The sequence below is a fragment of the Gobio gobio genome (assembly GCF_949357685.1).
Source record: "Gobio gobio genome assembly, chromosome: 3".
Taxonomy (NCBI): Eukaryota; Metazoa; Chordata; class Actinopteri; order Cypriniformes; family Gobionidae; genus Gobio; species Gobio gobio.
In genome coordinates, this window is record NC_137099.1 from 14,311,140 (window position 1) to 14,383,228 (window position 72,089).

At 38.3% G+C, this 72,089-nt stretch overlaps 1 protein-coding gene across 1 annotated transcript; it reads left to right on the forward strand.

Annotated features, from left to right (window-relative positions):
- Positions 1–29,497: 29,497 nt before the first annotated feature.
- On the forward strand, positions 29,498–42,425 carry npy2rl (neuropeptide Y receptor Y2, like). The gene is made up of 5 exons (XM_079813512.1): positions 29,498–29,763; positions 30,691–31,382; positions 31,926–32,082; positions 36,732–37,062; positions 39,621–42,425. Exons 2-4 carry the CDS (start codon positions 30,748–30,750, stop codon positions 37,059–37,061), a joined length of 1,122 nt encoding a protein of 373 aa, XP_079669638.1. The 5' UTR covers positions 29,498–29,763; positions 30,691–30,747; the 3' UTR covers position 37,062; positions 39,621–42,425.
- The last annotated feature ends 29,664 nt before the right edge of the window (positions 42,426–72,089 follow it).

Genomic DNA, 72,089 nt, shown 5'->3' on the forward strand with positions numbered 1-72,089 from the left:
TAAGGAGAGGATGACCGGGGCCATGTATTGCAAGAACTTCCCTCAGTTAGAGCATTGAAGATGGGTCGAGGCTGGGTCTTCCAACATGACAATGACCCGAAGCACACAGCCAGGATAACCAAGGAGTGGCTCTGTAAGAAGCATATCAAGGTTCTGGCGTGGCCTAGCCAGTCTCCAGACCTAAACCCAATAGAGAATCTTTGGAGGGAGCTCAAACTCCGTGTTTCTCAGATTGAAGTAATGACTGCTGAAAATTCTGCTTTTCCATCACATTTTAAAATACATTAAAATTGAAAACAGTTATTTTTTATTGTAATATTTTACAATTTTACTGTTTTACTGTATTTTATAAATACCATAGCATGATCATAGAAACTTCTTTTGTTTTTATTTTAAAAAATCTTTATTAATTTTGAGTCATGTAATTTTTACCATTTGACAATCTAAAATCGAAACCTTACTTTTTTCATAATGATTGGTGATTTCCTTTGTGATGTTTTTCTTTGCACATTTCATCTTCAGGAATTGAGTGGCACATCAATTATCTTTGCATTGCCTGCTTTCAGTCAAGTATTTTATATCAATTTCTTTTTGCAGAAACCTGTCCTGAAGCTTTGCTGATCAAACAGTGTGAATAATGAACATGGCCCTCATTATGAAAAAGTAGTACATTCAATAATAAGCCATATTAGTGAAAATGGGTAATGCTGTCCCTCTCTTTATCATCTTGTATCATCCTCTCATTATCTAAATGTTTCCCAAAATCACAAACCCATGCATTCTGTGAGGCTCTGAAGTCTGATGTAAGATGAAACGACACTCATAGAGACTTTATCTTTTTGAGCATTATAACATCAGCATGATTTTTTATTTTTTTTTGCTAAGGTGTGAAGAACCCATAGATTCATAGCAGAGGAGAATATTATCTCTTCTCAATAGCTGTTACATTTAATATATATATATATATATATATATATATATATATATATATATATATATATATATATATATATATATATATATATATATATATATCCTTTTCCACATCCCTGAGGGTTTTTGAGATTGTGTCTTTGGCGAGGCAGGTAACAGGTCTCTAGCCATTCTAAACTTGAAAATGTATTAAATAGTCCATGCCATCTGCTGCAAAGAAGACTGATATCTATTGCCTTTTGGGCATTTTTTATGATTATTTTAATATGTTCCCAGAGGTTTACTTATAATGTTAATAAAGTTTTATTAAAATATTTATTAAAAAGTTAAAATATATATTTGCAAAAAAAAATTCAACTCTCATTCTGTCTGAAATGATCAGTTTTAGACATCATCTCCCTTGTTTTTTCCATTCCATTTCCATTGTTTTTCTATGTAAACACTCTAGACAGACATGTTTGACCATTGCGCACATGTCTAGTGTCTTTTTCAGCATCGGTGTTCTAAAAACGTGGCGCTCAAGTTAAAAGAAATTGGATTAAAACGTCTCAAAGGTTTTTAACTGCAAAAACCAGCCCGATTTCACGGCAATTTGTACGTGTTTTACGAGGTGGCTAATTTGTACAAATTGGTACGATTTTTGATAAAACGTATGTATTTGATGAGTTGGTCTATTCGTATGATTTCGTACAAATTACCTAAACTCAAACCCCACCCCTAAACCTACCCATCACTGCAGTATAGACAAATCGTATTGAATTCATTCGAGTGAGGTTGTACGAATTCATACGAATTAGCCACCTCGTACATATACATATGAATCGGTCGTGAGATAGCGTTGGCAAAAACACATTCTGTGTGAATGGCCCCTAAGGCTGGTCAGTAAACGGACACTATTGTGATGGACTAAAGCAGTTGCATTGCAACAAATATCAATGTGTATTGAAAACATTATCCATATAAAACCGTCATTTACAGACAAAGCATTATGAAATTGTTTACTTACACTTTATGATGTATCTGCTGCTGCCAGTTGGCTGCTTTATCTTTCACCATAAGTTTCTTTGCAAACTCTCCATTACACTGTGCCTCATTAAAAAAACTATTTGCAGTCAAATGCTCCAAAAAAACAAAACATCATCGCCTGTCATTGTCCGGGACAGCATTAAATATAAACCATCCACTTGTTCCTGATGCAGCTGAGGTCCTTCTAAAGCAGGGGTGTCCAATCCTGCTCCTGGAGGGCCACTGTCCTGCAGAGTTTAGCTCCAACTTGCCTCAACACCTGTCTGGAAGTTTCTAGTATGCCTAATAAGACCTTGATTAGCTGGTTCAGGTATGTTTAATTGGGGTTGGAGCTGAACTCTGCAGGACAGTGGCCCTCCAGGAGCAGGATTGGACACCCCTGTTCTAAAGGCTAAACAGAGGCGAGCATGCTATTTAAACCGGACGTGTTGGAGTGAACGTTCCTTTACCCTTCCATTTGTCCTGTTGTCAGCACTCAGCAGTAGCTCAATCATGTGGATTATGTCAGAAATTGATATGAATCTGTATACTGTATCTGCTGTGGAGAGCAAGTGATTATTATGGGTTCTATTTGTTTTTGATGTCCCAATATCCTATGTCCTTTTTGAAAATCCTAATTCTATCCTTTTAGAATTGGCACTAAGTACAAAAAGTGATAGCTGCTATTGAGATTAAGTGCAAGTAGCAATAGATTCTATTTACGCTAAGTAAAATCAGCAGCTTTTTCTTAATGATTCTATTCACACTAAGTGAAAATAGCAGTACATTATATTTACACTCAAAAAATAGAAGTATTTTCTTCGCAATAAATGTAAATAGTAGTTAGATGCTATTTTTATTTATAAATAGTGGTAGATACTATTTTCACCTCAGTGTTTTTGTAAATTAAATGGTATGCAATTATAACATGGAGTGTAAATGATTATATTTATTAAAATTATTAAATGGATGACACCTTATTTGGATAATAAAGCCCTCCCTACACCCTAACCATAACCGATAAACACTTTATTATTAAAGGTGCTGTAGGTGATTCTCTACAGAACATTTGTGTTATGCTGGTTGAAAGTCTCCTTATGTCCTGATAGCAATCACTTTGTTAAGCAGTCTAAATGTATTTTTTTTATAAATATATAGGCTATCGTCTGTGGAAGGCGTAGGACCAGTCCTTGTGCCATCCTTGCGTTCGGTATGAACGATCCTATAGCATGTTGTTCCCTATCGGCCAATGTGTGTGTTTGCATACCACTGCGCATCCAGTTCACGCAGACATTTACGTTATCAGCACGGTCACCTACTCTGTGCGAGAATGGCAGACAAGCAGCAACAACAACAACAACAACCTGACCTTCCTTCTGGGGCCCGTTCTTCGTACCTCGCTAACTCAGTAAGCTGGATTTGATTGTTGACGATTTGGCATGATCTTGGATTGTTTGGTTCTTCGAAGCTCATCCTGGACTTGCTGTCATAGTAACAGGTCCGTAAGCTTAAACCTGCCCGCGAGCGGCTTATTTCATGTAAACAGGATTAGATTGCATATTGAGGTGATACTTAAAATCTGTCCCAGCCACTGCTACTTTATTACAATAGTTCATTACTGAACCAGGGACAATAATAATGATTTTAAATAATAATATAAAAATGTTATATTGTATATGTATATGAGCAGAGGTGGGTAGAGTAGCCAAAATCTGTACTCAAGTAAAAGTACAAGTACTTACTGAAATATTTACTCAAGTAAAAGTAAAAGTAACAATCGTAATATTTACTTGAGTAAGAGTAAAAAAGTATTCGATGAGAAAACTACTCAAGTAGTTAGTTACTAGTTACTTTCGATCTGATTGATAAGCGAAAACCCTGAATTTCAGGCTACTTGGAGAGCTTTCACACACCTCTCTGTAACACTTTACAATAAGGTTGTATTAGTTAACATTAGTTAATGTATTAGTTAACATGAACTAACCATGAACAACACCTCTGTTCAGCATTAGTTAATCTTTGTCAACGTTAGTTCATAAAAATCCAGCTGTTCATGGTTTATTCATGTTAGTTCACAGTGCATTGACTAATGTTAACAATATTTTAATAATGCATTAGTAAATGTTTAAATTAACATAAAGATAAATAAGTGCAGTTCATTATTAGTTCATGTTAACTAATGTAAGCTAATGAACCATATATATATATATATATAGATATATATATATATATATATATATATATATATATATATATATATATATATATATATATATATATAAAACACACACACATACATAATACATACATATATATACATATATATACACACATATATATACATATACATTTATATACACACATACATATATATATATATATATATATATATATATATATATATATATATATATATATATATATATATATATATATATATATATATATACACATATATATATATATACATATACACACATATATATATATATATATGTGTGTGTGTGTGTGTGTGTGTGTGTGTGTGTGTGTGTGTGTGTGTGTGTGTGTGTGTGTGTGATTAATGGATAAACAGTGTAAATTAATGGTGTGCTGGGCTAACTAGAGCTCTTCTTAAAACATACTTTGTTCTTATATTTTTATAAGTATATAGGCTATTCTTTAGGTAGGAATAAAATACAATACCGTTTTTATCTGTGTGTATTTTCTACACTTCAGACAAATGTCTGTCCGGATTTGTGTATAAATGCAAGACGTCACATTAGGCTATTCAATTTGTTTCGTTTTGTGAAGAAAAGGATATGTAAATGTGAAGATGTGAACGTTTGTTCGTGGACGTGTGTTGTTTGGAGGATTCAAACGATTCATTGCTTGCACAAGAGCGCATATGAGGAAAACACTCGGACAGTGTGTGAAATAGTATTATAATAAGGGGAAATTTCCCATAGTTACCAAAATGACCGTTAATAGTGTTCAAATATAGGCATCATTGTGACACTTACCGCTCTTTTCAGGGTGGAATTATTGTATGCTGAGAGATGTCAGTTCGTTTTGGTGCACACAACATGCATCGCATTATGAAACTATTCTTTTTGACATCTTGGAGTGAAAACATAGACTGAACTTGAGGCCACGGGCAATCTGCCTCCCGTAGCTCACACACATCTTCCGACTAAACGCGCGCTAATTATAAGCGGGTGATGCGTAGCAACCTCTCGCGAAGCAGCCTCTCCAAAGTTTCGCGAGACTTGCGAAAGTCATATTCACTTATTTTAATATAATATAATTATTACCATTTGACAGTAACGGAGGAACGCCACCGAATGTAACTAAGTAAAAGTACAGTTTTTTCACAAGAAATTTACTTGAGTAAGAGTAAAAGTACCCATCTTTAAATCTACTCTAAAAGTACAAGTTACCCAAAAAATGTACTCAAGTAAATGTAACGAAGTAAATGTAATTCGTTACTACCCACCTCTGTATATGAGAATGTATAATGTTGTGTATAATAGGCTACTATAGACACAGCCACTTGATTGAGCGATTTATTTGTGATGGAATAATTACTTTATATAATTTTATTTTTATTGGTTTACACACGTTGTACAGTTAATCTGAGCCGTGCATTAAGTGATCACGGATATTATGGGAGTGGCTTGATGCAGTGCAAGAGAGGATAATTTGATCGTGACCCATAAGAAACTTGAATACTGTCACGTTACAAATCTGTTTCAAATTGAATTAAAAATTAAATTACAACATTGAAATAAAAATGTAAAGGGTGTACAAATACTGTATAAAATCGTGAATATAAATAATTGGTAATCATGTAAAAAAAAAAAAAACATTTATCTATTAGGCCTATAACTTTTATGTTGGTTTGGTCGTTTGGCTGTTTCCTTATAAAGGTTCAGAAATTCGTGGGGGTTTTTTTTGTGTAATTTGTCAAGTTTTTTGCCAGGTGGCTTTTTAATTATATGATGTCATTACGTTGCTGTCTTGACGCCAGCCAATCGCTGCATTGCTGATCGTGGTTTCGAGTATCGATGCATCTGCCCTCTTCAGGGAAAAAAAGAACGCTCAGTAATCTTAGATCATTTAATCGAGATATTTTAATCCAATCCGCAAATTTGTTTGAAGAACCAAATTAACCAGAGATCAGTTATGATTAACAGATCTGGGATCTGTCTAATCATCTTAGATGTATTAAGCTAGGTACGAAGAACGGGCCCCAGAACTGACAAGTGGCCTTCTAACAAACATTAAAAAAAAACGGCTCATCTGCAATTCGTATTGTGTGCAGATTCTGAACACACAACGTGCATCCTCCAGTGTGAGTCCTAACGCTCCTTCTACGGTACTCTGACCGGTACGGTACTCCGTGGCCGTCCTGTCCTGTCCTCAGCAGCCCCTACGTGTGACCCGCCAGCCTGTGTCCGCCTGTAGTACGCTCAAATCGGACAAGGTGTTTGTTTCCTTGGAAACATCATCGGAGCAAAGCAGTCTCTCACCGTGGAACCCCTGGCATGCAAGTAATATTATTACACACTGACAAGTTTTGCTAGCTAAACATTCGAACTCCACTCTGCCACTCACCTTACCTCTACTACACTATTGCCAGAGCCGGCCCTAGACCTTTGGGGGCCCTAAGCAAAATTTGGTTGGAGGCCCCTTTGACCGTTTTAAGTAAGGCCTAAAGAAAAGCAATGACTACCTTATAACTATACTGTACACATTATATCTACTATGTTTTTATTTTATTTTTTAGTCTATTAAATTATGTTTTAATTATTCTATGTATACTGTATGCTAATTTTCTTTTTGACGCTGCTGGTCCTGAGTACGTATTTCGTTCTTATGTGGCAACATGTACAGAATGACAATAAAAGACCTTGAGTTCTTGAGTTGAGTTCCATGTTTGATGTCTAACCAGGGCCGGCGTTTGCTATAGGCGAGCTAGGCGGTTGCCTAGGGCGACAAATGTGTTGGGGGCGCAGCCAGGCGCCCTCTAGTGGCGCCCTTAAACTTACTTCCCATTAAGCATAGAATTAAAACAAGCGAAATAAAACATATTGTTTATTAATAAACATGATCATCCTTGGGCGCCCCCTCAGCCGCACGTTTAATTACTTAACCTGATTATTAGATTGAATTGATGGTGAGTATTGTCGAGCACAGGCGTTCAGACGTTAGGTCAGGCAAGTGTTCACACTGGCGCGTTCTTTAAAAATGAAGCGGTCTAAACCCTCGAGTGCACAGGGACGGAAAAAGAGAAAGGCAGACGATCAAAAGAAAGCCCAGTATAGAGGTAAGTCTTCTCATCTCAGCCATAAAGGTGTCAAACGAAATAAATGTACTTCGTATTATCGATATTATCAACTAATATTGGACGGCATTGGACGTTTTATTGCTGTCACCCAGCTATCACTAGCTAGCTAGTTATCTACATATTACTACGCATTTCACTGACAATAAGGAAATCCAGACGAGCCAAATTTTAATGCTGCGTCAATTTTGAAGGTGAATAGAAATGCCAGAAACAACTGTTCATCTTTTATTATTTAAGATAGGGATAGAGCTACAAGAACTTATATATTTTAATTTTGTAGTGGTAAGTACAGTGTATCCATAATAGCACTTTTGTAGAGGGTATAGTTAATCCAGTTTATGGGTCATAATTTGCTTAAGTGTCTTTACAGGTGCTTAATAGAGTTTTTGCACAGTTTATGGAGTTAATATTTGGTAAATATCCTTGAACATTCTTTCTAGCATTTGTGTATGACCAATTTATTGCAGTTGATCCTTTAAGTCTTAATTTTCTTGATTAAGTGTTGGAGTGACTATAAAAGCCTTTTTGTTTGTTCATCCATAGTTTGAGTCATAATTTGTTAAATATCCTCCAACGTTCTTTGTAGCATTTTTGTATGTGCAATTTATTAGAGTGTATCATTTAAGTCATAATTAGCTTTTTAAGTCTTGGAGTAAATATAGGAGCATTTTTGTTTGTATAGTTTTTATAATACTTAACCCATTTGTGCCCAATATTTTCTGAAAAGCATGTTCTGCATTTATTTTCCCCAGGTTTTTGTATTTTTTCTTGAAAATCGTATTTGAATCTGTGGCAACTATAGTTGGATGATTCTAGAGACCTTCATGATTATGTTGATAAATATATGTCAACAAAAAATACTTATTAGTAACATGAAAATATCCTTTCTTTGGGAGGGTTTGCCTTCGTTGTGCTCCCTGGAAGTTAATACCTTTTTTCTTTTCTTGAAATCCTTTATTTGGTTGTCTGCTTGTGTGTCATTAAGATATAAAACATGGATAATATCTAGAAAAATACTTACAGAAGGAAAATGACAAAATGACAACTATACACTGGCAACTATAGTTGCCGGTGGGCTTAACAATTAGGGGGGGGGGGGGGGGGGGGCAAAACTTAATCTCGCCTAGGGCAACCAAAGAGCTAGAGCCGGCCCTGTGTCTAACAGTATAATTATGATACCACTGAGCTGAATGGCAGTGCAGTGCAATGAACACACTGATGAACTTGCTGAATAAAAAGACTGATAAAGTGATTTTCACTGACAATCAAAGAAACATTTTTAATTGACACAAGAGTTTAAGAGGCACAAACAACAGCCTATATATAATTGAAATGAAATAGAGCAAATAGAATAATATTTAATACATTTAAATAAACTATTATATAAAATAATAAATAGAACATTTAAATGGTTTAACTTTTCAAATAAACAAAATTAACAATATCTAAAACACCACAAACAAGATTAAAAGTAACAATAATAATAATTAGGTAACATTTCAATAGAACTATTAAAATCCAAACTTGTGTATTTGTGTCTTCTTGGGTGACATGACTGTGTTGTGAACCAGGAAAAGAAGTGGTTGATGGAGCTGCAATAAAGAAAATAATTATATATAAAGTTAGACTTAATTTTTTTAAATCCAGACGGTTATCATTTGACAGTACCTTTATATTCACCAACAGCTGGAGCTTTGCTAACTGGCAGCATATACTTTAATAGTGCCCCTGGAAAGGGGACATAAGGAGTAAATTAATGTTAGCCCTTTAGTGAAGAAGCCAAACTGGGGTTGTATTGTTCTGTTAAATGCTTTAACATCACAGCAAATGGTATAATACTAAACCAATTTTATGCAGCATGTTATTAGCATTTATTACATGGCTTGGTTGAATTCCAATGTAGAATGCGGGTCTGTTACGTCTTGATAACAGACCGCTGTGAAGTAGCTATAACACACCGTTGAGCAGAGCGTTGCTATGGACGCGGAACGGACTATTTTCTTTAGCGGAAGCAACAATCGTTTTTAAATCAATAAACTCCTTTTTAAATCAATATTTTGTGTCAAATTATTAATTGATTTGGTAGGTATCCATGTAATAAGAGGGATAATCTATAGCGAGCTGCGAGGCGGTTTTTATTCGCTATAACAACCGCCTCGCTATACTGCGAGCGAGAGAGACTAATTTATATTTAGACTGCAGATTATCCATACATACATAGGTATCGGAAAATTAAGCCTACAGGTTTACGTACCTTTATCTTCTTGCTTCTTTTCTTCTTCCAGCCTCTTCTTTTGTCGTTTTTCATGGCCAGAAAGATATTTTCGTTTCTTGTTGTCAGACATCGTCGACGTCGGAGTCACTGACTGACAGGTGACGAGTGACATGATGTGACTGACATCACAGGGTCAGTCAGGGGTCAAGATTAGCGGGGAACTCGCCATAATAAAGAACTAAATAAATAACAACTGTGCTTATCATGATGCCTGATAAAGAGCGCTGTAGGCCAATTTCTTTCTTTCTTTTTATTTATTTATTTTATGTTACTTTTGATGTATGATTTTTTTTCAGCAATGACTCTAGGGGGCCCTCTGCTGGCCACGGGGCCCTTTGCAATTGCAAGGTTCGCTTAGTGGCTGGGCCGGCTCTGACTATTGCTAACAATTGTTGACAATCCAGCGTCTTCCGTAATTTCATCTGGCCCAACCAGACGTCAGTGGGCATGGGTTAGTGTAGATAGCCTCTGCCAACAAGGCGGGATATTTGCACTTAGTGTAATTAGACAGTCCCTCCAGTTTTTCGCGATTCCGCGATCGTTGAATACAACGCAAAATCAACAAAATGTCGCATTTTTTTGCGATCCTGCATAATTTGTAATTTCACCGCAAAATAAATCGCAAAATTTTATTTTAATGACAAATATAAATTATATTATCTAATTGACCTCTCTCTAATTTATTTAAAGCTTTAATGCATTGTTTTCATGAGCTTACAGACATCATGCAAGATGAATGAATGACTAAACAAAAGTGTGATATGCCGGATAGCACTAAAAAAAAAGAGTTAATAAAAGTGCTGTATACCAAGAACTCAATTCGCTACTGACACACGGACCGATGTCAGACTGGCTGCGGATTCTGTGCATGCGTTTGCCGTCTGTCAGCGCTCATGTAGGCCTAAGTATACCGAAATTAGTTCTATTTCTAGGCTCATTGCCCTTTGTACGATCAAATACATAATTATGCCTAAATGTCCATCTTGGCGGTTATGTCTTGAGTGAACAAGTTTGGAATGTGTCTGTCAGTTTTGAATCTGTGCATTACTGTAGGTCTTAAAGTGAAAGCAACCTAATATAGCCCATACTCGCTCCTGTCTGTGTCGTTAATGTTAATGTAAACAACAACAACAACGGGGGAAACACACAGTCGCCTATTTAAACTTAAAGCACTGTTTGTATCTGTATCTTTATGTTGTACTATTTACTTGTCCCATTGTCATTTGTTTATTAGTCCTTATTTTATTTCTGACTGTTTACTTTTATAGATTTTGGTCATATTCCCCACCCTAAGTTATCATGTTATTAAAGCTAGACTGTACAGCACTGGGGTCCGTTCTTCGTACCTCGCTTAATACATCTGAGATGATTTGACAGATCCCAGATCTGTTAATCGTGATAACTGATCTCTGGCTAATTTGGTTCTTCAAACGAATTTGCGGATTGGATTTAAATATCTGGATTAAATTATCTGAGATCACTGCGCGTTCTTGTTTTCCCTGAAGAGGGCAGATGCATCGATAATCGAAACCAAGATCAGCAATGCAGCGATTGGCTGGTGTCAAGACAGCAACGTAATGACTCTAAATAATAATAACTAAATAATCATATAATTAAAAAAGCCACCTGGCAAAAAACTTGACAAATTACACACAAAAAAACCCATGAACATCTGGACCTTTATAAGGAAACAGCTAAACGACCAAACCAACATAAAAGTTATTTTTTTTAACATGATTACCAATTATTTATGTTCACAATTTTATACAGTATTTGTACACCCTTTAAATTTTTATTTCAATGTTGTAATACAATTTTTTATTCAATTTGAAGCAGATTTGTAACGTGACAGTATTAAAGTTTCTTAAGGGTCAAGATCAAATTCTCTGCATCTCCAAGTGGCTGTGTCTATAGTAGCCTATTATACACAACATTATAATATTATATACATTCTCATATACATATACAATTTAAAATTTGTATATTATTATTATTTAAAATCATTATTATTGCCCCTGGTTCAGTAATGAACTATTGTAATAAAGTATCAGTGGCTGGGACAGATTTTAAGTATCACCTCAAGATGCAATCTAATCCTGTTTACATGAAATAAGCCGCTCGCAAGCAGGTATAAGCTTACGGAACTGTTGCTATGACAGCAAGTCCAGGATGAGCGTCGAAGAACCAATTAATCCAAGATCATGCCAAATCGTCAACAATCAAATCCAGCTTACTGAGTTAGCGAGATACGAAGAACGGGCCCCTGGACTAGCCTTTTTTAGTAAGATACCAAAATAAACAAGATTTGTGCATTTTGTTTTTTTCTATTGTCATGTATGACTATTTTGCATCTAACATAATACTCAATTTGGTGAATGTATTATCCTAATTATTTAAAAAAAGTATTACCTATTTTTTCGCAAATTTCTGGAAATTACCACCATAAAATCAGTCATTTTGATCGCAAAAAATCACAAAAAAAATATCACGAAATCCTGGAGGGACTGATTAGACACTCAGTTAAGGGCAAGTTCCAAATTACATAAATTCAACTACTTAAAACTACTTAAATGGAACTGCATGAATAAAAGGGAGGTGTTAAAATGTGTGGTTGTACAGAAGAGGTCAATATCTGCTGCAAAACAAATGTATTTACTGAATCAGAGTAACTGAATAGATCCAAAGCAGGGTAAACTAGCAATAAAATGCAGCAGTTTTTACGTCTAAAAAGAAATTAAGCTGGTACAAGGACTATGATGGTTCAAATAGATAAGAATTAGATGAATGTTCTTTTCATTTGTTTCTCCGATTGCTCATTCTTCCCTTTTACAAACACTGAGACAAATTGTATTTCAGCAGTTTTCTCTAATTAAGCTTTGAGAGATGTTCCCTCACTCACAGTCGGTTCACCCTCAGCAGTCTGCCTTAATTGTGGATTTGCAACAATCGATACTGCCACACCTACTGCAGAGCATTTTTTTTTTAAAAAGGCTACTTATCCATTTATTGCTTTGCAATTCAACTGTCTTGTGTTTTGTGAGAGGTCGGATTGATTTAACTTGTTTTATAGGGCTTATTTATTTGTTAAAAGGAGGTTAAACGGAGGTTATCGAGTGGGATGTGGCTGCTACTCTTAACAGCGAGCTTTACTTCCAAGCCCATTACATGGCAAACATTGGTGTAATGGGCTGGGAAGTACCTTCACTGCAGGAAATTCATCTAAAACACATTTTCTGGGGTTCACTACCCTAAACGTGTGTGTCTGAGGGTAAATAGCATACTAAAGAGTGGAAGACAGAGTGGCAGCGAAAAACAGACGCTTTGCACTCTGACATTTGTATGCATCGCTGGTGTTTTTTTGCCACTGTACACCCATGCAAACGCACTCATTCTCACAAATACAAGCAACAGAAGCAGCTGCAATCCATCCCCTGCTGTTAGCCTTTGCACCATTCATGTAGGACAGCATTCAGTCATAATCCCATCAGAGCACTCAGCGCTTGTGTGAGTGTGTGTATGTTTGCGTGAAGTCCATGGCAGGGAGTGTTTTGAATGTGATATGCCTGCTAAAAGAAACAATGCATGAAAGTGAGAAAATATTGATCCTTTTTTTTTTTGGCATTAGATGTTGCTCTCAGTGGTGGTTTACAGCTGTGTCAATGTCTTTTGCATTATTCATGATATCACAAAAGTGTGTTTTGTGTGTGTTTGTGCGCTTACTGACCCTGAACTGGCCTGTGTTCGTTTTCCAGATGTTTGTCCACAGCAAGTATAAACAGAGGAGTTCAATTTGCTTGTCATTGGCATATTGATCAATAAAAATAATTAAGAAATGAATGGAGAGAAAGAATGAGATAGCAGCAGCTTGCAGGCTTAATAGTTTTCAATGTAAGATAAAAGCTTGACATTTGTAAATGTGTTTTGCATTTTAAGCTGCTGCTCTGGACGCATACCTTGCCAGCTGCACTGCACACAAACAGTGGATTATGTCTAACGGGAACATTTAGCCTGGAGCATTGTATTATTTTGAGGATTTTAAGAGGGAGGTTGCTGATGAGAGGGCCAAGATAAAACTCTCTAAAGGTAATAATGCGATGAACAGAAATTAAGATGTCACAGTGGAAATATGGCCATAAACATTGTGGTACAGCAGGCATCAGTATAATCTCTGCCTCAGACTAGAGCTTTCTCATAACCATAAGTTTATGGAATGAAGTTAGGGAGGCATTGATAAACTTTGGTTGATACCAAAAGGCTGGTGTCTAAATAAATTTAAAATAAAACACCTAAAATCAATCATTTTAAAGTAATAAAGCATTGTATCGTTCAAAAGTTTGAGGTTGGTAAGGTTTTTAAAAGTCTTTTTTTATGCTAACAAAGGATTTTACTGTATTTTTATTTAAATACAGTAATATTATGAAATATTATTACAATTTAAAATTACTTTTTATATTTGAATACATTTAAAATGCACTTTATTCCTGTGATGGCAAAGCTGAATTTTCAGCATCATTCCTCCAGTCTTCAGTGTCACATGATTCTTTGATGAACAGGAAGCTCAAAAGCATTTATTAGATTTTTTTGTAACAATGAAAAAAAAGATATGTCACCTTTGATCAATTAAATGCATCCTTGTTGAAGGTGGGGTAAGTGCTTTCTGGTAACCGATGTTGATTTCAAATCACCAAATCAAACACGCCCCTATTTTGATAGCTCCGCCCCACACATACGTAACCCAGGCAACGACTATGGCTGAATCTGCTGTGCCAGCAGGCCGAGGGTTTGATGCCATCAATAAGTGAAAACAATGTGTGTTAAGGTCCTTTCACACTGGATGAGATTTTGACGCGCGAATTTTGACGCGTTTTATTTTTTGATCAGCTGTTTGTGTAATGAGTGCTTCCACACCGAACGCGAATGTGCTGTGGCGGAAAAACAATGTTATTTTTTTACGCTTCAACGCCGATTTTCTCGCAGCGACAGAAAAGGCTTCAACCAATCACATACAAGGAAACAAAGGTGACGAAATGTCCAGTTGATGTCATTAGCTATTCAATCTACATTAACCTTTGCCAGGTATTGCATTTCTCACGAGATTACAGCTGTAGTTGTAGTTACAGCTGTACAGATGCAGCTGTGTTTGCCCACTGTAGGCTACAGACAACGTTAACATAAACTTTTGAGTTAAAACTCGTAGATTTTTTTCTAAACCTTATTGTCTCCGCGACTATGGAAAGTGAATGTGTTTCTGTCAGTACTTCTGTGGAACTTAAATGTTTACATTGTGACTCAACTGGAAACATAGCTGGAATCATAGCTGCTCCGGATCGATTGGTTCCTGAAGTGTGTGTTTGTCTCGTCATGGTGGTCTCTGGAGGAGCTCCTCAAATTGTCCCACGGACATTCGAAAGTAAGTGTGGAACCAGCCATGATAAAGTTTTAGCTCCTGTACAAGAGCTCTGAAACATCACAGACATCGCAAATTCGTGTCGTGTTGACGCAAACTATTTCGCTTTTTTGTTTCGCTTTTTCATTACGCGTCCGGTGTGAAAGGGCCTTTACTATGGTAATCCAGTTAGAATGTTCAGTGAAAAAGTCATCCCTTACATCCCAAAAACACAAACACAGCTCTCATGAACAACTCGATAGCACAAGCATGACAGTCCAACTTACGAACATATTACAATTATGACAAGATCAGAGGGTTATATCGATCACTAAAAGAGGAACCAAAGGAAACAAACATATATTAGGAGTATATTATCTTACTTTTCGGACACACTTTGGGAGCTGACGCTTGAAACAGACAGAGAGGAGGTTTAGACACTCCAGGCTTATACGGTGTGGAAATGAATGGGAAATTATCATCGCTGAAGTGAACGGCAATACGATCGCAAATGGACAAACTAGCGAACATGACACATGAGCATATTCAAGCAAAAGCCAGCATATATTATCAATGTAACTCGCCTATCGAGAAGACATAAAGTAACCTCAGCCTTTGCTCCTTGAGTTCTCTCCAGCGCTGGAAAGCTGATACCTGATTGTAAGCCTTCTTTTGTTCCACAGACATCTTCCACATTTGTTTTTTATCTGCCATCTCTCGCTTTCTGTCGTCGCTCGGCTAATGTCCGTCCTGTGTCGTGTCTTTTGAATAATGATGTGCACTGAGCGCTCTCTTCTCTCCGTCATTAGTAGACACGCCCCCTTACTGCTGATTGGCTATAAGTTTGTTTTGGTACTCGGCCCGAGACACTTTTATAAAGCAGTTTTGAAATACCACTTACACCACCTTTAAATAAAAGCTTTAAAGTGCTAAAAAAAACTTACTGACCCCAAACTTTTGAATCGTATACGATATGAGAAATGTTGAGATTTGCTAAAGATAACATTTAACATGTATTTTTTACAAATTTTCTTTGGCATCATTACAGTAAAGTAACGTTAATCTGATCATCTGGTTAGTACCAATACATGAAAAGTTTCTAGTTTTGTTTTCAGATTTAACTCTGTTGTTAGAGCCATAACTACATTAATAATTTTGTAATACTTTGCCTTTTATTAAGAGTGATTATGTTATTTGATAAATGTATATTTTATGTTATTTGTATTGTATCACATGATTTTGACTAGTTTTATAGTCATCTAGCCTTCTTCTTAAAAGGAAAAAAGGAAGGGTTGGTTCTGGACAGTTTTTGACCGTAGAAACGGACAGAATTCATGTGAATAAGATAAGTGTAAATAGATTTGAAGTTTGATTTCTTGTAAAAAAAAAATTTTTTTTAAAACGTTGCAAGACAAGTTATGGATTCATGCGTCAAATCCTTTGTGCTACACACTTGTGGAAATGGCTCAGATCGCCATTACATCTTTGTAAAATAATTTTCTGCTTAAATGGAACGTATAACCACAGACATTTTCCAGTGATTTCTTCTGTGTTATCTGTGCAAGTGTCCGTGCTGCACCATTATTATTTTTGAACCATACCACTTTGTTGTAGGCTTTTCTATTATACTGTGGTATCATCTATTTCAGTTTCCTTAAATAGCAGAAAAAAGAACATTGGATAACATTCAGAAAAGGCTGAAGACAACACAGCCAAAAGCAGCACTTCAACAACACATTAGTCATAACTCAACTGTGCCTATACACTAGCTTTTTAATTTAGAAGTTTTCACTTAGATTGAACTTTTTAAATATTGTGTCAGCAGTGTGCTATAGTGTCAGTCGTTTGGTGTGTGTGTAGTGTCAGTTTGTTATTCTACTTCAGACTTTTCTGCACTTTCATTTTGACTTTTGTTAGTTACAATCATGTTAATTGGACGAAAAAGCCAAAATGTGTTAATGCACATCTAGTTTTCTACATGATTTCGTCTTTGACTGACCTCTAGGGTTGTTACTGCAGCTGTGTTCCATGTTGTGAAGGATAAGTGATCCATCAAAGCAAACATCCATATTTATCTCTGTTAATGAGTGCCGATGACTCATGCAGGACATAGAAGAGGAAACCATAAAGCCAAATTAAGGGCAGCAGTATGAGAAGAGATTAGTTGTTATTTCTTTTAATCATTACATTAATCTTTTCATGATTGTTATTAGTTGGGCTTGTGCATGCGAGCACAGAAGATTCTCTTCACAGGCAGCCTTCGCTCCCCACGTGCATCAATGAGCCTTGGCCGCCCATGACCCTGTGGCCGGTTCACCGCTGTTCCTTCCTTGGACCACTTTTGATAGATACTGACCTCTGCAGACTGGGAACGCCCCACGAGAGCTGCAGTTTTGGAGATGCTCTGACCCAGTCATCTAGCCATCACAATTTGGCCCTTGTCAAACTCGCTCAAATCCTTACGCTTGCCCATGTTTCCTGCTTCTAACACAGCAACTTTGAGGACAAAATGTTCACTTCCTGCCTAATGTATCCCACCCACTAGGTGCCGTGATTAGGAATTAGGAATAATACACCATAAGCTATAACACAAGCAGTCTCTACAAAGCTGAATGCATGTGACACTTCACAATTCTAGAATCAAACCGTCAGACTAAGTATGTTTCATAATGCTGAATTGCTTGAAAACCGTGTATTTTTTCTTCAAGATTACCAGAAATGCTCCGTCATCCATTTTACGATATAGTCTGGTGCATTTCTATATGCACCACATTTATTGTCATTTCACTGAATTCATCCAGTCATCAGTTCAATGTAGACAATGAAAAAGGAGTGATGGTTGTGAAGCGGTTGCTAATTTAGATTTTAAATATTAATGTACCAAATGGAATTCAAATGAATTAGCTGAACAGAACAGCAATGACAAAAAGTGTGCATGCAGCATTTATATGCATGTAAATTTTAAGTTAGAAGCTCTATGACTTTCTTTCTTCCACAGAAATCAAAAGGAGATGTTTAGCAGAATGTCCAAGCTGCCTTTCTTCCATATAATGAAAATGAACGGGAATGAGGATTGTAAAGCTCTAAAGAAAAACAAGTATAATAAAAGACAATTAAAGTAGTCCATTCAACTTGTGCATTATATTTAATCTCTAATGATAGCTTTGTGAGAGGAACAGATGGAAATTATTAATTGAAAATCATGCCTTGACAGCTGTGGTCACCATTCACTTTCACTGTATACAAAAGAGCTGGAACATTCTGCTATAAATAATTCCTTTTGTGGAAAAAGTCATTCAGGGTTCAAAAGTAAGTTAGGTAATACAATTTTCCTTTTTGGGTAAGTTATTTTTTTTTAATATGCATATTTCGTGTGGCATAGACTACATCATGAATGAATGTTACCCATGATTGACATTCAGTAACTAATTATGTTTTTGTGAAGTCGACTAAGCCCTTGGGCAGTGGCCAGTCTCATTACCTTCACCAACCAAGCACACTAATCTCAATCATTTTGATCGTAGCATTGCCTTTAGCTCTCCTGTTTGGTGAAGGCAATTCGGTATTGAGCTTTGATTATTTTTTCCAGCTGTCTGGATCCTTGCGCACTCTCAGCGCCAACACTTTCCCTTCATCTGCTTCATTACCAGCTTTGGTTTCGCAGAAAAACTACTGCCACTCCGTAGGGGACTAAACATGGAAAATTCCCTGATATTGATCTCAAAACTATTCATTTGTAAGCTCATGTACACATGCAGTCCACAGGGATTTTAGAACTTTATTCTTGAGAGATATTGGCTGACTAAATTGTCAACAACAATGGTTCTGTATTTTCATTAACGTGTGTCATTTTTTCAATCTTAGAATACATTCGCAGTTTAATGCAGAGACGATTATAAGCCCCATTCACACAATACCAGTGACTTTTCATGTTACCATTTTTTTTGGTTGGTCACCATAGCCTTTTCTTGTTCTGGTTGGTCTATATGGTTATTGACGTCAATGACTGCTGAGAATTAATTCCATTTGACAATGAAAGGGATTTGGAAAAACACTAAAAAGGGACATTCTTGTTGTATACAAACTGCCTAAAATTTAACATTGCTGACACATTATATATATGACATAACATATAATCAGGAATCACATGACTTTGTTATATCACAAGTTTAGAAAACCTGTCCATATCGCTTTGGAATAATCATTAATTTGTAATTTCATTCGTGATAGTGCAGAAATTACACCCTTTACTTTTAAGTATACACTCTAAAAAGGTTCTATAGGGCACTAAAATTGGTTCTTGGCTCGTAATCATAGGGGAACCTTTTTAAGTGCTGTATAGCTCCAATTTTGGTGCTTCAGTGGTTCTTCAGCGGTTAATTTGCTAAGGTGCTATATAGCACCAATGACTAAGGTCCTATATAGCACCGCTACCATATACAGAACATGTTAAGATATGGTGCTATAGCACCAAAAGTGGTCGATTACGAAGAAAAAGAATAAATTACATTTGAAAATTGAATTGTAATAAAACTTTTTCACAATATTACAGTTTTCACTGTATTTTTGATCAATAAAATGCAGCCTTGGTGAGTTTTAAGAAACTTCTTTCAAAAGCATAAATAAATAAATCACACGGACTCCAAACTTTTGAAGGGTAGTGTAATTATTTAAAAAATTTTGTAACTGCTCTTTTTTGCACTTCATGCAACTATCTTTTAAAAATGTACATTTCATTAAAAATTAGACACTTGTAGTTTTTATTTGTGCGTGCACTCTCATTCCACACCACTGTCATGCCTGTAAGTCTGCCTGTCATTTAGATGGCACAAGCATAACTGCAATTGCTTTGATATGAATCCACAAGAGGTCTAGAGTAATCACACACAATGGCATAAACAGAGAGTGTCTCCCGACAGACAGATAATGGGAATGTCTTTGCGTGTAGCTCATTTCGATTAAGCCATAACATCATTTTCTTCTGCTTTTCTTGATTCAGCCCAGCACACTGCGTTCTGTTGGTTAGATTGACTTGAAAAAATATCTGTCAGACGCAACTGCTGAATGCCCTCTGATACTTTTTTAAATTATTTTTTGAATACGTTGTCAAAAAACAATGATAAGTGTGAATGTATTAATAGTGGTGCTTGCTAAGCCAAGAATCACTATTATTGCTCATATTGTGGTTAGGGATTTGCCAAAACCTTAATACTAACGCTGTCTCAGTGTCTCCAAACCAAGCACAACATAAAAGCGACAAGAGTTATTGGGTAAATCTGCCCAAACCAGCCACCATGTGTAGTGTACACATAAATAATGCCTTAAATAGTGCAGCATATTGAGCTGAGATGCTTTTACTTTTCTAAGTGATCAAACTTTCAGTTTTTGCCTGACAGATGTTAAAATGGATAAATAAATCCTTACATTGAAGGAGGGATCTGAGCCATTAGATATTAGAGCATTATAGAAACCAGTGAGCAACCACTCTGAACACCCTAGGATTGCAATATTCTAAAAAACAATTAGAACATCTTAGCAACCACATATCAACCCCATGGCATCCACACCATGACACTCTAACATCATAGCATCTGTAAAATATTAAAAAGTCTAGTTGTTCTGCAAAATTTTTGAGAGTCTGCTCAGTGCAGAGCCAATGGGTGGAGCTTGACATCCAGCTCCCCCTCTCTGGATGTAATGGGTGGAGCTTGAAGGTCCAGCCACACCCCAACCCTACCCATATCGCGGCAGTTTGGAAATGAAATGTCAAGTGAGTGGCACTAAAAGGTTAATGAAAATAATACCTAGACTAAACCCGATCCTAAACCTAACCGATAGGCTAGTGTTAACGAAAGCTAACATGAGATAAAAGCACATTTGCTTAAGCAGCCACACCATTTTATCTTGAACAATTCTTTGAGAGCTCTTTTATCTTGATTAATGTTCACTGGACTCGTTCATGAGTGTGCAGTGCTGTACCAGGTGAGCTACTGAGCAAGTTTACTACATCAGAAAAGCCATACATATGTGTAACCGGTCCTAACTCGACCCGCTCCAAGTGGGATTCCAAACTGGGGTCTCTGGCGTGCAAGGCGAGCATGCTAATAAGGACGCTAAAAACCGCAGCCTCTAGCGCGCCTCTTGAGGTCAGGGGATTGAGGTTTACATGCACGACAAGAGGCGGGATTTATCGCACGAACCAATTAGGGATCGACCGATATGGATTTTTTAGTGCCGATGCGATACCGATTTTTTTTCATCAGCCTTAGCCGATGACCGATACGGGCTGCCGATTTTCTTGAGCCGATATTTGGAGCCGATACTGCTTTTGCTCCCTCAATTTACATCATAAAAATGACACAATGATCATGATGATAACAATTTAAAATTTAAAATTTAAAAAAGGAACATTTATTGAACTAAAAAAAACTATATTTAACAAATAGTAAAAACAGGTGATGTAGAACAAGAAAAAAAAGAGTTCAGTGGTGAAAATAAATTCTGAAAATAAATATTTAAGCATAAATAAAATAATTACACTATTGCACACAGTATCAACAAGCAAACAGCATAATAAAGTGTACGCTGACTGTACTATACTTAATTTTAAAACTATTTACAACCTAGTCATTTAATGGTTACACTCTAAAAAATGCTGGGTTAAAAATAACCCAAGTTGGGTTGAATATGGACTAACCCAGCAATTGGGTTGTTTTGACCCAGCGGTTGGGTTAAATGTTTGCTTAAAACAACCCAATCGCTGGGTTAATACAACCCAATTGCTGGATTAGTCCATTTTCAACCCAACTTGGGTTATTTTTAACCCAGCATTTTTTAGAGTCTAGGTGCACTTAACTTAATCTCTTGTAGAGCAACACCAGCGGTAATTCAGGAAAAAAATCTCCCAATGCTCCACGTGAAACTTCATTCTTTCGACCTTTTACCATTATGTCAATTCTCAATTGATTTTGATTAATATGCACGAGGGAGGGAGAGCAAGACAGTTTGAAGACAGTGAGAGCTGCCTGTGGACGCCTGTCTGTAAATAATGCAGGGAAAAAAATATCGGCCAACGCAGCAGCCTTGTATCGGCCGATGCCGATACACGTAAAAATCGCAAATATCGGCCCGATATATCGGCCGGACGATATACTGGTCTATCACTAGAACCAATCATATCCAATTATAACCCATCATATCCAATCATAGTGCGATGGAGCCATTGTCTCCTCTCACGTGACTTTTCCCCATTCATTTAAATTACCCCCCCCCCCCCCCAAAAAAAAAACTCACCACACGCTTTAGATGCCTCCCTCTGTGACTTCACCTGGGGGTGTTACTGTTGGACAGTGTTACTTTATAAGACTACACGTTTTAAAGTTTTTTTGAAGCTTTGATTGTGTTTACAGTGTGCAATATAACATGTGTTCATGTTTAGCGTGTAAAAAAACACAGTATTTTTCACACAATTTACTTATCTGTATACCGCTGTTTTCACTGTCCTCAAAACGGCTTGAAAGATTTCCTTTTTCTATGAAGTCCCTCCTTCAGAAATACGTAACGAGTTCTGATTGTGCCAGCGGTTCCTGTGTTGTGATTTGACAGCAGCTTAGCGCACGTTGCCCGGAAAGGTCACGCCTCTTACCATAACGGGGAGATGAACGCACTCAAACTACAGCCCCTGAAGGCCAAACAAAGGTGATTTGACTCCGGGATGAAAATAACAGCGTCTCGACGACATGGCGACAAACACACTCTACAAACGCAACCGAACGCAACACTTCCTCTTCTCCACTTGGGAGAGCAACAAGACCACGCCCCCTTTTTTGCGTATTCTTGTGGGCGGAGGTTAGTCAACAAACTGTTCTACTGACGTCATTAAAGCAGGATGTACAGGGATGTAGTCCAAACCGGCCGTTCGCTGTAGGCTTTGAAAGGGAACTTCTGTTAAATAAAATATCTCGCTTGGCATTGAACTTTGAGCTTTATAATTTTACAGCTATTATTTATGCTCTAACAGCAACATTAGACACTAACTAAAGTTTGAAAAATGGGATCACGAAGAACAGGACCTTTAATGTCACATTTTGTAATATTTGCGTTGTTTTATTTTTGCAATATCGATTATTTTCTCATCTTGCTTTTTTTGAGGAGACACTGCCTCCCTTGCCTCCTCGGCGGAAATGCCCCTGAAGCCATATACTGTATGTGTAACCAGTCCTAATCGACCTGCTCCGAACGGGATTTGAACTGGGGTCTCTGGCGTGGGAGGCACATGGGCTAACAAGGGGGCTAAAACCCGCAGCCACAGCTGGTTATGTGATCCATACATCCAAATGTATTCGTTTATAAATCATGCATATGGTAAAACCATTTTGAGGTCATAACATAACAGTATTACAGTATTCGCAATCCCCTGTAATTATAAATTGTGTGAACAGGAATAAAAGTGGTTGGTGTTTTACTGTCACTATTGTTCATTTCAGCTGGAAACTGCAGTGAATTGTATGTATTGATATGTTTTGGAGTACAAAAATGTAGGTAGTGGTGTGTTTTTTTTCCCCAGGGAGCCTAGGTTGGATAAAATATGAATTTCAAATTACATTTATCAGTATTATTTTTAAAGGTAAAAAACAACAGCAGGAACTGACCAGAAATGCTGGTGATTCATTCACATACAAACATACGCCATCCTTCCGATATTCCGACACACACACACGCACACATGCACGCACGCATGCACACTCACAAACACGCACACACACACACAAACACACACATATATGCATGTGCATCTGGCTGTGTTGCCAGTATGGGTCACATCAAATGTGTCAGTGCTAACACATGCTTGAACTCTTCTAACCTACACACACACACACACACACACACACACACACACACAGCCACAGTCATGTCAGAAGTGATTCAAATCAGTTTTCCAGTCAGCAGGGTTTGAATGAACAGAGTTAAAGGTGCAGTGAATGAAAGTGTGCTTGATAATGCTTTTGATCAATTGACGTAAACCGGGTCAAAGACCTTTTCCATTTTACTTTGAACCATTATAACTACAGCTGGTATGTTCAAAAACTCAAGGATACTCAATCAGAAGTCCCAACCCCGGTTTGTTTATGTTTTGAGTCATATTTGCCCCGTCCAGTGATACAAAGAGAAAAACACGAGGACACATTTTTTTCACACGCATATATCCAAATTAATTTTTCTCTGTCATCATTCCCTCCAAGTAAAATCTGTCACATAATTTTGCCAAACTGCCTTCCTGGAAATTTAGCTTGTACACTATTTTATCCATTGGTCCAAAATCCTTCCTTTGCAGGAATGTTTATATCTCCATCAGGATTTCATTACTCTCTGAAACTGAGGTATACATCATGATAGTGGAATTGCTGTGCAAGCACATCTAAGTGTCAAATGACGGATAGCATCGCTGTATGTGAGTATAGAGAATATACAGTACATCCCTCCCAAATAGAGTTGTATATTTGTCTTGCGCATCCGTACTTGCAAGGCAGAGAGGGAGAGAGAGGTGGGTTGGAAGTAACTGGGCTCCAGGCTTTTCTTCTGAACTCGTACAAAGAGCAGATGAAGAGATGCAGAGAGAGTGGGGGCTAACACAGAGAGATCAGATAAGAGGTCAAAACTATAAAAGCACCATAAAGGTGATCCATATGACTTGTGTATTACAAGACTTCTGAAATCAGCTGACAGCTTTATGTGAGATATCATTATTCACTGATCTTCAACTCAAATATGACTTCAGAATACTTGGAATATAATGCACAAGTCATGTGGACCGCTTTTATGGTGATTTTTTTAGGGGTCTTGACAGAAAAGTAGTGACAATGAACTAAAAAAATATTTGTTTAAAAGATTATTTTTGTGTGTTCCACAGAAAAAGTAACATATTTTTTTGGAACGAAATGATGAGAGTGAGTAAAGTTGTATTAATTTGTATTGTTAGGTGAACTATTAATTTAATGAATCTGAATTTACATCATTTTAATATAATGTGTGTTTATATATTGTATATGTAATATACACAATATTCTATGTATGAGTTTTGATTAAACAAATAATAACACTTTAACAAGTGTTACCTAAAAAATCAAAGCCTTGTGGAATTGCTATATTATGCAAAGCAAAAAGGGGATTTTAAATTAGGTGGACCTGAACAGTTGACATCAACTTAACATGATAATTGTAACAGACAATTTGCATACATTAACATGTAATACAGTAGTATTTACATGCAGTATCCACAGAGGAGGGGGATGGTGGAGTTTGTATTATATTTAAAATGCATTATATTTATATTTATTATATTTACTTATGTATATATACACTCCGATCAGGCATAACATTATAATGGTGCACTGACAGGTGAAGTGAATAACATTATTTATTCATCACGGCACCTGTTATTGAGTGACAGCAAGTGAACATTTTGTCCTCAGAGTTGATGCGTTAGAACCAGAAAAAATGGCCAGGCATAAGGATTTTGAGCTGTGATTTGAGTTGTGATTGCTAGACGACTGGGTCAGAGCATCTCTAAAGCTGCAGCTCTTTTGGGTGTTCCCGGTCTGCAGTGGTCAGTATCTATCAAAAGTAGTCCAAAAAAGGGACAGTGGTGAACAAAGGCTCATTTAAGCGCGTGGGGAGCAAAGGCTGGCCTGTGTGGTCCGATCAAACAGATGAGCTAGCTCAAAATGCTCAAAATTTTTAATGTTGGTTCTGTTAGAAAGGGAACACATGGCACCAGGATGCACTTTGGGAAGAAGGCAAGCCGGCGGAGGCAGTGTGATGCTTTGGGCAATGTTCCGCTGGGAAACCTTGGGTCTTGCCATCAATGTGGATGTTACTTTGACACATACCACCGAACTAAGCATTGTTGCAGACCATGTACACCCTTTCATGGAAACGGTATTCCCTGGGGGCTGTGGCCTCTTTCAGCAGATAATGAGCCCTGCTAGCCTGACAAGCCAGACCCACATCAAGATGTTGGGTCTGGGAACTCACCATTGACAGGGCTCAATCCGAGGGGCGGGACAAACGGTTGTCTTTCAAATTCCCTCTGCACGCAATTGGATAGCGCTACAACCAACCGGAGGGCAAAGTGAAGTGGAGCTAGTTGATAGATTTAACTTTCACCGTATCCGGTCGGCAAAACTCCGAACACATCTTCCTTTCTTAAGAATGACTTCAGTGAAGTTCTTTGTTCTTTTCTCAAAGAAAAGCTTAACTCCAAGTCTTCCAGAGTCGTGGCCAAAGCCGATTCAAAAGACAGCCGTTTGCCAGCTTCTTTGTTACGAGTAGCACGCGGAACCACCGTAACTCTGCCGTGCCATCATTATGTTAAGCCCGCCCACCGACTCTACACACGCTGTGATTGGCCAGACCAGAGTTTGTTTTTTCCAGCTCGCAGGTCTACTGAGAGTTGCTAGACTACACTCGCGACAAATTAGATTTGCTGCCGCTAGGGTGCGTCTAGATTTTTAGGCTAGCACCCTGCCACAAAGCAAACATGTTTCAGGAATGTTTGAGGAGCACAACAACGAGTTTGAGGTGTTGACTTGGCCTCCAAATCCCCCAGATCTCAATCCAATCGAGCATCTGTGGGATGTGATGAACAAACAAGTCCGATCAGTGGAGGCCCCACCTCGTAACTTACAGGACGTAAAGTATCTGCTGCTAACATCTTGGTGCCAGATACCACAGCACACCTTCAGGGGTCTAGTGGAGTCCATGTCAGGGCTGTTTTGACAGCAAAAGAGGGACCAACACAATATATAGTATATTGTATATAGTATTTTCTAAGACTATATATATAGTCTATATAGATATGGCAGCCAGCAGCCATATCACCCTGACGCCCAAGACTGGTTTCCCACTGAAGCTAAGCAGGGCTGAGCCTGGTTAGTACCTGGATGGGAGACCAACTGGGAAAACCAGGTAGCTGCTGGGAGAGGTGTTAGTGAGGCCAGCAGGGGGTGCTCGCCCTGTGGTCTGTGTGGGTCCTAACACCCCAGTATAGTGATTGGGACACTATACTGTAACAAGCACCGTCCTTCGGATGAGACGTTAAACCGAGGTCTTGACTCTCTGTGGTCATTAAAAATCCCAGGATGTCCTTCGATAAAGAGTAGGGGTGTAACCCCGGCATCCTGGCCAAATTTGCCCATTGGCCCCTCTCCATCATGGCCTCCTAATCATCCCCATATACAGATTGGCTTCATCACTCTGTCTCCTCTCCACCAATCAGCTGGTGTGTGGTGGGCGTTCTGGCGCAATATGGCTGCCGTCGCATCATCCAGGTGGATGCTGCACATTGGTGGTGGTTGAGGAGATTCCCCCTTCTATATGTAAATCGCTTTGAGTGCCTAGAAAAGCGCTATATAAATGTAACAAATTAATTAATTAATTATATATATAGTTAGACATAAGGTTTATTTTAGTCTGAATGCTTATAAGTGATATATATTACAACAGTGTCACTGGCATAAATGGCAAAGGTTTGGACGCAAATGCATTCGTTTTCTGATCATTTTAGGCCGAAAATATAAGGCTAAAAGCTCAGTTTTAAGGACCGCAACTACTAGCAACTTCAAGATGAACAGAACAGCATTTTCAATTTCCCTACTTTTCTTTATCACATGTGATGGTGCAACGATAAGAAGAATTGGAGCGCAGCTCACAGTTGGGGAAGGCTGTGCAAAAGGCCGGTCTAATCTCCATCATTAAATCCACATAATATATCACAACCAAACTTTCATAGACAGCTTTTACCCTGCTGCTTGGTAAATATATTAAAACACACATTTTCTAAGACTAATGCACAGAAACATGGCAAAACACACACACAGTATATGCCAATATATCACAGCCGTTTGCCTTCGGCCAGCTGTGACCCCTTTGCTGCATAAGTATTAAAATACACACACATGCATATAGCACACACTTTCTTGAGGCACAAAAACACATGCACACACAGATATGAAAAGCGATGTTTATGAATTTAATGTATCTACCTATAGTTTGTTTGTGTTTTGGTATGACAGCAGTTTACAAAAATGCATTTGGGCAGAAATCGAATGTGATTGCTCATGGCAAGATAATTCAACATGCATCAATAGTTAACTGTGTTCAACCTAATTAGTACATGCACAGTGTGATGGACAGACTTTATTAGCCGTAAACACGCCATTACAGTCACTGTTTCTGACTTGAGGGCTTCATCTGTTAGTCACAACATAAGAGCCTCGGTCACAAAAGGGAATGCAAGCATTTTAATGACTCCCTTGCACAGGGTTGTGTCCACTGTATACATAAGTGTGTATAAATATGTACATATTTAAACATGCAAACATGAAAATTTAGCAAATTCCAGTTAATTGCCTTTGTATCTAACAATGCTTGAACAGAGGGAGAGTTACAAATGTGTCACACTATATGTTCTTCCTGCTGTAAAACAGAATGAGATGCTTTAAAGTTTGTTCACACTGCATATAGTGACCATAGGACATCAAGCTAAACATTTCTACAAAACGGAATTTGTGTTCCATGGAATAAACTCCTAATTTAGCACAACATGGGGGTGTTTAAATAATGACGGAACACTGGAGCATGGGACTGTCTGACAGAGTTTTGCTCCAGCAGTGTATTTGAATTGAGGTAGCAAACAGGTATGTTTTTTTTAGACAAACTGTGGATTCTTATTTGTAAGTTTTGAGAAAAAAAAGTTAAAAACTGCCTTAAAGTTCAAAGTTTGAGAAGATTTATTGGACCTAGCTATATAGGCTACTTCTTTGGAACAGGGTGGAAGAACCAATCATTGCCCAGAATGCATAACCTGTGTTAAATTCCTTTTTCTCCCCAATTGCAACTCAGTAAATTTCTCTTCCTGTCATTCCACAATGTCTTCGCTTAAAAAAAAAATAGTGACATTAGCACTTTGATAACCCATCAGAAAAATCTAAATATATAAAAAAAATATTAAACAAAATTAATAAAGCGGAAATATGAAAGATAGCCTACATGACATACAAACCATTGTTTTTACCCAACAGAACCCACATGAAAAAATACTATAGTATATTATAGTAAAATTACAGTAAAATTACTCTAGTAAATACTATAGTGTTTTTGAACCATACTATAGTAGGCCTAAAGATACTACAGTAAATTGTAGTATATTGTAGTATATTATAGTATTTACTACACTTTGTTAATTTACTGTAGTATATTTACTATAGTACGGTTCGAAAACACTATAGTATTTACCAGAGTAATTTTACTATAATATACTAGTATTATTTCATGTGGGAAACCGGTATTAAATTATTTGAAACTGCGACAGCCGACATATATAGAACATTGTTTAATGTTGTTGACTTTTGTATTGTTTTTTACCCAACGATTATTGAATGGCGCAGTTGAATAAAAACATAAAGCATGCATAGTTTATTTTTCCTTTGATTAAACTAAACCTAACAATGGTGATTCATCTCTCTCCCCCTCTTCCCTATAGAGAACTCGGAACTTGTGGGTTTGGCTTGTGTGTGAATGGATGTAACTCAGTCGCGAGCGTCAGAGACGGTTGAGCTCTACAGCCCACCTCACCTGAACCTCAACCTTTCTCTCATGAAAACATATTGATTGAAAAGGAAAACAGAAGAACTTGTACTTGTTTATTTATTTATTTATTTATCGTCTATATAGCTACAACAGTTCTAAAGCTCTCAATTTAACTGATGGTGATGTATCCTGACTCGCACGACGTATTACTGGAGACGGTGAGGTGAATGCGCTGCCTGGGCATTGGTAAGTCATTCTAATATAATTCATTGCTAGTCCAAACACGTATTTTCATCATTTCCATGAAACAAGCATTAATAATACAGGCTACGTCTCGCAATATCTTTATTTGGTGCGCCTCGTGCGCTCCTTCACGGACCATTTCGCCGTCGGTGTCCGTGACGTGCCCTGCTAAGTGTGCTATGAAGTTTCCACGGACTCCAGTGTCTGTTTAGGTCTCCTAGTGATAATGGTTTTTGCCATGTACCTATTTGTCTCTCAGATAAAGACGCTGGAGTGTGCTCGAGCGCAGGCAAGCCGTGCGTAATGAGTTCTTAACCCGCGGAATACATTTTACCTCAATGAAACTGACCTGACAAGTTGCCTCAGAAGAAGTCAATACCCACTTCGCTGTTGGAAATAACACAATGTGGTCACGCCAAGATTTTTTTTCTGACAGACTCGTTGAGAGGATATAAAATATTCATACCGCGGGATGGAGATCCGTGCTATCCGGTAGTCACTTGTAAGTATGATATGCATGTAAATTCGAAATAGGCTTATTTTTAAAAGGGTTTTTTTACCCTCAAGATAACTATATATTATATACAATAAGTTTCACAATTTTCAAAAACACAGATTAGTTCTTCAAGCCTAATGATAAAATATTATAATCATACATATAAAACTTTTCGCTCTGTGTAATACATGTCCATAGGATAATTTTTGTTTGAATTGCTTTTATTGTCTAATCTATCCATCAATACATCAATCCACTCGTCAGTCCATCTCTCTCTCTCTCTCTCTCTCTCTCTCTCTCTCTCTCTCTCTCTCTCTCTCTCTCTCTCTCTCTCTCTCTCTCTCTCTCTCTCTCTCTCTCCATCCATCCATCTATGCTTGTATCATTTTAATCCTGAAATGATTTCTAAAGTCAATTCAAACCTGTGTTTTCAGGTTGTCAAACAAGGACAGCTTGGTCTTTCTCCAAAATCTAGCATGGCCATGTGTTAAATGGATTCCCTCAGCTTAATCAATGGCTCCTCTGGGAGCAAAGACCTGGCCATTGGGGAGGATTCATCTGACATGATTCTGAATCATCCTCTGCTAGGGCTGGGGGACAGCACCAAGCTTCTCGGGGTCCAGGTGGTTCTGATCTTGGCATACTCCACCATCATCATTTTGGGCGTTGTGGGGAACTCCCTGGTGATTTATGTGGTTTACAAATTCAAGACACTTCGTACCGTCACCAACTTCTTCATTGCAAACCTAGCCGTGGCCGATCTACTCGTCAACACGTTGTGTCTCCCGTTCACGCTGGCTTACACTCTCCTCAGGGAATGGAAGTTTGGACAAGTGCTTTGTTTCACTCTGCCGTACGCTCAAGGTCTCGCCGTCCACGTCTCCACTATTACATTAAATGTAATTGCACTGGACCGGCATAGATGCATCGTTTACCACCTAGACACTCGAATGTCAAAGGACACCTGCTTTCTAGTCATTGCCATCACCTGGGTAGTAAGCGCTGTCCTGGCGAGCCCACTGGCCATATTCAGAGAGTATGGGATTGTAGATCTTTCTCCAGATGACTCCATTGAGGTTTGTGGAGAGAAATGGCCTGACAGTAGTACAGACAGCACTCTATACTCGTGAGTATCAGACATGCATATTTTAATGAACGCCATTATTGCAGTTTCCTCATGCCCTCAAGATGCCGCAAATGTATGCTGTTCATTTATCAAGTGTCACCGTTTTATGATTGCGCTGAAAGCACAGAGATCTGCATATATTATAGATAAATATATTTGTGATGATTGAAATCATGTTTTTTATGTAAACAGGCATCATCCGAAACTTTGAATTATGTAGGTTTTGATTCAAGGTGGCTGTATATGCCCATAGTTTTACTCTCTATTTTTATCTTTTGAAAGCCTTGTTTGTTCTGTAACAGATAAATTACAGCGATGACTTGTTTAATTTTGGAACAAGAGTGCATGTTTTATGAAAGCATCTTTAACAATAACAAAAGCATCTTTAACAATTGTTCTGTAACAGATCAATTACAGCTAAATGAGTCATGACTTGTTTAATTTTTGAAGAAGAGTACATGTTTTATGAAAGCATCTTTTACAATAGCATAATGACACTCTTTCCCTGAACTTACATTGATGACGTCTGTTTTCTTTCACCAGAATTTCCACGCTGCTGCTGCAATATGTATTGCCTCTGGCAATCATCTCTTTTGCCTATATCCGTATCTGGAGTAAACTCCGCAATCATGTCAGCCCAATTGGTCGCAACGACAGGCACCATCGCCGTCGCAAGACCACCAAGATGCTGGTAACCATGGTGTGTACGGTTCCCTGCTTTTCTGAGTAAATAATGTCATAGCATTCCTGATTCTTCATATCATTTTAGAATTCCACACGTAGACGACAACAAAAAGCCTCTTCATAAAAACAATGAGTAACTAATGGTTGACCAAAATGATGGCTTTTCATGGCTCTAGACCTGAGTGGTTGAGGTTCCAGTCTGCATTTATTTGATCAAAATTACAATAAAAATTGAAATATTGTGAAATATTATTATAATTCATTATTATTATTTATAATTAATAATTAAAATAACATGTTTTCTATTAATATATTTGAAAATAATTAGTAATTTATTCCTGTGATGTCAAAGCTGAATGTTCAGTATCATTACTCCAGTCTTCAGTGTCACATGATCCTTCAGAAATCATTCTAATAGGATGATCTGGTGCTCAGTTGTGCTGCTTAATCTTTTTGTGGAGACCTCAATAAAAAAAATTCACAAATTATTTGAAAAAGAAACGCTGACAACAATCTCAAATGTAACTTCATTTAACAATCTAAAAGTGTAACTTTTGATCAGTGCAATGTGTACTTGCTGAATAAAAATATCTTAAAGGAACACTCCACTTATTTTTGAAAATAGGCTCATTTTCCAGCTCCCCTTGTGTTAAATAGTTGAGTTTTACCGTTTTCGAATCCATTCAGCCGATCTCCGGGTCTGGCGGTAGCACTTTTAGCATAGCTTAGCATAGATCATTGAATCTGATTAGACCGTTAGCATCTCGCTCAAAAATGACCAGTTTCGATATTTTTCCTATTTAAAACTTGACTCTTCTGTAGTTACATCGTGTACTAAGACCGACAGAAAATGAAAAGTTGCGATTTTCTAGGCCGATATGGCTAGAAACTAAACTCTCATTCCTGCGTAATAATTAAGGAACTTTGTGCCATACCATTGGTGCAGCGGTGCATTGATGTTACGCAGCGCCTGAATATAGGCTAACTTCCGTCAACATAACCAACGTGACAACCTGCTTGCACAGGGAACTTGCTGGTGACTGTTTTCAGGCATTGCGTAATATCATTGCGCCGCTGCGGCCATGGTACGGCAGCAAAGTTCCTTTATTATTACGCAGGAATGAGAGTATAGTTCCTAGCCATATCGGCCTAGAAAATCGCAACTTTTCATTTTCTTGATGTCTTAGTCAGTGTTGGGGGTAACGCATTACAAGTAACTTGAGTTACGTAAACAGATTACTTTTTCAAGTAACTAGTAAAGTAACACATTATTTTTCTAATTTACAACAAAATATCTGAGTTACTTTTTCAAAAAAGTAACGCAAGTTACTTTTTTACATTTATTTGACTGACAGCTCTCCTGTCCCCATGTTGAGAGTAAGTGCAGAGGCGTTGTGTGTAAACATGATGGTTATTGTAGTTCTAGACTAAATGTGATAATTTATTTATCTCACTTGCACAATAAAGATTCAGTACTCCTCAAAATTAATAAAATCAGTCAAATGCAAAAATCAGAGTACTATACAAATCTCCAATGATTAATTGTTAAATAAAAAATATTTTTATGAATTTAATCTATCTTTATTGACCAATGTCGTGCTGCTGAACTTTGATGATTTAGTTAAGCCATGAGCAAAAATTACTATATATATATTTTTTTTATTGGTAAAACTTTTTTTCTCCTGCGTCCTATTCTTCCATTATGGCAGCACAGCAGAGCTGCGCCCTCTACTGTTCATGCGTGAATTTGCACTTTTACCTCAGCCTGAGAGGCTTATTATTTCAATTTGGGTATGAAGAGGTCTTTACATTTGCACAAAAATAGAACTTTTTTGTTAAAAAAAAAAACAAGCCCAGCCCAGGTGAGAAAAAGTAACGCAAAGGTAACGCAAAAGTAACATATAGCTCATTACTTTTCTAAAAAGTAACTCAATTAGTTACTTTTTAAGGGAGTAACGCAATATTGTAATGCATTACTTTTCAAAGTAACTTTCCCCAACACTGGTCTTAGTACACGATGTAACTACAGAATAGTCCGGTTTTAAATAGGAAAAATATCCAAACTCTTTGGTGATTTTTGAGCGAGATGCTAACAGTCTAAGCAGATTCAATGATCTATGCTAAGCTATGCTAAAAGTGCTACCGCCAGACCCAGAGATCGGATGAATGGATTCGAAAACGGTAAAACTCAACTGTTTAACTATAGGGGAATTGGAAAATGAGCCTATTTTCAAAAAAAGTGGTGTGTTCCTTTAATATAAAATGATATATGTTATACTATAGATTAGAATTTTACTAAGCATTGCTAAGCATTACATAATGCATTAATAAGTCAGTCCTTCCAGAAAAATGCGGCTTTTTTTTGTGATTGTTGCGGGCAAAAATCCTTGATTATGCGGCACGTTTTCTTAAAAAATGCGATGAAAAATGCGGGATATTTATGCAATTTTATGCGATAAAATTGCGGGAACTTGCAAAAACTGCGGTTTGATGAGAAAGAGAAAAAAAGCACTACATCACAGAAAGTGCTGGAATATTTAAGTTCTCATCTTGTTTTATTGAAGACCTTAATAATGACTCAAATTTACAAAACATTTAGTCAATCAAGTTCTGTAGCTTTACAAAAGGAATATGCTACAACTTCTGAAAAAATTAATAAATAACTTCCTGTTTTACAGATGTCGCTATACAAAACAGACATTTGAGTGCTTCCAATGCACAAAGTGCAATCTCTTAAAGGGTTAGTTCACCTAAAAATGAAAATTCTGTCATTAATGACTTCCCTTTATGTTGTTGGACACAAATTAAGATATTTTAGTTGAATTCCGATGGCTCAGAAAGGCCTCCATTGGCACAATGTACACTCTCAAGACCCATAAAAGGTACTAAAGACGTCGTTACAAAGTCCATCTCACTACAGTGGTTCTATAATAACTTTATGAAGCGACGATAATAGTTATTGTGTGCAAAAAAAACTAAATAACGACTTATATAGTGATGACTGATTTCAAAACACAGCATCATGATGCTATGAATCATCGAGTCGATTCATGATTCGGATCGCGTGTCAAACTGCTGAAATACGTGACTTTGGCGATCCAACCCGCTGAATCGACTCATTGATTCATAACGCTTCAAACCGCTGAATCGACTCATTGATTCATAACGCTTCAAAGCTGTGTTTTGAAATCAGTCAGCACACAGGGAAACTGCTTTGCTCTTTTGCTGTTATTTTTGTTGGCCAATGGGAGTTTGTGCTTCATCATGGTTTCACCTATGGTTTCTCCACGGGGTTTGAAGCTTTTCGATGACGTTCGCGTCGGGTCACGTCACTTCAAAACGTTCCCATGGCAATAGGCGGAAATGGCGGCTCTTGTGTGAAGTAAACGAAAAAATTTTCAACTTTCTGCTAATATATATGACTTTTTTTGCAACGAAAATGCGGGGATTATGAAATCATGATAGCCCGCATATTTTGCACGCGGAAATAGGCAATTTATGCGGCGAAAGTGCGGCGTATTTGAAAAAATGCGGCCCCCGCATGAATATGCGGACTTTGGCTGATTATGCGTTAAATCACGCGATCGCATAATCGCGTTTTTCTGGAGGGACTGATAAGTAATTAATTAATTACTGTAATTTTATTACTTTTCCCTTAAAAAGTACAGTAAGTGATTACTCTTAATTGTTTTTTTATTTAATTAGTTACTTCTGATGTAATTGCATCAAATAATGTAAAGACTAATATTTCAATATTCTTTACATGGCTAAAATGTAAACATCAGCCATTAAAGTGTTAGTTCACCCAAAAATGAAAATTCTGTCATTAATTACTTACCCTCATGTCGTTCGACACCCGTAAGACCTCCATTAATCTTCGGAACACAAATAAAGATATTTTAGTTGAAATCCGATGGCTCAGAAAGGCCTCCATTGGCACAATGCACTTTACACTCTCAAGACCCATGAAAGGTACTAAAGACGTCATTACAATTTCATCTCACTACAGTGGTTCTACAATAACTTTATGAAGCGATGATAAAAAAAATTTCGGCGCAAAAAAACCTAAATAACGACTTATATAGTGATAACCGATTTCAAAACACAGCTTTTCATGAAGCTTCGAAGCAATATGAATCAGCAAGTCGAATCATAATTCGGATCGTGTGTCAAACCGCCAAACTTCTGAATCGACTCACTGATTCATAACACTTCGAAGCTTCATGATGCAGTGTTTTGAAATCGGTCATCAATGTTCTGAAGATGAACGGAGGTCTTATGGGTGTTGAACGACATGAGTGTAAGTCATTAATGACAGAATTTTCATTTTTGGGTGAACTAACCCTTTAAGTCAGCTGTCACTAACAGATTTAAAATCTGGATTTCTAAAATTGATGTTCACATCAAAGACTTTGCACATTTTTTGTTTGCGTGTTCTCTTTGTATTCTCTTGAGCCAGGACTGCTAGAACAGCATGCATCTATCCCAAGAGCATTTCCACATTAGAAGCAGTCTTCTGTAACCCAAATATTTTAGAGCTATTTTCTTCACAGTTATTTTAGAAAATAGAGAATTAGACCAGCGTGTAGATCAGGCTTTTTATTGCCGCTTGACTGGTCATGATGCAGCATGCATGTAGATAACCTCTCCCCCTGTCTGTTGCAGGTTGTGGTGTTTGCAGTCAGCTGGTTGCCTTTTCACGCCTTCCAGCTCGCCATTGACATTGACCACAGTGTGTTGGACATGAAGGACTTCCGGCTGCTTTACACTGTTTTCCATATTGTGGCAATGTGCTCGACGTTCGCCAATCCACTGGTGTATGGTTGGATGAACCGCAACTACCGCAGCGCCTTTGTTGCAGTCTTCCGTTGCAAGGAACGGCTTGATTCACTGCACGCAGAGGGCCAGGCTGCCCCAGTGGTTCGCAGCAAACCAATAAAGGCTTTGGAAGCCCAAGATATGGTGACGACACATCTCAACGCAACAGATGTCTGAGGTATCTCTCTCTCTCTCTCTCCCTCTATCTATCTATCGTCCTTTCTATCTATCTATCTATCTATCTATCTATCTATCTATCTATCTATCTATCTATCTATCTATCTATCTATCTATCTATCTATCTATCTATCTATCTATCTATCTATCTATCTATCTATCTATCTATCTATCGTTCCGTCCTTTCTATCTATCTATCTATCTATCTATCTATCTATCTATCTATCTATCTATCTATCTATCTATCTATCTATCTATCTATCTATCTATCTATCTATCTATCTATCTATCTATCTATCTATCTATCTATCTATCTATCTATCTATCTATCTATCTATCTATCGTTCTATCTATCGTTCTATCTATCGTTCTATCTATCGTTCTATTTATCGTTCTATCTGGGCTGGGTAAAAAATATTGATTTCTCGATTTTAATCTATTCTCATTTTTACGAATCGATATTGATTCTTAAATCTCAACAATCGATTAGTCATCTTGTTTTCAGTTGATGAATGAATGAAACATTGTAGTGCGCCTCTCATCCAATAAAACGCAATAATCTTTGTATTTTGTTACTTTTGATATGAAACAAATTCTCGGATTTCAAATTACGTCTATTTTATTACGATATTTAAAAAAATATACAGTTTTGGCTCTGTGAATTGTAAAGTTAGTATTATAACTTTATTATTATGTAAAAGAAACATCCTTGAGTGTAATTTACAGGGTTCCTACGGGTTTTGGAAAAGTATGGAAAAGTATGGAATTTGATTTGAGTGATTTCCAGGTCTGGAAAAGTATGGAAAAAATAAATCAGAGTATGGAAAAATATTTATGTTTCCAGACTATTGTCCCTATTTCATTTTATAAATATAAAATTAAGAATTTCTAAATGTATATAATAAATATATACACAATCGTTTTTTTCAATGAATGAAAAACTTGTAGCCAAGCTATGGCAGTAAAGGTCAGACCTGTGTGTTCCTTCCTTTTCACAGTTCAACAGTGGTTAACACAGCACTTCGTAGTTTGAGAAAGCAAGTTGGGTTTGAGGATAGAACAGAGTCGATGGTGGAGTTCTTAAAGGAATACTACACCCAAAATGAAAATTTGTCATTTATTCACCCCCATGTCTTTCAAAACCATAAGACTTTATTATATTAACATTTTTAATATTTTAAATCTGAGAGATTTCAGTCCCTTTATTAAAGGACTTGTTCACCCCAAAATGAAAATGTCCTAATAATTTACTCACCTCAATGCCATCCAAGATATCCATGACTTACTTTCTTCAGTGAAAGATAAATTAAGTTTTTGAGCAACCAACTGAGTTGGTTGCCATTTTGGATGGCATTGGGGTGAGTAAATGATTAGTACATTTTCATTGTGAGGTGAACTAATCCTTTAAATATCTTCATGTGTCCAAGATTTCCAAGATTAACAAAAGTCTTATTAGTTTAGAATGACATGAGGGTAAGTAAATTATGATAGAAATTAAATTTTTGGGTAAATTAATAACCCTTTAAAAAAATTGTGACTGATTTAGCATTTTGATCGTTAAGGTCACAAAAGGCAATATTTTAATATAGGATTTCTAAATATTAGATAGCCTACATAGAGGTTTTGACTCAGAGTGTAACATACTTGTCGGTGCCGATAGCATTGTGGGTAAGTGCGTCGCCATGTAGTGCTGTTGTGCTTCGGGAGACTCGAGTTCGAGTCCTGCCTCATGGACTTTTCCCAATCCCGCCCCCCTCTCTCTCCCACCTTACTTCCTGTCTAGCTACTTTCCTATCCTAATAAAAGGCAAAAACGCCAATACTAAATCTTTAGAATGTAACACTTGTTAGCAGTTGAATTTGAAAACATTTTATCAGAACAAGTTAAATATGGTCGGAAAAATCTGTAGGAAGTCTGGAAATTCGAGTCTGGAAAAGTATGGAATTTTGAAATGAAAATTGTGTAGGAACCCTGAATTTAAGTGTTTGTATACAAACCTGTTCATTTTAACCTTCAATATTATAGTAATGTAGTACCAACTGACTCCCTGTAGAGTTTACAGCAGTAGTTGAGAGATTTTTTTTCCTCGAGAACATTTGCCATGACTGTACCTGAATCTGTATCTAACTGTATCTATCTATCTATCTATCTATCCATCCATCCATCCATCCATCCATCCATCCATCCATCCATCCATCCATCCATCCATCCATCCATCCATCCATCCATCCATCTAACTATCGTTCCGTCCTATCTATCTATCTATCTATCTATCTATCTATCTATCTATCTATCTATCTATCTATCTATCTATCTATCTATCTATCTATCTATCTATCTATCTATCTATCTATCTATCTATCTATCTATCTATCTATCTATCTATCTATCTATCTATCTGTCTGTCTGTCTGTCTGTCTGTCTGTCTGTCTGTCTGTCTGTCTGTCTGTCTGTCTGTCTGTCTGTCTGTCTGTCTGTCTGTCTGTCTGTCTGTCTGTCTGTCTATCTATCTATCTTATCCAATCTAATCTATCTAATCTATCTATCTGTCTGGTTTAGGTGAGGATACTGAAAGGATTCCTAATGAACTCAACACTGTCAATGATTCATCGCAACTCCCTGGTGATGTGTTCACCAAATTTAAGACTTCATACCGTCACCATTGTTTTTCACTGGCAAAACTTGCCATGCCCGATCGGTGGTTTGTTTCCCATCTATGCTGGTTTACACTACACTCTGGGAATGGAGTTTGGAAGTGCTTCATTTCACTCTACTGTATGTTCATGTCCCCCATGTCCCCATGTTAAAAGAAATTGTGCTGGTGGCATCTTTGCAACAAGGTGACCTAGCTAAATTCTACATTGTGGACTAAGTTCAACAAAAGAGCACATACGAGTAGGGCTCTTCACGTTTTGAAGATATTCTCATCATCTTCATCAATGGATCTTCACCAAGATCTATGGGGTGACTGTATGGGAGATATATAATCTCCCATTACTTGAAAAAAGAACATTTTAAACAACATTTCTGGATCTTTCTGTGCGAATGCTTCTCCATTGGTTGGAAAGACGACTGTACAGTTTTGTTCATTGTAGAAGAAGGTTCCTCATCATGAAACGGTTTTGGGTGTTATCATATAATGATTTGTGCACATTAGGGGCCAGATTTACCAAACAGGGCAAATTAGCGAGAGAGCGCAGTTCCAAAAATGCGCCGTTGGAAGCGGAAAGTTCTGCACGTGATCTACTGACGACGCTCAAATGAAAGAACACAGACACAACTGGATCATTTCCATAATGACCAACGCAATCTGCCAGTTAGCGTCTGGTTTACAGTTTTTCTCAGACGCTTTGGTACATTTCTCAGATCAGAATTGAAATTCTCAAACAAACATCTCGTAACATCATTGTGTCACTTGTGCACATCAAAAAAGCAGTTTCTCATTTCTTTGAACAAGTTGCAAATGCTTTGGTACATCCATGCAAATGATTATGTACAATTCTCTGCTGTTTCCTACATTATCAATTGCTTACGTCATGTTGATCAAAATATATTATAATGGGTCTCTGTTGAATAGTCTCACCCCCCACAACATTTAGCCATTAGTTCATAGCATAAGTCTTTACATGCAAAATGGTTGAACAAGTTGTCATAATATGTCAAGCATATTTCTATACATTTCCATTAGACGTTCAGATTTCTACTTTTGTTTTTTTTTGTTTTTTTTCTTTGTGCTATGCAGTGCTGTCTTTTCCTTTCTGTATCGCAATGACATGGTCTGTCAACAAATTACAGTACAAACAGTAAAAGCGTAAATGTGAATCTTGTCCAGTCTTTTGCAATCAAACTCCCACATACACTAAGGTGTAACCTACAATTTACATTAATTGTCATCAAAACTTAAGCCATATTTACATCAGAACATCCCTCCAGTGTACACGGTTATATTGACAACATGACTAAGCAATTTGACCGTCTTATCCGTACACAATGACACAAGGACTTGTCATTCTGATGGCACTGACATGTTCATTGACACAGATATTTACTTTTGAGAGATGAACTAAGGATTTTGAGCAAGAGACTGGCTTTTGCAGGTAATCCATGGTGTTTTGCTATTTGTACGAACTGTTTTGAGAAATGCTTACTATTTTGCAAATGTCGAGGATGATCCGAGAAATGTACCAAAGCGACTGAGAAAAACTGTAAGACGTGCTTTATTTGGGTGGTAAAATAATAACGCAAACACCAGTAAATTGACTAGCGCAAACGTTAGTAAATCAACTTACATAATCATTGAAATACTCTCCTCCCATAAATTTTGCACCTGAAAGGGACACTCCAACAAATGCATATGCAATAAGATCAGCCGCAAAAATAACTCACTCCACACCTTTTCAGTGCTAATTTTTCACTGCGTGTCTTCAGTCGTTTTTTTAATACCAAAAGAGGGTTTGCGCTGGCGCAAGCCGTTAGTAAATCTGGCCCCAGATCTTCAACCTCACAATGGCTCTGTAATCGCTAAGCAGCCATCATCTCGTGTGGACTTACAAGCAGGCCGAGCACTCAAATGGCTCTGGAAAGTGTTAACAGCAAATTGCGTCTCCTTTCATCTGAAAGTAATTTGCACCGAGGAATAGTGTGCCGGCACTCCTTTAGACTAACAACAGCACAGAGACAGGGAGGTGTTTCTACCCCTGCGGCATGAATGTTTCAACACAAAGATCTGTATTATCCCCTCCATTAAAACCTTGAAGGATGTTCTGTCAGTTTGATACTTTTCATATTAAAATATTATGAATGTTTCATCTAAAATACAGCACAAAGAATCAGCGTTGATAGTACCTGATGGATCAAAGTAGATTGTTCACTTGGTAGTTCACTTTATATACACTTAACCCTAGTAATGGGTTGGCATGTGCAAATATGACAACATAGAAAAAACACAACATTGTACTGTAATGGAAATGTGCTTTCTACTGTATGTTGATCTCTTCTGTAAAGCTGTCACCTTAATCACCATGCCAGATGAATGTAATTGCACGGCATCTGACACACGATATGTATATTAATATTATATAATATTATGACCGCTTCAGATCTTAAAGCAGCTCTGCTATCAGAGCTGCTTTGAGAAGTGATGACTCATACAAGTTATCTATTTCTGTTGACATGGAAGGTAGAACCAAATTTCTCCTTTTAACCTACATTATCTACAGGAAATGAGAATGCCACGTTTAATTAGCACTATGAGCTTCTATGTGGGTCCCACTTCAATTTGGGATATGAATTGAGAATTATTCATACGATTTACCAGCATTAAATTTGATAGTGTAATTTGTGTTCAATAAATATTCTGGGTTTAATACTAGTTAAAAGCTTTCTTGCCATAGAAAAAATATTTTCGACATGTTCTTCAGCATGTAAAATCAAACTTTTACAATGGAAATCTAAGAGGCATTACATAGGAGAAACATTTAATAACACTGTATATCTGAATGTTGACCATTTAAAAGCTACTAATGTCTAACATTCACACGATACACGGAAACGTACCAGAAAAGCAGTCCACTCATAGGAATTACACCAGTAATGAAATTCATCTGCCGAGGAAAATTGTTCCACTGCTAGGACGATTAAAGTCGACATGAAACGAAAGTTGCGATAGTTTTTCTTCACTATTGTGATGCATATCCCAGTGAAACGGCTTCTTGAACAAGAAAAAATGTAGGGCGGGACTTGATTTTGTCTGTCGGGAATTGATTGGATGGTTGTGGTGTGCTATTGGTCGATCTCATGTGAGTGACAGGTTGTCCCGCCCTCACGCCAGTAAACACGTCATCATAGAAGAGAAGAGAAGGTCACGCCGCGTTCAACAGATTCATTTGCATAAAGATGGGCATCGTCCAGCTTTTTTGACACGCATCATTTTTTCGATTGCAGCGCCGCCTTCACCGGGATGCTTTGCGGGCGCGTTAAAGTCGCTTGACGTCACCCATAGGAATAGAGTGGAGTGAGGCGCGACAGAAGTGTCGCAAGGACAAGTGGATCCGCACCCTAACGGTACAGATCCAACTGAAGCGTGGTGTTGTTACGCTTCTCCTCATGTGTACGTTGTTGGCCGTTCCTCAAGTTTACCGCTATGGGCGGGGTTTTGAGCCAGCGGGGAATGTTGTGTCAAAGGACCAAGCGGCAACCTCCCGCAGTTTCTCTTGAAGCCAATATGGAAGTGACTTAAACTGCAGGTCATCGATTGGACACTTTGGACACGCTCCAGAAGGGAGCAGAATCTCATTGAGCCCCATGTTAAAATGCCCAACTTTACAGCAGAAAAACACATGTTTACAGTCTGGTACAAATTGTGGTTTTGGTCTATACGGCTTATTTTGCCCTTCATGACAACTGTGAGGGGGGTGAATTTTTTAAACGAACTCATTCATTTACATTATATAAAGCTTTAAAGTCCTGCATAATTAAGGGCGTGGCCACTTTGAGTGAAAAGTGGATAGCCATTTATCTGCTGTCTGTTAGTCATCACGTCACCTCAGCTCCACCCACGTCCCGCCTCTTTGCCCATTTTCTATTATCCGGGAGTGACGCACGATGACACGCTGACATGGCAACGGCCAGCTCGTCCCTACTTTGCTCTTCAAAACAGCTCTTCAGAATCCTATGGGTGACGTCACGGACACTACGTCCATATTTTTTTACAGTCTATGCAAAGGACCCGCGAGAGCCTTCCCCCAGTCTCCATGTGCTCTACTTCTATTGGATAGTTGGGTAGCATTCAACGGATTCATTTGTATCCGTGCGATACCCGCACTCCACTTTATTCCTATGGGTGACGTCAATCAACTTTAACGCGCCCGTAAAGCATCCTGGGAAGGCAGCGCTGCATTTGAAAAAAATGCCCATCTTTATGCAAATCAATCCGTTAAAACGCAACGCGACTATCCAATAGAAGTAGAGCACATGGAGACACAACATTCCCCGCTGGCTCAAAACCATTCCCATAGTGGTAAACTTAAGGAACGCCCATCAACGTACAAATAACACCATGCTTTAGTCGTGTCGCAAAAATGGATCTGTACCGTAATGCTAAAGAGACTGCGGCCTTTAGCGTTCTTGTCAGCACGCCCGTCTCAGAGCGGCTTGAGTTGGACTGACTACAAGAATTCACGGTGACATGCCAGCACGCAATTCTGTGTGATTAGGACAGTGTAAACATTATATAGCCCTAAAATGTATTTCAAACTTATTGTCTGTGGCAATTAACAGCATACACTACGGAGAAAGATGACCGTGAGTCAGAACGGCAAATAGTCAAGTGGTGCCTAATTATTTAGTTGACTTTTTCTTTTACTTTCCAAATGCAGCACAAACACACAAAGTCAACACAATTAATGGTCCAGTTTTTCTTCAGGGATCTTATTTCACACCAAAATGTGTTTGTGTGAGGGTGTGTCAAAAACAGCCGCTAGTGTTGATCAGCCAGCTTTATTTTTATATGAGATCTTAATCATTATACGTAGGCTACATGAGCATGAATGCTTTTTAGCTGGCATAGTTTTAGAAAAAGGCTAACAACAGACTTTCACTCTGCAAACCATTTACAATGTAACACACAGTACTTATAAACATGTATATTTGTGGATCTGTTTTTGTGAAATGTTATAGCCTACTTGCAAGTGTTTGTAATAACAGATGAGTTTACATTTAAAAACAAAAAGAGATTTGCATATATATGTACCAAAACTTTGGTTGATGCCGACCAAATTGTGCTGTGATGCATTCAAATTATTTTTGAATGTTGTGTAATTTGCAATTTATTTATATATGTATTTGCGGTAGAAGTTGAAAGAAGGATGTAATGGCTCAAATGTTGTTAATAAACTTATTTGAATTGAATCTCACAAAAGAAATTGAAGTCAGGTGTTTTACTAATGTCGATTGTCCTCATCGCAGGATATTGTTTTCACACAGGGCTTTAGACGACAGTTCATGCAGTTCTAATACACACATACATCAAGCAATCTAAGCCCAAGCAATCTTCCTGCGATTTGCGTGAAGCAATGGCCTCACAAAAACGAAATGATTCGATTCAGTGGAACGATAAATCTTAGCCGTCACTCTGAGGTGCACAGGTACATTGGCACAAACACCTATACCCACTCACACATGTATTTTTTCTTGCTGTGTCTATCCTTATTTGCACATTTTATCTGGCTATATACCTTGACTGATCAAAAACTAAAGCAAAAATGTAATTTAAAATAAATGATGGATCATCCATTATATCAGATGTAGCTGAGGATGACAGACTTATTTCTTTCACACTCATGATTTCCTTCTCTGTCTAGGTCATTTCACAGACTGAAGCGGTTTCTTGATTGATTGGTCCTAAGACTCCAAACCCAAATTTATTTCACCCCGTCCTTGGATCTGCATCACAGTATGATTGCGTCATCAACTTGAGCACCACAGTGAGTAGCGGCAGATGTTTACTACTGTAACTAGACAACGATGAGATGTTTTAAGCATGTGTCCCTTTCTGATTTATCACCAGAACTTTACACACACAGAACATAATTCTGTGTATTATATTTCTGCTATGTAGGCTAGCGCAAGGATGCAAAGAATGTGAGTTCTCCAAAAGTCAGAGACAAGCAGCAATACATAGAAATACATTAGGAGCCATTCACACATTTTGTTCAACACATTTTTGAATTTGACTGTGCTGCATTTTTTGGGTCCTATTTTAACGCTATGAAGCTCATGGCCCAGGTGCATTTAGGCCATCCGAATCCACTTTTGCTAGTTTAAAGGTGTCATGAACTGGCTTTTTAAAAAAAATTATACTGTTGTCTGAGGTCAACTTATGACGTTTGCGTGGTTTTTACATTCAAAAACATAATGAATAAGTAATAGGCTATTTTCTACCCTGGTTTTGAGGCTCTCTCCGTTAACGCTCGGTTTTTATGGGCGTGCTGCACTGAAGACTTGGAAGTAAACGCCCAGGGCTAGGACGCCCAAAGCCGGGACGTTGGGCTTTGCGAGCCCTGGCCCATAAATGTCTGAGTCTGATCCCGAATGGCAATGAACCAACAACACCACAGATAAAGGATTCTTCAGCCTTTGACAGCGTGCTACGGTATGTTCTGTTAGACACGTACACATAATCAATAGATATCAAACGATCTGTAACAATGCAATACTATCACATAAAAAAAAGTTTTTTTACTCACATTAGTGAGTCTGCAAATCCAGTCTCTTGTTTACTAACGAATCCGTTGTGAAATGAAGGAACAAACGCGCAATGTTTTCCCCACGTGAGCTGGATATTCATTAAAAATAAAGTTCATCCATGCATTCATAATATTGGAATCCGAATGAAGCTTATGCGGTATGTTTATTGCTTGGAAGTTCGATCCGGTTTAGCTCTATGTAGGCCTATATCATGTCAGGTGGGCAGGGCTACAGACTCAGGCGTTGTTCTTCTGTTGAGGTGGTGTTTCACCACACGATGACGTCAAGGTGTGGCATATTCTGAGATCGATCGTTTGCTGGGCCTGGTGTCTATAAAAGCTTTTATTTGACTAACAAGGAAGTTTTCTGCTCTGAAATTTACAGGATATTCTTATATTACCATGACCTTTTATATATCAAAAGTAAATTTTTCAATTCATGACCCCTTTAAGGACAAAAAAAATGGTCGGCGCACCAGGTGCATGGTCCAAAAGGCTTGTACCTAGTCTCTTAATGAGTCATGGGTGTGTTTTGGGCGTAACGTGCAATAAACCAATCAGAGTCATCTCCCATTTCCTTTAAAAGCCAGTTGCACTTGCACCATAGTGGATTCGCTATTTACATGGTGGAATTTGCGAGCGGAGAGCCAGAGAGGAATCCTTTTATTTTCAATATTTAAAAATGTTTGTGTGCTGCTGCACGTCCCTGTATGTGTAATAAGCAGAGTTTATGCGCGTTGTATTACTAAATAAGACAAAAAATACTGAGCTATTGACTTTAGACCAGGTTTTTGTTGGTCAATGACGTAGTTGCCTCAAAATAGCAACACGCCAACAAAGTACCTGAACACACCTCATTTTCAGACCAGCACACCCAGATGGGCGCGAGTGCATTTGCTATTTAAACAACGTGACGAGACGTGACAATGATAACTGCGTCGGGCTGAAATTAGCAAAAAACACAATTGCGCTGGGTGTATGATAGGACCCTTAATGTTTTTCCATTAGAGGTTTTACCATATTCAAACCGAAACTACAGCTGTGATACACCACCCACAGTACGTACCGCGGTACTTTCATGGCGTACAGAATGCCCCCTGCTGCCCCAGCCCTGGCCAATTGTTGATGTTCACCTCACTTTACCTTAGGGTGTAACAGTACACGTATTGGTGTCCCACAAATTTTTGGTATGTGTTTTATGTGTACAAGATGAATACAGTTTTGTAGCCAACCACAATTAACCGCCAATAATCGCAATACGCTCCGTGTTTTGTTACTTTTGTGGTTTTGTGTCATCTTTCAAATTCTGTTCATTTTATTACGAAATTCAGTTTGAACGCGATCTTCTCTTCCTCTTTAAAGGGGGGGGGGGGGGGGGGGACACTCAGTTTCAGTCAGTCTCATGTCAATCTTGAGTACCTATAGAGTAGCATTGCATCCTGCATATCTCAGAAAAGTCTTTATTTTAATCATAATTATTAAAGAAAGATGCGCTGTTCCGAGTCTTTCCGGAAAAAGCCGTGCGGCTGGGGGCGTATCGTGTGGGCGGAGCTAAAGAATGTCGAGCGCGCGCCGCTGTTACTGTGTTGAGTGCGTCTGAAAGCTGCGTCATCCCTAAAAGCGGGAAAAAACTTTATTCAACATAAAAAATGGCTTTTAATCGGATACATCCATACATCTATGATCCGGAATCAGACCCAGAGGCTGAAGTTGAACAGGAGCAGCAGCAAAAACGACTAGAGCAGGACATCTCTATGTGGTAACTGTTATAAGTTACACTAACTATATAATATGCTTAGCGGCTTGTGTTATTTACACATTTATACTTTAATTATATCGTGTGTGTGTGTGTGTGTGTGTGTGTGTGTGTGTGTGTGTGTGTGTGTGTGTGTGTGTGTGTGTGTGTGTGTGTGTGTGTGTGTGTGTGTGTGTGTGTTACGCGTGGTTTGTGTAGACATGATTTGTAGTAAGCGGACTGGTTTTGAGCGTCAGGCTAGTGTTTACATATAAAGACATGGAATAGTAGCGCATTTGAATGAAGAAGCGCGCTTATTTAGTTCAACATATTTCCCCATTCTTTGTGTATTGTTGTTTGGAGTGCTTTTACAATACACAAACATACACATATAGTGGCCAGCTAAACAAATGTACACACACTATACATCGCATGCTCCATTGATCAATACGTGGTCATGTTTGGGCTACTTGATGGGCATAGGCAAAAACAGACATTTGAAGCAGTCTTACTCAGTGCCTGCGGTTCCAACGTTGGGACCGCTCCATCCTTCAGTATTAGGCTATTTGAAAATCCGGAAAAGCAAATTCCATCCACTTTTGCCTTAACGCGGGGTTATTTGGCTACGAGCCAGCGCTTTGATGGGCGTAGCCTATTGCTTTCACGCTCTCTCTCTCTCTCTCTCGCGCTCTCTCGCTCTCTCGCTCTCTCTCTCTCTCTCGCGCGCGCTCTTCCGGTAGAATTGTCCGGACGGCCCATACAAGGAAATTCCGCCCTGTTGACGTCAAGCGGACCCATGATCGAAAAAAACTTTCCGAAACTTATGACTAACAGGAAGTACTAATTTTGGCAAAGAAATACTCCCATCAAACGTCCACCTTAGCTTTTGAAACTGTGTCCATGTTTAGGATGGGAATCCAAGTCTTTAACAGTGCAAAAAGATCAGTATGCATGAAACAGCATTTCACCCCCCCTTTAATAGTTACAGAATAAACATGAATGAACATCTGAAGGTATATTGAAAGATACGACATGAAACCTATCATATCTCGTGTAATCGTTCAATCAGTGAGGAAACACAAGTGAAAACTCTTTCGCTAAATATATGCACTATATTAGCTTATTCATTATATTCTACTTAACCTGTTAGTGAGTTCTTGATTATTTGGTGTATGTTTAAATAAATCTATCATGAAAATGACAGCCACTGTGTTATATTTTAACAACGGATTGGAGTAAAAACATAATTTTTTTATTAGATTTAGAAGTTAATGCAAGAACTGCCTTATGTGCACTTTACATGTTTGCATACAATTTGATATTTGTGTGTTGATTATTATTTCTAAAAATACTGAGAAAAAACTGAGATTAGGCTAATAGTTTGGGCTCTGTTGTTAACCTTTATTTTATTTATTTTTATCCTTAAGGATCTTTTTATTATAATTGAATTAATTTCAGTTATAGAGACACCATTTGTTCAGAAAACAAATAAAAAATAAGTTATTTTATGTTTTATTTGCATTTTCTTCTTGGTTTGGTTCGCTTTCACAGGGCAATATTTTAAAGCGTACCAAAGTGTGTTTATGCAAGTCACATGCGAGTAAATCTGTCCTCTAATTGGTAAGAGTTTCCTCTGCGTAATCCATCAAGATGATTGACAAGTTTGCTCCAAGAGTTTATTGTGGCTTATTTGTAACTGTCGACAGACACAAACGCAAACACTACGAACGTAGCCGTCATTCCCGTATTATTATATAACCTATATAATGCATTTAGACCAGGAAGCAAGGCTTCGTCGAAGAGCAATTACACTACATTTTAAGATGAAGAGGCACTCTTTGGTTTTCAAATGCGATCTCTAATGTGCTCACTCACAGAATCAGACACTGCTGCATATAACACATTTGCCTTTATGAATCATAATACTGCTTGGTTCGTTGGTCCATTGGGTCGGATTGCTTTCTCACCTCAACTGAACCGCTCAACCGAACCAGAGTTTGTTTGCAATCGGGCCGAGACCTCCTCGATCTCGGAGCAATTGTTTTGGTGCGGATCCGAGCGTGATATACCGTGTTCATATATGACTAAAAGAACTGAGCGAAGCAAGAAAATGCACCAGATTCCAAAACAAACACTCCAAATATGCCAGGTGTGAAAATGCCCTTTAACTTTTAAAAAAATTTGTGTTTAGACCTTCTGATTTTCCTTGTGTGTGAATGGCCGATAATTCTGTATTAAGTGTGACCAGGAGAATACAGTGATGCAAATTATGTCAACAAAAGCGTTTCTCGTCCATAAGTAATCCATTTGACAGTGTGTGCTAACACATACGCACAAGAAAGTTTCATACTTGTATCCGGCTATTTCTTTTTAATACAAGATAAAACCTTCTGAACCTTCTTTAGACTTTCTAATTTTGTGTTCCACAGATGGAAGAAAGAGTTCGGAACAACATAAATCGCAAGTAGATGCTTCACAAGATGTCAATTTTAGAAGGCCTTGTAGCAGAGATAAATAGTTTTGCCCCTGTCTGCTGCAAGGAGTTGTAATATAGAGTGATCAGTCTCATGGTGTTTACAGAAAATTTGTCTTCAAAGAATGGACAATGGCTGTGGGAGGCGATGAATCAAAGATGACAACGTCCAAGTCATATAACCTCCTTGAACCAATCTCTCTCTGTCTCTTCATCTTTCTCTCATTTCACAAACAGAAACATATCACAAGCTATCTACAGAATGCTAGTTGCTCTTCAAATTACAATTGCCATTATTACTTGACTTGAATATGATGATGTGCAAGATGACACTGTAGTTGAACCAGAATTCCTTATAAATATTCAGTGGTAAACTTGTTTGTACCCAGATTTGCATTTTCTCTTGCTTAGATTATAAAATCAATGCAAATGGTGAAAACAAATGAACCAATAAATTACAACTGGGATCGTCCCCAGTTGATAAACACATATTGAGGGGAGTGTACATGCAGGCGGGTTTTGGAAATAGTCTAGCAGACTTTCAGCAGAATTTAATCAGACACAGCTGACCTTTGAGTTTGAATTCATTAGTTATTGATTGTCAGTGGAATGATAAAAGACCCTGTTGTTTGATTTTTGTTAGTGTTAATGAATGGTTTCAGCATCGGTGTTGATCTGCTGTAATTGCTATCACATTGTGAGACTTGACTTTATAATGACCTACACTGCCCAATTTATCAGTTTAAATGGTTAATTCTTCCAGTTTAAATACATGAGACTTAGACATAATTAAATTAACTTGGCTTTGCCTTCGATTTAACACTATTTCACTGCTGCCTATGAACGCTGGAAAATGAACGTTTTTATGAATAGGCTGATGGATGTATTTAATCATGACTAAAAAATGATGAAATGAACAATAACCGATGAGTGAATTTAATTACTTACTTTTGCACCCATCTTTAATTCGAGTCTCAAACAATAGTGGGAATATGGCCTTAGTTAAATTTCACGAAGTTTAAAAACCAGAAGCAAAAAAAAGCTAGTTTGAACTATTTGAAGGTATAATTTCCTTGTTGACCATCATGACATGTTCCTGGATCAACATCCTTGTTGTGGCTTGAACAATGATCTTATCGACTGATCATTTCCTTTTGTTTTCATGGGTAGTTAATGCTATAGGGCTGGGGGTTAAGAATTGGGTTTGGACTTGTTCGGCAGGAATGTTGTTTCAGGACCAACAGAAGATCCTTACTTCTGCCCAATAAGACGCCTTTTAAGGAAACGCACATTCTTTCTTCTCTAAACAGCTGAATCACAAACTGAAACTTATAGTACAGCGGACACATGGTCTCCTTCACAATGAAGTATGACGATTTCCCTTCTGTGGAGAGAACAAGAATCTGCCTGCACAACCTCCAAAACAAAACCATTTTCCAAAACAGAGGTTTATTTATGTGCTCCGAGGACATGGTGTACCTCATTGTTTGCAGCTAAAGAATCGTCACCAGTAACAGATAAATAAGAGGATCCGGTCACACCAGATATTGATAGGCTGGATGTCAGACAATTCACTGGCTATTACACACAGTTTTGTGTAATATATCCAGGCAAAAGAGGTGATCTACAACCACTATGGAAGGCTGCAGAGGTTCATAAATCAGCCTGCTGATAAAAATGACTACATAAGCTGAAGCCATGAATCACCCTACTGTTTAATGTGGTTTTTCTCTAGTAGGACATGTTATCAACATCCTTGTTGTTTTTGAAACATCATTCCTATCAAACAATTGGACTTTATGGTCAGTTTTAAGGTTATGTCTAATTCTAAGCATATGTTATTATTAGGGTTAAGGACAGAATACACAATGCACACAAAACTGCCGATATCACAAGATGTATTCAGATTTAGGGAAGTTGTTTTCGGTTAATTAGTAGTACGCCATTAGTTGGCCACAAGTGAATGTCTTAATGAGTCATTGATTCATTAACTGAATCTGCTGAACCTCCATTAACAAACATGCTGATTCATTCATGAACAAAACAAGTGCCTTTCCTTGTGAGCACTGAATCATTATCTTGATCAGCTTGTTAAACAACACCGATTTATTTTGAAATGAAAAGAAGGCCTGTCCCAATACTTATACTTGCGAACTTGGCCATTTGGGAGCATGTGCAGGTGACAAGAAATGAGTCTGCAAGACTGTCCTAGATCAGTAAAATGCCAAAGCTCAGTGCCCGCAATGCACACTATGGCTGCATCCGAAATCCCATACTTTCCTACTGTAAATAGGCGAAAAACAGTAAATGACGTAGTGTGTCCGAATGAATAGGCGAAAAGTACCCAAATGATTCTGAAGTGTGCATACAATGGACACTTTACAATCCCATGAGGCCACAGGAGAGTATTTGTGAATGACAGTGAAGCAAACTAACTGGTGCTGGTAGGTCATGTGATAATGACAACATGGGGGAATCAAGTGGACATAGTACATCCAGATTACATTCATACTTTTAAAGAACATACTTTTTAGCGGTATTCAAAATAAGTACCCACTCTAAAAAATACTGGGTTGTTTTAATCCAAATTTGGGTCAAATATGGACAAACCCAGCCGTTGGGTAAAGTTTTTCAATTAAATTTTTAACCCAACAGTTGTCACAATGGTGTGGTGCAGCAGGGAAGAGGAGATCCAGGGCTTCCACAAAGACTGAGTTTTATTAACAAACTGAATAAAGAACACACACACACACGTAGTATAACATTTGACAACGGACAAGGAGTTCAGGGAGTGAGTACAATATAAAGGGAGTGCTAATGACAAAGACATGGTGCAGGGAATCCGGGGAGATGATGAGGAAGTGCATTCAGGTGTGAGACAGGGAGGATCTTGGGAAATGGAGTCCGGGACAGGCGTGGATTGTAACAGTTGGGTTTGTCCATATTTGACCCACATTTTGGTTAAAACAACCCAGCATTTTTTAGAGTGTGCGATTTCGGGAGCAACCAAAAGTGTCTAAAATGTATTTATTCAATGTTAGTGGTTTCTGTTTGTCTACAGACAAGAGTTAGTTGAACCCAGTTGCAGGAGTTTTATTCAAATTCAGGAGACAGGTGAATATAACAGGTCAACGAACAGGATTCAAACTGGAAATCTTTTAAGCCAAACAAACTTCAGACTCGTTTCAACGGTAAATAAGTTCTCCAACATTAGCAGGTAGGAAATTCCCGGTAAGATACGAGCACAGAGTTCTTTAATCATCCACTTTACAACTTAGCAAGTCCATCAGATAATAACAAAGGCTTTGAAGATTGCGATTCTCTTTAAATCATCATTCTCATGAACCGTAGAACACAGATCACTTGCAAACAGGACATATTCTTCAAACAAATCAGTTCATCAAACAGGTAATCAAACAAGTTCCTTTCGCAGAAGACCCACTTTGCTTAATGTATTTCTATAGACTGTTGCAACATGGGTAAGTACTTTAAATCAGAGCAAACTAGGTGCCTACACAATGGCCAGACACTGACTGAATGTGAGAGTGGAGTTTAAGTGCGAGTCCAAACCAGATAGTAATGGGTGATCAGAGTGAAAGTGGGTGAGAAACATTTGGTGCTTCTCATTTCTAAGGGGCCATTTACATGACACAGTTTTCAACTAAAAAAACTGAAGATTTTTGAATGCGTTTTGACTGTTCATTTACACATCAACAGCTTTTTGGGGGGCTGAAAGTGCAAGCTTTTGAAAACGGGTTTCAAAGCGCAAGGTTTTGAAAACAATATCGTCTCCATGATAACATAAAAAACGTGAATCTGTTAAAATGGTGACATCATGCGCATGTGTGTTACATGTTCTGAAGGCCACACAAAGTTTGGAGGTCTGTAGCTATTGACTCTGCAGAAAGTTGGCGACTTCTGCGCATTGTACGCCTCAGCATGCGCTGACCCCGCTCTGTGATTTTACGTGGCCTTCCACTTCATGGCTTTGTTATAATACCACTAACAGTTGACCGTGGAATATTTAGTAGTGAGGAAATTTCACAAATGGACTTATTGCACAGGTAGCAACCTATCACGGTACTACGCTTGAATTCACTGAGCTCCAGAGAGCGACCCATTCTTTCACAAATGTTTGTAGAAGAAAAAATGAAACCAATTTCACATTGAATTCAAGTATTTTCTTGTCCTTTTTTATAGTGCACAACATTCTACTACACAACTTTTCCATTGTTTTTCTGTGTAAATATGCACTGGATTGATGTTGCACTTCGTTGTATCTTTTGTAGCAACTCACGCAACTTCAGCTTTTCCATTCCGCTGGAATGCGTCTCATGTTTTAAAAGGCAAAAAACACATTCAAGGTGAATCGGCCCTTAGCAAATGCAATATTGTTCTACATTTTCTCCCAGCCTAAACAAGTCCTAGCCCGCATAAGATGCAAAGTGGAGTCAAATGTCTGCCTACATAAAACTATTCAAAGACTAACAAATGATGTTGGTCCAGGAACATGTCCTTTATGCCTAAATCACATTGTGCTTCTTGCTCTCAGATGATGATGATGATGAGAATTTAACAGATCACCCGAACCAGTTCTCTTGTCTATTATCTGAAAATGATATGCACAAAAATTAATGATCAGTAAACTAATTTAATACAGTAACAGCTGTTGTTTTACAGGGACTTTTTTTTCAATGTCTGTTGAGGTAGAGAAATGATGACAGTGCTACAACATAATCAAATGAATCTAAGAGGCCTTAACTACTCTCAAATAGGATATTTAAATGTTATTTACGTTTTTAAAGAGTTGATTTATTATCATCTGAAGATATCCTTGAACTCAGCATGCCACATAAATCATGTGAAATTGCTGATGCTGAACTTTTCAATCCAGAAGGTATTAGATGTTCATTCTTCAGCCAGCATTTCTTTTCTTAGGCTATTTTGGTTAGTTGTGGTTCATTAGATTACATTTTGATGAGCATATCCTTCTGAAATTAGAGGCTATAGCAGGATGCTGTCAGCACAACTCAAGCTCAGTTACTCTGGCTATTTGCCATCAAGATGTAATTCACAATTTGAAATGACATTGTATAAGATAACACACAATCAAGAATAAGACTTTACATGTCTGTGCTGTAAGTAAAATCTGTCTGTCCGTAGTCCTAATGTGATTAATTTAAAGTGGAGCCATGCCAACCTCCTGCAACTAATATAATGCCTGTGGCATGGTGTCCTTATATTTCCCATAGAGAGAAACAGAGAGGAAAACTTTCCACAAAAACAAAAAGCTTAAGGTCAATAAAATTTAGGTTATATGGACAAAATTCTAAAATATGATTGAAATGGTAAAGTGTTTTCTAAAGCTCTGTTTTTCATTTTGACTGCCACCAGGTCACTTGGCTCGCACAAAGAATCGCACTTCCCCAGAAAATGTAAATGCAAACCTCATTGATTCCATCAGAGGGGGTGAAAATGACTTCCGCCGCCAGAAATGTGGCACTTTTTTGATTGGTTTTCATGAGCGATGAACCCTGTAAATGTTATAGATGACTGTGCACTGTAATGCCAAGCAGCCCCAGGCAAGCCGAACTCTGCTGCAGTCATCAACACTTCTCTCCTCTCCGCTAAAGAATTATCTGTGATAAAAGGGAAAACGATGACAGTTAGCCACGGACTTTACCGGATCAGAAGAAATGCATGTCATGTTTTTTTATAATTATGATCATGAAAAAAGAACTAGACTTTTACATTTTCTGAAGAGAGCATGAGTTGTGCTTCTCCACACAAAACTCACTGATGTGAAGCTAACGTAATATTATAGAATTCAATTAATGTGCACAGTTGTGCATATATCAGCTATTTAATTATCTAAGTGACATCAAGTTCCAAATAAAATAATCAGAAGATATTATCTTAATTATTAATATTCAAAGTTTTAGATTTATTGAATATGTATATAAACCAAGCCTGTAGCACTCCTGTCAGAAACTGAAGCCTCCGCGCCTCGATCGCCCCCCGGTGGTTGGTCCCAGTATAGCTCCTAAACCCCACCTCTCCATGTATTAGAATGGACGCGAGTCACACTAAACAATTCAATTACACTTCAAATAATTGTTTCCTAAAGATGGTTTCTATCATTTTAGGCAGTTTTTATCACGATGATTTCATTTCAAGTGTTCGTTTTTTAAATACGTTTAGTTTTAGTGAGATATTTGATGCTATAAAAACGGGGGGTATGACGTCATGATTGACAGCTGAGATTGACGGCTTCTCTGAGTGTACTTGTCACTGAGGCACTAACGGACTTTTTTCGGGAAGAGGTTGGAACTTTAGCTTTAATTTCTACATTTCTATAACTGTTTATTTCACACCAACATAATGAATTGTTCTGCATCTGTGAGAGTGTGGGCGGGCTTTTGATAATCGCGCCTCTACTTCCTGCTCTCTACTGCGCAACTTCGGTCCGGAGATCGCTATGCGCAGACTCGGTACCAAGATGTCAGCGCTGTGTGCGGGCCTACGAAAGCTTCAACTCTGGTCAGCGGAAGTCAATGAAGTCCCATCGTCCATATTTTTTTACGGTCTATGATATAAACACATACACACCGATCAGGCATAATATTAATATTCTCATATTGTGTTGGTCCCACTTTTGCTGCCAAAACAGCCCTGACCTGTCGAGGCATGGACTCCACTAGACCCCTGAAGGTGTGCCGTGGTATCTGGCACCAAGATGTTAGCAGCAGATCCTCTAAGTCCTGTAAGTTGCGAGGTGGGGCCTCCATGGATTTGTTTATTCAGCACATCCCACAGATGCTCGATTGGATTGAGATCTGGGGAATTTGGAGGCCAAGTCAACACCAAACTCGTTGTTGTGCTCCTCAAACTATTCCTGAAACTATTTTGCTTTGTGGAAGGGCACATTATCCTGCTGAAAGAGGCCACAGCCACCAGGGAATACTGTTTCCATGAAAGGGTGTACATGGTCTGCAACAATGCTTAGGTAGGTTGTACGTGTCAAAGTAACATCCACATGGATGGCAGGACTCAAGGTTTCCCAAGCAGCAGAACATTGGCCAAAGCATCACACTCCGCTGGCTTCTCTTCTTCCCAAAGTGCATCCTGGTGCCATGTGTTCCCCAGGTAAGCAACGCACACGCAGCCGGTCATCCACGTGATGTTAAAGAAAACGTGATTCATCAGACCAGGCCACCTTCTTCCATTGCTCCGTGGTCCAGTTCACGAGTTCACACTTACAAATAAGTCAGAATAAATGGAATGCATATTTGGCTTGCTGTCCGAGGAGAGGGCTCCAAGCTCGGTATCTGGCCCGAACCCAGAGTACTCCCCCGTATCTCTGGTTAGGAAAGTAACCAGGTGAGTGTGAGGAAGATGGGGTGGTGGAGGGATGCTGAAAACCTGTCAAGGAACTTTGTTGAGTTGACTGGGTATTTATATGATCCTCCTCTTGTGCTGATTGGGTAGACATGTTGATTGCTGACAGCTGGTTGGAATGATATTAGATCATTTGAACGTGCTCCTCCCGAACTTTGTTAATGAAACATAATTTCTGATGCTCACGTGCCCATGTTGGCGCTTTCGGCAGTGGACAGGGGTCAGTATGGGCACCCTGACTGGTCTGCGGCTATGCAGCCCCATACGCAACAAACTATGATGCATTATGTATTCTGACATCTTTCTATCAGAACCAGCATTAACTTCTTGAGAATTTGAGCTACAGTAGCTCGTCTGTTTGATTGGACCACACGTGCCATGACCCTGTCACCGGTTCATCACTGTTCCTTCCTTGGATCACTTTTGATAGATACTGACCACTGCAGACCGGGAACACCCCACAAGGGCTGCAGTTTTGGAGATGCTCTGACCCTCTTCTAGCCATCACAATTTGGCCCTTGTCAAACTTGCTCAAATCCTTACGCTTGCCCATTGTTTTTGCCCAACATATCAACTTTGAGGACAAAATGTTCACTTGTTGCCTAAAATAGCCCATCCACTAACTGCCATGATGAAGAGATACTCTTAGTGTTATATATATATATATATATATATATATATATATATATATATATATATATATATATATATATATATATATATATATATATATATATATATATATATATATATATATATATATACACATTTTTCATGAGCTCATCTCAAAGATCTTTTTCTATGTACACAAAAGGCCTATTTCTCGCAAATATTGTTCACAAATCTGTTAAATCTGTGTTAGTGAGCACTTAATCCATCCGAGATAATCCATCCACCTCACAGGTGTGGCATATCAAGATGCTGATTAGACAGCACGAATATTGCACAGGTGTGCCTTAGGCTGGCCACAATAAAAGGCCAATATTTGAACAATATTTGAGAGAAATAGGCCTTTTGTGTACAAAGAAAAAGTCTTAGATCTTTGAGTTTAGCTCATGAAAAATGGGGGCAAAAACAAAAGTGTTGCATTTATAATTTTGTTCAGTGTATGTAATATATATGGTTGTTATACTGTGAATATGTAAGACAAGTAATCTGCCCAGCCATTATTTTGACTTGAAGCAGCACAGATCATTAGATAACAACAATACATCATTCTAATTGGAAGTGGATGCAGGGGGGGTGGTGAAATGTAATACATGCATAAATGGAAATAAACGCGTCCCAGCGGAAGGACTTGATAAGGGAGCATCAAAACAAACAGACAATTAGCTGCCAGAATCTTCAAGCCTGCGTCTATCACTTCTTTATTTTTATCCCCTGTTTTTGTCACTAGATCTTTTCTTGTAATTCTCACGTGTCCTGAAGTTTCCTGAGAATGGAAGCGTGTTTTATGCCACTCTCAAATTGTCCGAAATTGCCCCACAGAGGCCGATCTTGATCAGGTAGCAACAAAAGCTTATTCCTCAATCAAAAGCCACCCTGGAGATTAATTAATTCCGCATTTTAGGCTTCAAGTCAATTTGCTTTTCATCTAACTTTACACTCCCACCAGAGTGAAGTTTCCTCCCTTTGATTGTGTATGTTCTGATGATCTCAGCAGGCCCTCTCCGTTACAGAACAGAAATTATACAAATCCACCACCACGCTCCCTCAGTGTCAATTTTAAAAAGCATTGGCTCTTTCTCAATTCTAACAAAGCAAAGAATGGACAAAGAAATCTGGCCAGGTTACCTTAAAAGAACGAACTCGGAAGGACACGAGGACACGGAATGCATCTTTGTGAGAATTGAGATGTGCTGCGAATGTTGTTGCTCAACTGAACGTTCAGCACATATTAGGGACCATAATGCATAGTAAATAAAACATCACAGATGTCATAATCTATTAAAATATGGGGTTTCGTACGTCGTCCACCCGTGATGACCCACCCGGGATTTTTAACGGTTCGATTCGCTCAAATCTGCACTGGATGCATCCTCGATATCAAGAACACATCCGGGTGCTTTCATGCATTCTCTATACTTACGTCCTTGAGGACTGGAGACGGATTTTGACAGTTGGTGATGACGTAGTACAAGGATGCAAGATTAACGCATATTGATGTAGGATTGAAAATAATCGAAGATATTTGATAACTGAAATTGAACAAAGAAATTTGCTTTACTGTTGTCAACCCCCATCTTTCTTATCAGAAGGGCCATTTGGAATTCCTAAAGACAAAGTGATGCTGAAGGCCTGTAGGCCAAATGTGTGTCACACCTTTAGTACAGTGGGGGAAGTTTTGGTCTGATTGGTCAGTTTGAATGTTTGGGTTTAGTCACATAGTCAAGAAAAGGATAAAATAAGATTTTAACTGTTGCTCTGTCTCTTTATTCTCTGGCTCTCTCTTCTGAGGGCCTTCTCTTTGGCTCTTCTCTTTTCTCTCTCTCTCTCTCTCTCTCTCTCTCTCTCTCTCTCTCTCTCTCTCTCTCTCTCTCTCTCTCTCTCTCTCTCTTTCTATCCCTCAGGTAACATTCATGCTAGGTACGATCTATTTTGTAACTATTTTAAGTGTAACCATAACAAGAGATTGTCATTAAATCCTTTCAATTATAAATACTGTGCTAACTAGTTTTGATTTGGTATTGACTTGATATAAAACATTGGATGACCAGTAATTTCCTGCAACTCAATTCAGAAAAAAAATAATTTTTAATTATTGGACAAAAAAGCTCCACAAGTTGTAACCTAGAATACTGTCTAACACTTGATGGCTGCTCTGTCAAGTCCTCGTCGTCAGTGAGGAACCTGGGTGTGCTCTTTGATACCAATCTTTCGTTTGAAAGCCACGTTTCTAGCATCTGTAAAATTGCATTCTACCATCTTAAAAATATATCTAAATTACGGCACATGCTCTCAATGCAAAATGCTGAACAGTTAGTTCATGCGTTCATGACCTCAAGGCTAGATTATTGTAATGCTCCTGCTCGCTTAATAAACAAACTCCAGCTGGTCCAAAACGCAGCAGCTCGAGTTCTTACTAGAACCAGGAAGTATGACCATATTAGCCCAGTTCTGTCAACACTGCACTGGCTGCCTATTAAACATCGCATACATTTTAAAATCTTGCTTATTACTTACAAAGCACTAAATGGTTTTGCTCCCCAGTACTTGAGCGAGCTCTTAACACATTATACTCCATCACGTCTACTGCGGTCTCAAAATTCTGGCCAGAACTATTTAGCACCTAAACTCTGGAACAGTCTTCCTAACATTGTACGGGAAGCAGACACACTCTGTCAGTTTAAATCTAGACTAAAAACACATCTCTTTACTGTGGCATACACATAAAACACTCTTTCAATGAAATGATTGTTAGGCTGCATTAACTAGGTCAGCCGGAACCGGGAACACTTCCCATAACACCTGATGTACTCGTTACATCATCAGAAGAATGGCATCTACGCTAATGATAGTCTCTCTGTTTTATCCCGAGGTTTACTGCAGTCAGCCAGATCCGGGCCGTATCCAGATCAGATGGTGAACCTGCGCCCAGACATGACCAACGCATGACCCTGAAGTGTCTGCAGAGACCGTGTCAATTAGACTCCCCTGAAATTGCCTCGTCGACACGGCATCCTCAATAAACCTGTCTCCGGCGTGATGACTCCGATTGTTTGAATATTACAATTTAATAATTGTTAAATCGATATGTCATCCTCAATAAACCCGTCTCCGGCGTGTTGCCTCCAATCCTTCAAATATTGCACTTTAATAATTATTTAATCAACACATCATCCTCAATAAACCCGTCTCCGGCGTGTTGCCTCTGATCTTTCGAATATTCCTATATAATAATTGTTTAATCGTCACATCATCCTCAATAAACCCGTCTCCGGCGTAATGACTCCGATCTTTCAAATATTCCTATATAATAATTGTTTAATCGACACGTCATCCTCAATAAACCCGTCTCCGGCATGATAACTCCGATCTTTCGAATATTCCTATATAATAATTGTTTAATCGACACGTCATCCTCAATAAACCCGTCTCCGGTGTGATGACTCCGATCTTTCGAATATTCAGATCTATTATGACCTCTGACCTGTAAAGTTGCCACAATAATAATCATACGCTGTTTGTTAATTGGCCAGAGGAGAACTGGCACCCCGACTGAGCCTGGTTTCTCCCAAGGTTTATTTTTCTCCATTAGGTCACCTGATGGGGTTTTGGTTTCCTTGCCACTGTTGCCTCTGGCTTGGCTTGCTCAGTTGGGGACGCTAAATTCCACTAAATTGTTCTTAATTTTTTCAACTAAATCTAATTATTAAACTAAATTAACCATATAAACAAAATTACTGATCTAATTACTGATCTAAAGCCCACACTGTCACTGTATGATAATTAAAATGAACCGATGACATCACCGTTTTCTCCGGAATGGCTATAAGGCTGAATAAAATTCTGTTGCATTATTTTGCTGTTTAACACTGTAAAGCTGCTTTGAAACAATCTGCATTGTTAAAAGCGCTATATAAATAAAGTTGACTTGACTTGACTTTGAAGTGCTACCTATTGCAATACAATATAATCACATTATAGCAACGCTCTCTCACATATTTTGCTATTGTAACTGCGCTTATTTCCGTCATTGGTATAAGTTGCAGTGGGTGGTAAAGACGAGAAATGTACAGTTTAATATCATCTTGCTGATAACGTTTCTTTAGTCATTCGGCAACCCTGCAGCCTGAACCACTGTAGGCGACCCACCCTTATATTGAGAAACGACCATTCTCTCATCCCAACTTACACACACACACTGTTTAAGGGCACATTAGCTGCTTCCCAATTCAATAGCTGCATCCTTCGAAGGCCGCATTTGAAGGCCACATTCGAAGGCCGATTGTGTCACCACAACACGACGAAGGCTGTCCCAAATTGAAGCCTTTCAAATGCGTCCTTCATTTCCTGTGAAATAAAGGATACAGATGGATCCTTAGCGGCCTTGCCCACCCCAGAATTCATTGCGCACCAGTGATGATAGGGTTTTTTTGAGAGAAAGTACGGAATAAAAAATGTTTACGTAAGCATTGGGCTTCAACTTAAATATCTAATGATACAAATGTAAAAATGAAAACTTTAAAGCTGTTCAAATGTTGACTTATATCTAACCAAGATGCGATTTATACTACTTTTACTGTTTTTAACAGTACTGTTTTACTGTGTTTTTATCATTTATACAGCATAAACAGTGCAGGATGTCCCTAAGTTTAATACTTAAACTAGTGATTTTGTTCAAATCCCTAACTGTAAACTATGAGCAATATAGTTTACGCAATGCATGCATTGTAATGCTCTTTGATACTGAAGCCCAAAGTTAGTATGCAATGAGGTGGAAAAGTGCTGTCAAAGTGCTGTCAGTGTTCAGCAGGTGTTGGTAGACAGTGTGTGCAGACATTGTTTGTCAGTGCTGGGTCAGTGAACGCGCACGACTGCTGGAGCCTGGAGGCAAATCACCCCTAGTCACCCTGCCAGACTCCCAATCACTCTTACGCAAACATGCTTGTGCACACACAGAGATGGGTTTGCAAATGCGCAAACATTCACACATGCATATGTGTGTGTGCTCTAGCCTGGATGACATTCTAATTGCATAAAAATACATAATGATCTGGCTTTGTCCTGCCCTCCTGTTGACTGAGAGTTCAGAGGTGAAGAGATAAAACAGGACTGTTCAGGACATCAGTGCATGATCTCTGCTTCAACACTATACTCAATACAGCTGGAATAGAATAGAATAGAATAGAATAGAATAGAATAGAATAGAATAGAATAGAATAGAATAGAATAGAATAGAATAGAATAGAATAGAATAGAATAGAATAGAATAGAATAGAATAGAATAGAATAGAATAGAATAGAATAGAATAGAATAGAATAGAATAGAATAGAATATTTTTGCACAATTCCTTTATAATATACAAATAAACCTATCAGCTGGTGTACTTATTTTCTAATGACATTATGCAGGGAATTAAATATTTAATGTATAAGTTAATACTGCTAGTTAGTGTGTTGTTCTGACTTTATGAACTTTATTTCTGGCCTTTGTTTTCACCTTGTCTCCAAACTACCAAAGCACAAAACAAATGGCTAAAAAAATTACAATTTAAGTTGACAGTGTTTTTTCATAATGTTGCTTTGGATTTGTGTCCATTTCACACTTCAAAGACAAGCAAATTATGTTTAGTAATATTTTGTTGTCTCTATGGCAACAAAGGCTCCAAGTTACTGCTCACTATTTTAGCCCATTCTGAAAGGTCTGCAATTACTGCATCCAATTTTTCATGAAAACAGTGAACTTCCTGCATAAGTAATGGAGCAGACTGCTCAAGAAGTCAATTAAACTTTGGGTATTTAGAGTTAGGGGTTTGTCCAATCTGTTGAATCTGGAACAGCAAGATAACCCCCCGAAAGGGATTGATTTTGCAGGTGACCATAGACAATTGTTCTCTCCTTATTCTTCCTGACTGTTTAGTTTTGTGTTTTGTTAGGGTACTTATCACTGTCTGTAGCATGAGGCAGTACCTGCAACCCAATCAGATGCACAGGCAGTCCTCCTGCTCCAGGATGGCACATCCATATGTGCTGTCGCAAAGCGGTTTGGTGTGTCTTCCAGCACAGTTTCAAGAGCATGGAGGAGAGACCGTAAGATGAGGAGAGCTGGACAGGGACGTAGAAAGGCAACAACCCAACAGCAGGGCCGGTATCTGCTCCTTAGTGTGAGGAGGAACAGGAGGAGCACTGCCAGTGCCCAACAAAACGACCTCCAGCAGGCTACTGGTGCGCATGTTTCTGACCAAACTGTCAGAAACAGACTTCATGAGGGTTGCATGAGTGCCCGACTTCCTCTAGTAGGACCTGTGTTCACAGCTCAGCACATGCAGCTTGATTGTCATTTGCCAGAGAACATCAAAAATCAAGTCTTCCATTGGCGCCCCGTTCTCTTCACGGATGAGAGCAGGTTCACACTGAGCACATGTGACAGATGTGAAAGAGTCTGGAGATGCTGTGGGGAATGTTATGTTGCGTGCAACATCATCCAGCATGACCGGTTTGGCGGTGGGTCAGTAACGGTCTGGGGAGGAATATCCTTGGAGGGTCGCCCTTACTGCTTTTTGCTTACTTACTGAAATCCTCAGAACCATTGTCAGAACTTATACTAGTGCAGTGGGCCCTGGGTTCCTCCTGGTGTATGATAATGCACAGCCTCATGTGGCTAGAGTATAGGCAGTTTTTAGATGACGAAGGCATTAATGCCATTGACTGGCCCTCATGTTTCGCAGAATTGAGAACTTCTGGGACATCATGAGCATCCAAAGCATATATATCCCCCTGGGACCCAGGAATAGACTTTTGTCCACTGTAGTGGACATTGTATTTCAGTGAATTTCACTGACATCATACATGTCACAGTTTTAAAGGGGTGGTTGATTGCCCCTTTTTACAAGATGCTAAGTGTCTGATGTCCCCAGAGTGTGTATGTGAAGTTTTAGCTCAAAATACCCCACAGATAATTTTTTTATAGCATGTTAAAATTATCACTTTTTGAGGGGGAGTTTTTGTGTGTCCCTTTAAATGCAAATGAGCCAATGCTCACTGGGCGGAGCTTCAGGAACTCCAGTTAGCAGCTCTGATTACCTCATGCAGACAGGCAATGAAACTGTTCAGCCTTTTATGTTCAAACCGGAGTTGGACAATGATGGAGAGACTCAAGAAGAAGTGACAGCATGTAGAATGCAACAAGACGTTCCTGTATGGTAAATTGATGAATTTATGTAGCTGGTGTGGCGTTAACTATCTTCAAGTCATTGATTAGCATATTCTGTCATGATAATCTCACCCCCTTAGTTGTGTGTTCCCGGTGGCAGGGTTTATGTAAATGTCATGGTTAGTGATGACACTAACCCGGGAGGAAGCTTATGTAGTCCCTACCAGCCGTTTGTTGCAGTCCTTAAAAAGCAATTTCTTTAAAAGAAAATATCTCCCTTTGCTTTGAACTTTGAGTGTCGTAACTTTGCAGATATTGTTTATGTTCAAACAGCAACATTACACACTAACTAAAGTTTAAAAAGTGAAATCATAATCAACCTCCCCTTTAAGTCTGGATGTCCTGTAAAGAGCACATTCGGGGCTTTGCAGAGATACCAAGGGTGTGTCTCAATCAGCTCCCTAGTTCAGTAGTCAGGGCACTGATCAGGGGGTCAGCCCATTGACTTATGTCCTGATCAGTGCCTTGACTACTGAACTAGGGAGCTGATTGAGATGCACCCCAAATGTTTGGAACTTCTTCTTGGTCTTTTAAAACTTCTGACATTAAAGGGTTAGTTCACCCAAAAATGAAAATTCTGTCATTAATTACTCACCCTCATGTCGTTCAACACCCATAAGACCTCCGTTCAAATTCGGAACACAAATGAAGATATTTTAGTTGAAAGCTGATGGCTGAGAAAGGCTTCAGATAGGCCTCCATTGGCATTCAGTACATTTACACTCCCAAGACGCTTAAAAGGCACTTAAAACGTCGTTACAAAGTCCATCTCACCACAGTGGGCCCTATCTTGCACCCAGCGCAATTGACTTTGTACACCGACGCATGTGTCATCCCTAAAGTCAGTGGCGCGTTGCGCGTTGTTCATTATGCTATTTTAAGGGCGCATGCTTGACCATAATGTATAGCGTGCACAACGCGCATACACTTTGCTCATGTAACCTACACAGATGCAACAGTTATTTTTGCAAATCATAAATTGTTACACTAAAAAAATATTAACACATGAGATGACGGAAATCATTGTGGTGTGCCACGAAGATGTGAAAAAATAGGCATAAATCTAGCTTACAAATTAAGGATAAGACCTGTTTGCCCAATAGTGGCAAGACATATATGTATATAAGGACATCTGACAAATTGGTTTGTCCGTCAAGAACCAGGAAAAAAAATCGACTGAAAAACTGAAAAAACTGAAAGACTGAAAAAAAAAAGACTGTGTAATCACCTTTACCATAATGTACAACATTACAACTTCACTTCTCTGTCTTTCACTGCTCTTACAAGAATTTCAGTCTCCTCGGCTGTGAACCGCTCCTGGCGTGCGCCTGGTAAATACGCCATAATAATAGCAATCCATAATGGAACTTGCGCACCTGCTTTTAAAGGGAATGTTGGATGACGCTCGGATTGGTTTATTCACGTTACGCCCAAACCACACCTATGAATAATGAAGCTACTTCAGACCAACCCATTTTAGATTTGCGCCGGGCGCAAGAGCCATTTATCCCGCCGGGAAAATAGCAACAGCGCCGAGACCCGCCCACAAAGTTACTTGCGCTTCGCGCTTTGACACTTGCGTTTCAGACCGTTAAAATATGGCCCAGTGACTCTACAATAATTTTACAATGCGACAACAATAGTTTTTGTGCGCAAAAAAAAATCAAAATAACACCTTTATCCAACTTGTTCTTGTCTTCCGTGTGTGCCTCCATGACGCATGCGCGAGAATATGATGTAGTGCCAGCGTTCGGGAATCGATGAAATGCACACTTAAGCCCCATTTTGAGAACTACGCCGAGACCTAAAGCACGATCAATGTAGAATTCAACAGCTTAGATACACGCGTCTTCCTCTGCTTGTAAACAAATCGCTTCTGGGTCATGTGTCCGAACGCCGGATCTGCGTCATATTCTCGCGCAAGCGTCGTGGAGGCACAGGCGGAAGACAAGAACAAGCTGGATAAAGGTGTTATTTTGATTTTTTTTTGCGCACAAAAACTATTGTCGTCGCATCGTAAAATTATTGTAGAGTCACTGTGGTGAGATGGACTTTGTAACGACGTTTTAAGTGCCTTTCATGGGTCTTGGGAGTGTAAATGTACTGAATGCCAATGGAGGCCTATCTGAAGCCTTTCTAAGCCATCAGCTTTCAACAAAAATATCTTCATTTGTGTTCCGAATATGAACGGAGGTCTTACGGGTGTCGAACGACATGAGGGTGAGTAATTAATGACAGAATTTTCATTTTTGGGTGAACTAACCCTTTAATGTTTATCACTCTTATGGAAATATGATAATATTTTGTAATTATAATTTAAATCGGATTCATTTTTTTCATTTTTGTTACAGAATAGGGCATTGATTTCGTAAATGTCCACTGTAAAGGACGCCAGAACTAAAATCATGTTTGTTGGTGCATTTTGGAGACACAACAAGTGCATATTCAATGAAAGAAATTGCATATCAATATTCCTATGAAATGTTAGATATTATTATGAAAATTTTGCCAATTATTACTCCCATTATTACACTTCTATTTTCATTACATGTTGCACCTAGAACACATTGATATGCAAATTAGATACGGTGTATAGATACACTGAATGGGAAATGCAAGTAATGCAAGTATGACCATTTTACCCACATATTGCATAAAGTAAAATTGCATATCAATGCATTATATCTTTCATAACATGAATAAAACCTATTTTTTCAAAAATGTTTTTCCCATTTGTTTTTTATGCTCTAAACAATGCAATGTAAACAATGTTATTATTATTATTATTATTATTATTATTATTTTTCTTTACTCTGTTCAGCACTTTGGATAGTTATGCTATGTTTAAATGTGCTATATAAATCAAATGTACTGACTAATGACATGGAAAAAAAACATGTTTTTTTTCTGGGTCCCATATACCTTGGACAGATTGACAAATTTGATTACATAATGGCGAATGCTCTGGAAGATTTAACATTATTAACATTGCCATTATAGCAATTGCAATACATAAAACTAAATTACTCATTGCATGTGTAAATTAAAAATTGACTCAACTTTCTCGGGCTGTGCTTTTTGGCATCCACCATAATGAAATGAAAGGACTCATCTTTGCACATACCTCCTCCACTGTCTGCTGGGAATAGCATGTTTCTAATTGACCCAAGTCATCGCGGCAGGCAGTAATTGTTTACCTGTATATTTATGAAGGTCATCCCCAGCAGGCAGGATGCTGAGTAGGAGCATCCCTATAGGATCCAGCAGGGGAACAGTGTCTTCAGTCATTACCAGGAAATACAAAAACACCTCTACTTTTCAGTGGTTTGGTGTTAGCTAGCAGCTGTAATCAGAACTAGTCATAGTGAGTCACTATTGTAGCACAATGTTCAGAATATTGGTATGAGTATAGCAGACACCCTGGTGATCGTGAGAGTTTACTCAATCTTAACATTCAAACGTTTGAATTGATTTGAAAGTAAGCTCATTTTATTTATAGAGCACGTTTAAATTCACCATAAATGCTGTACAAAACAATCATAAAATATAATAAAATAAAATAGAGTAAAAATTAATTTAATAATCAGGAAAGGCTAAAGAGTAAAAATGTGTCTTAAGTCTAGATGTAAAAACAGAAATAGAAGTAGCACTGATGAAGAACCAATGCTGCATTTTTTTTTTTTTAAATAACTGTTTGCTATTTGAATAACATTTAAAATGATTGTATTCATGTGATTGCAAAGCTAAATTTTCAGCATCATTACTCCAGTCTTCAGTGTCACATGATCCTTCAGAAATCATTCTAATATGCTGATTTGGTGCTCAAGAAACATTTCTATTATTATCAATGTATAAGAATTTATTTTTGTGGAAACTGAGTGTTTTTTTGTTTGTTTTTTTTGGAATTCTTTAATAAATAAAAGATTTTAAAAAACTGCATTTATTTTAACATTTTAGTTTTATTAAGTTAAAGTCTTTACTGGAATTTTTGACCAATTTAATGCATCCTTGCTGATGCCCAATTCATTATTGTAAAAAAAAAAAAAAAGTTGCTGACCCCAAACTGCACAATAACACTGAAACGACTTTTCGTTACATACAAATCCCTTTTCTTTTTTTAATGGTATTGTCACAAAATCCAGTCACTAGCCCAGTCACCTTTGCACACTACATTTCCCAGCATCCCTCTTGGTTTTCACCTGCACCCATTTAGCCATTGCTCGCACATGTCTCTCATTATCCTCAACAGCAACACCACATTTAAGCATCCACCTAGGATACCCAGTTTGTCTGTCATCTTACTTCTGTCACAACAAGATGTGTTCTTCACCAGTCCTCCAGCTTCACATCCAAACTCCACTACAACCTGCAAAACAGTAATATACCCATCCTATTACCTCCATGAACTGCCATAGATCTGCATTGCTGACCTGTTTTGTCATCTGCTGCAATAAACTCTCTCCATATTTTCAATATCCATCTGTCTTGAGTCTGCCATTTCCCTAACAGGTATATAACGGCCACCCAATTACTGATGGATAAAGCCCTGTACCACTTTTTTTTTCTTTCTCATTGAATAAGCTGTTTCACACAATGTCAGATTATGGAAGTAAAATTTCATGTTGACTTCAATGTTTAAGGGTTCAACATTTCCCTTTTCCTAGAGTTTTATAAACTTAATATATAAAAATATATGTCACAGTTGGTTGCACCAAGGATGAGTTTGAGGCAGGATCTAAATGCAGCAGTAAAACTTTAATAAACAATAACTCAAAATGACAAATACTCACAAGATTATCAGCACACAGGATCAGAACAGCCACTCCAAACAGATTTACGAATGGACCTAAACAGGGAGGATATTTATACAGAGACTTGGGGGCCATTTGAACAACACGTTTTTTTTGCGTTTTGGCCATTTACACAAGTACTGCATTTTGGGGAACTGAAAACTTTTGAAAACAGGATTCAAAGTGCACGTTTTTGAAAACGCTACAGTTATCGTCTCTGTGTAAACTACAAAAACGCTAATTTGTGAAAACGGTGACATTGCGTGTTCAGTCTATAGACCAGGGGTGTCCAATCCTGCTCCTGGAGGGCCACTGTCCTGCAGAGTTTAGCTCAAACCCAAATTAAACACACCTGAACCAGTTAATCAAGGTCTTACTAGGCATACTGGAAACTTCCAGGCAAGTGTGTTGAGGCAAGTTGGAGTGAAACTCTGCAGGACAGTCGCCCTCCAGGACCGAGTTTGGACACCCCTGCTATAGACCTTATGTAGCCCCACCTCTTTTCAGCGCTCCGATCGTTTTCGTTTGACTTCCGGTTTGTATTTCCACAGCAATCTTATGTATTTATGAATGAACTGCTTCTTCCTGGTCTACTGATTTGTTAAGACATCTGCTTTAAACATTACAATGTTCATGATAACTTTAGTTAACTCTGCAATAAGTAAATCCACTTCACCAGCTAATATTCTTCACAAGCATTGCTATAGGAATATACAGAGCTACCGTAAAAAACGTCAGTTCAAAGACAATATCCTAAAGTTGGCTGTATGCACGCTTCTCTGGCGCATAAGGTCTATAGGTGCGAAGTTTCTTTACAAAGTGACATCGCCAGCTACTGGCCTGGCATGCATAATACATCAATCAAGCATAGCGTCAGTTCTGGCAGGTCACATTAGTCAAGCTCGCATCAGCTGACTGTCAGCTGATCACTATAGGAATACGACGTCTATGGCTGTGTTCACACTTGACGTGTTTTTTGACAAGAACAAGTTGACAAGAGCACTCTTTTAGTTGACAGCTAAATTTGGTTCCAAATAGCAGCCGAGGGTGTCTTTTGTTGCTATAACAACAGCTGCAACAGAGTGTTGTGTGGTGCAGAGATACAAAATGATGAGAAAGAGAAAGTTGGCTCTTGCGTTGGCTTTTGAAGTTAACGGGGAGGAGAATGTTGGTTCACAACGACGTTTGTGGGTGCACAACATTATACGGGGAAGAAAACAGTATGGGGCCTACAATATAGTCCAGGAGCTCTGGTTGGATGATGCACGGTTTGCGTCATATTTTAGACTTAACAAAAGTCAGTTTGCAGACCTGCTACTGCTGCTTAGTCAATCTACCAGCACCCTCTCCGTTTTTCTTGTTGTCAGGTCTCGCTATCCCCGCTTGTCATAGGTCAGCTGTCAAAAAGGCGCTTGACGTAGGGTGTTTTTATCAGAAAAAAGTTTAACTTTTTCAACTTGAAAAGACACTCTTAGCTGCAGAAAAAAGACATTGGCGTTGGCATTTAAAAA

Excerpts from the sequence above, each read along its gene's own strand:
- npy2rl (XM_079813512.1), top strand. The coding sequence starts at position 30,748 with ATGGATTCCCTCAGCTTAATCAATGGCTCCTCTGGGAGCAAAGACCTG. Across the intron at positions 31,383-31,925 it reads ACAGACAGCACTCTATACTC|AATTTCCACGCTGCTGCTGC; the intron begins GTGAGTATCAGA and ends TTCTTTCACCAG. Across the intron at positions 32,083-36,731 it reads CCAAGATGCTGGTAACCATG|GTTGTGGTGTTTGCAGTCAG; the intron begins GTGTGTACGGTT and ends TGTCTGTTGCAG.